Source organism: Echiichthys vipera, assembly GCF_963691815.1.
Source record: "Echiichthys vipera genome assembly, chromosome: 12".
Taxonomy (NCBI): Eukaryota; Metazoa; Chordata; class Actinopteri; order Perciformes; family Trachinidae; genus Echiichthys; species Echiichthys vipera.
In genome coordinates this window covers 21448909-21520209 of record NC_139837.1, presented here as the reverse complement: position 1 = coordinate 21520209, position 71301 = coordinate 21448909, and the positions used below count along the sequence as shown (strand labels likewise).

The 71301-nt window shown below is 39.0% G+C and overlaps 6 protein-coding genes across 7 annotated transcripts in view; 2 read left to right on the top strand and 4 right to left on the bottom strand.

Moving 5' to 3' along the window:
• Positions 1-5797, bottom strand: part of manba (mannosidase, beta A, lysosomal) — a 14896-nt gene extending 9099 nt beyond the window's left edge. Inside the window, exons 1-7 of the mRNA XM_083924035.1 lie at positions 5602-5797; positions 4462-4556; positions 4275-4380; positions 4013-4186; positions 1919-2042; positions 896-1065; positions 615-725 (exon numbers count right to left, since the gene is read on the bottom strand). Coding sequence (XP_083780161.1) covers positions 615-725; positions 896-1065; positions 1919-2042; positions 4013-4186; positions 4275-4380; positions 4462-4556; positions 5602-5784 — 963 coding nt within the window. The 5' untranslated portion in view covers positions 5785-5797. The remainder of the gene's footprint in view (positions 1-614; positions 726-895; positions 1066-1918; positions 2043-4012; positions 4187-4274; positions 4381-4461; positions 4557-5601) is intronic.
• Positions 5798-7010: 1213 nt separating this feature from the next.
• LOC310954968 (ubiquitin-conjugating enzyme E2 D2-like) lies at positions 7011-15078 on the bottom strand. 2 transcript variants are annotated; one of them, XM_083924670.1, is made up of 8 exons: positions 14697-15078; positions 13123-13186; positions 12357-12388; positions 12078-12155; positions 11504-11609; positions 11015-11108; positions 10015-10064; positions 7011-8072 (listed from the first exon to the last, which is right to left on the bottom strand). In XM_083924670.1, exons 1-7 carry the CDS (start codon positions 14718-14720, stop codon positions 10016-10018), a joined length of 447 nt encoding a protein of 148 aa, XP_083780796.1. In that variant the 5' UTR covers positions 14721-15078; the 3' UTR covers positions 7011-8072; position 10015. The 2 variants fall into 2 exon arrangements, with proteins under 2 accessions (XP_083780796.1, XP_083780797.1); XM_083924671.1 differs by lacking the exon at positions 10015-10064.
• A 1060-nt stretch (positions 15079-16138) lies between these two features.
• LOC310954967 (RING finger protein 145) lies at positions 16139-31683 on the bottom strand. The gene is made up of 11 exons (XM_083924669.1): positions 31546-31683; positions 30395-30638; positions 29094-29202; positions 28398-28489; positions 27620-27861; positions 26649-26824; positions 26411-26551; positions 24061-24243; positions 23757-23904; positions 19958-20314; positions 16139-18084 (listed from the first exon to the last, which is right to left on the bottom strand). The coding sequence occupies exons 2-11, from the start codon at positions 30561-30563 to the stop codon at positions 17167-17169; spliced, it is 2535 nt and encodes an 844-aa protein (XP_083780795.1). The 5' UTR covers positions 30564-30638; positions 31546-31683; the 3' UTR covers positions 16139-17166.
• Positions 31684-35477: 3794 nt separating this feature from the next.
• On the top strand, positions 35478-46875 carry cpxm1a (carboxypeptidase X (M14 family), member 1a; the record flags this gene model as incomplete). The annotated part of the gene is given in 14 exon segments (XM_083924297.1): positions 35478-35489; positions 35492-35885; positions 36905-37014; positions 38226-38365; positions 38532-38616; positions 39651-39801; positions 39917-40005; positions 40180-40303; positions 41016-41212; positions 42397-42576; positions 43596-43890; positions 44356-44495; positions 44634-44736; positions 46259-46875. Coding segments are annotated over 14 exon segments (2352 nt in total). The 3' UTR covers positions 46591-46875.
• Positions 46876-51033: 4158 nt separating this feature from the next.
• On the bottom strand, positions 51034-60427 carry wdr32 (WD repeat domain 32). The gene is made up of 7 exons (XM_083923638.1): positions 59845-60427; positions 56755-56868; positions 56444-56641; positions 55633-55835; positions 54832-54912; positions 54597-54742; positions 51034-53379 (listed from the first exon to the last, which is right to left on the bottom strand). The coding sequence occupies exons 1-7, from the start codon at positions 60339-60341 to the stop codon at positions 53008-53010; spliced, it is 1611 nt and encodes a 536-aa protein (XP_083779764.1). The 5' UTR covers positions 60342-60427; the 3' UTR covers positions 51034-53007.
• Positions 60428-62803: 2376 nt separating this feature from the next.
• On the top strand, positions 62804-70732 carry hhipl2 (HHIP-like 2; the record flags this gene model as incomplete). Its single annotated transcript, XM_083924617.1, has 9 exons — positions 62804-63358; positions 64050-64702; positions 65042-65185; positions 66815-67146; positions 67299-67425; positions 68327-68472; positions 68573-68654; positions 69517-69599; positions 70143-70732. The coding sequence occupies 9 exons, from the start codon at positions 62804-62806 to the stop codon at positions 70730-70732; spliced, it is 2712 nt and encodes a 903-aa protein (XP_083780743.1).
• Positions 70733-71301: the final 569 nt, after the last annotated feature.

Sequence of the window (71301 nt, the reverse complement as noted above, 5' to 3'; positions counted from 1 at the left end):
GTTTTTATACTGTACATGTGAGGTAAACATAGTGAAAGTAGTGCAACTTAATAGCCTAAAAGTGTAAAACTAGTCAATGGGTCCAACTGTTCTTTTAGTATAATAATTAGAGAGCATAAGAGGCTAGACAGTGTGGTGTGAATATAGTGGAATTTGTGGAAATTAAGCAGCTATAAAATGGTAAAGCAGTTCCATTTTGCTTAAAATATCAATCAATATAACCACTAATAACCTGTAAAAAAACATATTCATTAACCTAAACCAAATATCACAATACTAAAGTAACTTGATTACTTTCCGTTACTTTTGGATTACCTAAATATTGTATATAGGCTTAACTTGCACCGTACTGTGATGTTGTTCCTCTTTTCTGCTTTAATAAACACAAAATAATGGGTTCAACCGTGTGAAAGCACGTTTTACATTAATTAATACGCCATGATAACTCATAAAGTGTTGAAATGTGTGCACATGTGCATGAGAGTATCTCGTTCTTTATTTTGAAATCATGGAAAACTAAGAACTGAAGCTGATTATACTCATGCACTTATTCCACAGCACACTGTCCTGGGTAAATATATCAGCTAAATAACATGTGAGACGTGAAGTCTGACCTTCAACTCTGTATTCAGGATCAGAAATCCGTCCTGAGAGCCTCTGACAGTGAGGCGGTAACAGGGTTGGTCCCCGTGTCCGTTGGGCCACCACAGCTTCACGGGGCTGATCTGTAAAAAGAAGAAAAAGATCTCAAAAGTTCTGCACATGTGATTTTTTACAGCTCAACATAATTCAGAGATACTAAAAAGAGCCACAGCTACGGAGGAGCCGGGATTTTTGAGGCCGATACCGATTCTGATTTAGAAGTTAAACATTGTGGCTGCGTTGTATCGAGTACCGTGTTGATGTGTAAGATGAAGCTGTTCTTCGTCTTTCCCGGGGAAAACTGCGCCTGGAAGATCTGCTCTGAGTCCAGCTCGGGTACGGAGAGCGTGATTTGGCTGTTTGTCGTCTGAATGGCATCAACAACAAGCTCAACCTGGACTCTCCACTGAGAGAGGCTGGAGTCTAGACAGACAAACAGTTGATATTATTATTATTATTATTATTATTATTATTATTATTTAATTATTCCACACTGGGTGAGTGGGCTGAGGCAACGTAATGCTGCCAGGGAGGAAGCAATAACTTTTTATTTATTCAGAAAATTTGAGTTTTTTAAGTCATACAACTCTTGGGAGGAAAATATTTATAAAACATTTCAAAAGAAAATTCCCATCTAGGCTCAGCTGCTAGTTTATTATGGAGTCACGGGAATAAAGCAGTGAAAATAAATCAATTACATTATATTAAATAAATAAACAAAAACAAGTTTTTTTTTAATATAAAAGTATATACAGAAATAAATAAACAAATAATGTGATAGAGAAAATGCTTATAATTATTTTATACATTTTTCTATATATTTCAGGTTTCATTTATTTCTCTTTATATTTCCACATTTTTTTATTTCAACTTATTATTTATTTATATTTCCACATTATTTTTCTTTTTTTTTTTACAGATTGATTCATTTTATCGCACCTCTGACTCCATAGTTTGAGGTAAAACTGGGACAACAGGCCTGCAACAAATCCTCCTCATGAAGGTTATAATGTATAATGTCATAATGTCAGTTCTCATTGAGACTGCTTTGGGGGTGGTGATTAACTGTATTGTTTGAGGTGCAGTTAAATTGTATTACACTAAACTAATAGGTCTTTCTATTATTTTGCCCGTCCCATTTATATAAATGAGGGTAGACTAAATAACAGAAGCTCATGCAACAGATTAATGATATTTAGAGTTTTTAAAACTCTTCTTACGCCTCAAAGCATCCCAGTATTTTTGTGGTTGGTGATAAAGGTGAGATCAGACGTACTGTGCAGAGGAACAGAAGAGACCTGGACAAGCTGCAGGACATCAAACGCCTCCAGTCGAACTCCCTTCCACAGTCCCAGCGTTGGGAACGAAGGCCCCCAATCCCAACTGAAAGAACTTTGCTCCTTCACCAGAACAGAGTGATTGGATTTTTAGGGTCAATGTAATTCCTGCGTAAAATCATCCTTTGGTCTTTTTCAGCGTTTACAGTCATCAAATTAGCCATCAAGACAGTTTGTTTTGTGTAACAACTATTAACGGAGATGTCCAGGAGAGTCGCTAACAGCTGGACGTGGCTAACACTGATTAGCTTGGGGCAGTGCGGTGCAGGCATTGAAATGGCTTTTTATATATTTCAGGTTTTAGCTTTGCTGCTACACTTTACTGTACTTTACTGTAACTAACTTACTTCAGTAAGAAAGGCTGATACACTTCCCTGTACTTTACTGTCACTTAGTTCTGTAGGAAATGCTGCTACATTTTTAACACTTTCACTTATCGCTCCTTCTCACTTCTTTAGTTTGAACTTATCTTATTTCAATCTGCTGCTAAACTGCACAGTGCATATTGTTGTATATTGTATATACCTGCTTAACCACAATGTCTGTTGCAATCTGTCACACTTGTTATTGTTTGATTTATTTGATGTTAGCTTTACTTTGATTTGATTTATGTTTATGCTTATTGTTACTCTGATCCTTTCCCACCTTTGTACTGAAACTGTTGCACAATAATTTCCCTCCGGATAAATAAAGCTTCTTGAATCTTGAATCTTGAATCTGCTTCTCTTTATATTTCCCCTCTTTTTTGACTTATTATTTTATTTCTCTTTATATTTCCACATGTTTTATTGACTTATTCCTTTATCTCTCTTTATATTTGCATTTTTTATCTACTTATTATTTATTTATTCTTATTTCCATTTCCACATTCATTTTCTTATATTTTTTACAGATTGGTTGATTTTTTTCAGCTCCTCTGACTAGTTTAGATAATTTATGAGGAACAACTAGGACTCTGTGTAGAGACTCTTCTCATGCTGCTGCAGAGGTTTGCTGTTATTTTGAGCAGTATTAGTGGTTAAAAAAAGCCACTTTAATACCTTCACCGTTAGCCCCGTCCGGCTGTTAGCGACTCTCTCTGGTTTTCTCCGTTAACAGTTGTGACACAAACAAACTGTCTCGATGATTTATTTTATGTAAGTGCCGAAAAGACCATGAGATGATTTTACGCCAGAATTACACTTTAAAGGTGTGATGATTTGTTCTGCATGTTTAGTTCATGATGAAGGTCTGTGTTTAATGCAACAAAAGAAACAAAATTCTGTACAATGAAAATCAGAATTAGTAGAAAATAGTTTGAAAATGAAATAATTATTAAAAAAGGTACCTAAGTTTAAAAGAAAAAGACATTTCGCCTGTAAGGTTTTTTTCAGTGCTCTGTATAAAATGTAACTCTTTGAATGAGTTTTTATTAACATATACTATATATTCTATTTACTGTTGAATCTATCCTGATTTAAAGTTTCCTGGTTTGTAATGAGGCTTTTATCTTCACAGAGAGCAGGAACCCTTTCTGCGTCTTTATTTTCCTCACATTTTATTAAACTTCTTTTGGGGTTTTGGTTAAAAAATGATATGACATACGATGCATTTGACGTCTAAAATGTGTTTTGCTTGTGCATTTTCATTTCATTTTTTACGTGTTTTTTCCTCATTATTTTCAACACCTGTCATATTACTCAGGTCATGTGATTGTGATCTCATTGGCTGTTGTTGTTATTATCATACAGGTGAGGCCACGTCCATGTTTTCCTGTTTGTTTAAAGCCTTGATGAAAACCTACATCGGATGAAACACGTTGGCTGTTTAAATGATTTCGTGCCTGGATTACCTTCCTGTTTTTTAGACTTTAGTCCTCGTTTTTCAAGAGCACCCGACATTTGTTTGATCTAAGTTTGAGTACAGAGCAAACAGTCTTCTGTTCCTTTTATATAAATATTAATTCTCTAAAAAAAGGATTTTAGATTGAAAGAATAGTTGAAAATGTTTGTGTTTTGCCTCAGATGGTTTGGCTGATGGCAGGACGCTCTTACTTTCCTGATGAAATTGACGTGACACTCCCCCTTCTGGACATCTGGAGGACATTCAGGAGGAACTCTGTAGGCTGCGTGAGCTTTCCTCCGCTCAGACGCATAAAGAACCGGAGACAGCAGACTCACTTTCAGCACATTCTCCTCGTCCCTCAGCAAGTCTCTGACGGAGAAGTCCTGCACGTCGAAACGAGAAAAGAAAACAAATGAAGAAAATGTGCACAGCCAGTGCATCGTGAGCTGCTTATTTTCCCTATGAACTTACATATCTACGAAACATGTTGTCCGTCTCCCCGACAACGACCCCATTGAGCTGAATTGATGCTATGGTGTCAACGCCGTCAAAGACGAGCTGCACCTTCTGCTTTGACCTGTTAATGCAGAGAACAACATGAGACAGGACCAAAAAAAAAAAATATGTTAAAAGAATAAATATTAATCATTATACTGACCTCAGCCGGAGAGAGGCGGGAAATGTGGTTGTGTAAGTCCAGTTGTCAAAGGCAATCCACCGATAAGACACATCGTTGAACCTGAAATATGGATCCTGAAAGAAAAGTATAAAAGGATTATTTATTTCAGTTTAGATCCTCTCCTCTCAACCTGGGTTTTTACTGACACCTGCTGCTGACTTACGTCACATGTGACGGGACTTTACTGAGGTCTTCAGTTCTCGTTTTCAACCACAATCAAAGAACATTACGGCCACACACCAAAATTAAATATATATATTATTTATATAATAGTAATACGTTGTTTTTTGTTTTTCCTGTTTACTAGGCTAATCACTTATTATACCTTCTGTGATGATTTTTTTCTAAATGAAGATCTAGATGAGTTTTGCCGCAAATAAAAAAACAAAATAATTAATTGAATAAATAAATCATATGTTTTGGTTCCTATAAGTTATTAAATCTAAATACACAATCTACAAAATACTCAAGCCCCCCCGATAAAATATCCAGCAAGTGCTAGTTTTAATATGTAATATAATAACAATAAAATGTCCCAAACGCATTGTGGAATAAAAACAGGACATGACATTTACATGAACTGAAGCACTAAACCTATGTTCACTTTTGAGGTACTTCACTTTATACTTCTACAGCAGCACAAATTACAGGGAAATACATTATACTACATTTAATTGCTGACTTATATATTTAATAATATACATTACCCTAACAGGGGCCATCCTGCAAAAAGAAGTGCTTTTGCTACTTTAAGTACATGTTGATTCTAATACTTTTATACTTAAGTTAAATTCATAGACTGTATAAATGAATTAATTCACTTTACAGTATATGGTTAGATGTTTGAATGCAGGAGTATTTCTACACTGTGGTATACCACTTTTAGGTTACTAAAGTAAATGGTCTGTAAGTGTAGAGATTAGCACTAACATAAAACAGAAATACCCAAATAAAGTAACTCCAAATGTACGCACGCACGTATAAATCTACTTTTTTTCCACCTTTTAAGTGAAAATGCCATAAAAACCATTGGTCCAGAGTAGCCATCTGAAGAATAAAAGAACCTGCGGGTTTAAAACACTAAGTTGCATCATTGTATGAAGTGATTTATGCTTGTACCTGGATGAATCCCTGCTGCTGTAGAGCTGAATGAACACATCCAGGCACCTCAGCGGGCAGAGACACGGAGCCGTCCGAGTTGGAAAGACTCCATTTCCTGTTCAGACTCTGAGTTTCTGAACAACATCCGGATAAAACTCCGAAAAACAAACAAACACAAATGCAGTTTCCACGGAGAGTCATGGTGTTGGGTGTGTTGTTTTTGTCATGATAAGTCACGGAAATACTCGACAACACTACTGTACTCTGTTTGTTGCTGTTTTGAGAACGGGCGCTTCCGTGTTTGTCACGTGACCCTCCTCGTGGTAGTCAGGTGATCAGAGGTTTGGCGCGAAACGGTTTGACCTTTTCCTTTGTTTTGTAAAGATTTGCTTTATAACCATGACACAGCACATATATGAATATACGACACATACTTATACTTTACTTTTTACTGTACCTGTAACACGCTCACGTGAAGAAAGGGTTTAATAAAGGTTTGCCGTAAAATGGCACTTTTTTATGGAGGATTAAAATGCCTTTCTAATAAATGACAATAAATAAAATCATAAAGTAAATAAATAAAGGCACGCGGAAATGCGTCTAAATCATCAAATAAATGTGCAGGTTAATTTGAATAAAAAAACATTTGCCCAGAAAGTAATTTATTTTAATAGAAGCTTTTGTTCACCATTATTCAGATAAGTGGTGTAAAATATAGAGCTGGCACTCAATTTGTCAGTGTTAAAGGTTTTGATCCACAACATGACAAAACTTTTAAGATTTTTTTTTTAAAGGTACAACTTTATAGTGTGGTCTTTTTGTACTGTTGAACAAAAAACAACACTTTATAGTTATTGACAATTAACTTTGGAAAACTTATGGAGCGTGATATTGAAAAAAACGTTTCAAAGGAAAAACCATTACAAAGCTTTAACATTAGGAATTCATGCAAGAAAAAGGCATTATTTGTCTTCAGTGGTATTCAAAGTGTCATCAAATATAGCCAGAAGTACCAAAAGTAAAAGTAGGATACTCATTGTGCAGAAAGGCCCATTTCAGAATCCCATCGGATACTACAGGATTAATCTATCTATAATTAAGATGTGAGAAAATACTTTCTCTTCTCTCTGCAACTGGGAAGTTGTCTCGTCAAAAAACTCCCAAATGTACAAGTCATCACAGAAGAGAAGTTTTAGAATTTGGTGTAATTATGCCATTTGGCTTGTTATTCAAGATCCAGGTGTATCTTTGGTCAATTTACCTGTATGTTCTTTATGGTCAGTGAGACACTGAGGTTACACGAACTGTCATCTACCTTTGGTTTACAGCCATAGAAACATTTGGCCTACAACGGCAGACCACGCAACTTCTTTTGCGTTTAACAAAAGTTCACATATACTTAAACAAAGAAGCACCAAGCCGATTCATTCTTTTGTTTTAAGTAACTTTATTGAAGGGAAAACTAAAAACAGACAGAGCCACAAGTTGATTATCAACCATTAGCTTTGCATCAATATTTTAGGGCTACAAGAAGACCGTGTTCGAGTGGGGTGAAACTAATAGCTTGTCTACTGGCTTCTAGGTAAACAAAAGAAAAGAAAAAGAAATAGAAAGCCTTTGAGGGGAACCACATTTGTCCAACTGTTCAGCCTTACACTCCACTTAATTTGCAGAAACATCAGATATAATAGCCTACCTTTATTAACATGCATAAAATACAACATTGAAGTTCTTATATTTTGTTTCCTTAACATTGATATATACTGCTGTGCTTCTCTGTACACACACACACTTTGATAGTGGAATAAGACACACTCCTTTCCTCAGGTAATAGATTCCTATACTAAAGATCAGAAGAACGTACTGACATCACACCAGTCCAGGAGGCAGATACAGGAGCCACTAACCAGTTTCCCAGATCGTTCAGCTTATTTGCATTTCCCATTCCAGATTTTTACCACTTTCAAATAAAATGCAGCAGAATTTTACCAATTTGAAACTTTAAAATTCAGAATTTACATGTATGGCAAAAGACAGACTACTCTGTAAGTGCTCTGAGAAATCCAGCTTATGGTAAATAATCATCAACCGCACAAGATCCGGCGATCGTGGGGGGTTGATACGGTGTGCAGAGGAAATGATTTACATCACCAACTTTTCCTGGTGCATGCTCAAGCTCGAGTGTTCAGAACCATGGTGATTTATTTATTTATTTTTTAAAAACTCCGTACAAAATAGGAGTCAGAACTTCACAGAAACTGGCACGTGTCCTAGAGAGAAAACACTATCTTCTTATGAGCGCGCAGGTGGAAAAAGGAGGGGGTAAAATGCTCTGATTAACCAAAAAAAAGGTGGAAAAAAAAGGTGAAAAAGAAAAACAGAATCCCGGATTTTTTTTTTTTTGAACCAGCAACATTTTCCACCAGCTCTCCTAATGATGCCATCACATTGCGTATTTGCTTGTCCAGTCTTTTGCTGTTCTGGTGTATCTGCAAAGAGAAAAGAAAGAAAAAATGAACTTTAGGGCGTCTCAAGCCAAAACCCCACCGACTGAACACATCACATATTCAGGATTTATTAAAGCACATGCGCTCGAGCAGGTTGGTTTTTAAAACATAACAGGGAAAGCGAAGTTAGCAACTTAACAAAATGTGTCAGTATTAGGGTTGGATGAATACTTTGCAGATTGCATGAGCACATCGCTGCTTGCTTTTCTTTGGAGCAGAGAGGAAAACGCTTGGAAAAACGGTGTATAGAACTGGCATATTTTCACATCACACATCTGTAAATTAAATTAATTTTTTTTCAACCAACCCAGAGTTAGTGTTTGCTGGAACAGTGGAAAGACTAACCAACAGGGTTTTGGTGAGTGTATTTTCTGTTGTGTTTGAAGGAAGTGAGAAAACCTGGAATTCAGAAGGAGCATGGCATCTAACTTGTTACCGTTTTTCTTATGTGGAATGTAATTTACTTTATAGTGGGAAAAAAAAAAAACACGAAGAGGGTTTCACACACATTCATAGAGCTGGAGTGAAATCCAGGTAACTACTACTATTATCTACTAGTATCCCCTCAAGATTCAGAAACACAATGAACCACGCCAGCCGAGTACTGTTACATTTGCCATGGAAGTTAATCTTTTTTTAAACCTTGACTTGGGCGTTAAGCAGTGAATGATTATCTCAAAGTGTTGAACCTCTTTGCAGTCATCATTTGACAGCACACTTTGCAAACTGGATATCCATCTCCTGCAACTCCCTGACCATTTTGTAGATATCCAAAATGCTTTTTGCAGCTCATCTTCAACACTCCAGTTCACACACAGACACAAGCACACGGTTATGAAACCATGATGTTGCTGCGGTTATGGCAAAACCAGTTAATACCATCACCCCTACTTCCATCTACCAACCTTTTCTTAAATGAATGAATAAAACAACAAAAGCATATCCTCGTTGCCATTTTTCAAACCATGCATGTTCAGATGGATTTCCTGCAACGCATTTACAACATTTCAGTACATTATGAAAATTAGCTTGCAAATACTTCTAGGACATGCAAATTCATCACAGTAAATGGCTTGTTGCCCTTTTCGACACGATTAATCATTGCATGGTAATGCAGCCGCCTGCTAAGACACTGTTGAAAACAACTTTGTGTGTTGAAAATTGAGGGTTCATAACAGCAACCTTTTCATGCAGAGAAACCCAACTCTTAACGTCGTTAGTGTTTGTCAGCTAGGCTTCAGTTTCAGACATCATAGCTAATGAATGCGGTTGGCAGCCAACTGTTGGCGTGTCCTCGAATGCACCGCACCACCAAAAACATTTTTGAGAATTGTCCCTACTGACAACTGCTTTACCACTCAACAGTAACTGTGACAGATAAAAGGCAGCCCATTATTAACTGTGACGGATCACCCATCTCAAGTCCCTACAGCTTGATTTTCTAACCATATTAAAATTCTTTGAATATGAACTTGTGGTACACATTGGGAAACTATTGCTGCATTGTGTAAAATTAAATAATTTGCACTACAACATGTTCTATTAAGTCGTTTGTTATTTACCCCTACCACATTTGTGAAGTGTAGTTATGCAAGTATATTTTCATGCAATAGAAAACGTTGCTGTTGCAGGAGTTGTGATTAACACTACTGGATCTTCCTTTCACCAGTTTGCAGTAACTTATCTGTGGGCAGGATACCAATGAGTTGGCAGAAATATTCTGGTAACTTGATTATCTACAGCAACAGACCCCATCTGCAGAGTAACGTGCATGTAAAAAGCTGAACCCGAGTATGGCCAAGCTAGCTTGTTACTCTATATATACGCATAACCAGAGATTAGTATAGTCGTAGTTATGTCAGTGAGACCAGATCATCAAACACAACAGACCAAACCAAGATGCAGCGCTGGCTCTTGATCTTACCCTAAAGCATGGCATACTTCGCTGTCCACTCCTGAGCTAGTTTATTGTACCTGACAGAGTGAAACTAGGTTACAGACTCAAGTGATACTCCTTTCATTGAACTCTGCACCTGAAGGTCACACTTACTTGGAATATCAAAGTATACAAAGCTGCTGCCTGTTAGGTACACCCAGCTAAAACTAATGTAGTTTTAATATGATGGCCCTGGAACAAGTCCTTCATTAAAAGGTTTGTCTGTAAAATGAGGTTGCTTCAATTATTTTTTTTCCAACGCATTTATATCAGCGAGGCTAGTGGGGCTGTATTCCACCACAGAAAATCTTGGCCGCCCAAAATTGTACGTACTCCTCAATCAATCGAATTGTTGATGGGAAAACAAATCTGCATGTAATGTCTTGATTAACTAATTCATCTAGCAGTGAGAGCACTGAAGCGTTCCCCTACCCCGGAGTGCATTGTTTTTTCTTTTAAATTGGGAGCGTCGTGTATTCACACTTCTCAAACAACAACTATGGGACCAGGGCATCTAAGCTAAAAAAAAAAAACAAACGCTGGCCCTCCAAATCACTCTGGCGGTCTCTGCTGGGCGTTTTCAGAAGAGCGTTTAAAGTCTGGCATTTTCATAAAATAAAATAAAATTAAAATTTATAAAATAATAATAAAATGCTTTACGGGACACAGAGCCTTATGAAAGTAACTCCAGCGATTGTCCCACCAATGAGAAAGAGCAGAAGACGTCAGGCTAAATAACTAATAAGCCTCTCTGTTAAACAACACCATTCAACCCCGCGTCAAACTGCAGCCTCCAAAAAGATCATAAAGTTGAATAAATACACTAGTTTTAAACAAAAAACTGATGAGTTGTAGGACTGTCATTTTAGCTAGGTGTGCCCCACAAACTGGAAATTGAGTGCGTGTTGCAGAGCTTTAATCACTTAAAGGAGAAAAAGTTGTTTGTTTCACGTTTAGAGAAAAGTTAAAAAATACACCAAATACTTACTTCGGACTATCTGTTTTGTAGATTCGTGCGATCTCCGGCACTAGTGGGTCATCGGGGTTTGGGTCACATAGGAGTGAGCAAATGGAGAGAAGAACTACAAGAAACAGAAAAATATACATACAAGCAAATTAAATACCACAGTGTAACCAATACAACCATTTTTCTGGAACACAAGACCCCGTATATTGGTCACAGTCATGTAGGAATTCAGCAGTAGAGGACATCTAATAGCAGAGATTTGACTAACCAAGTTAAAAAGTATTACAATTATCCACAAAGCATGTTCAGCATAAATTACCATTCGGTTTAAATGTTGTCACCTTCCTTGTTTTCTGTTTACATTCACAACCGTTTGGAAGGTGATCCTTGTTGACTGAATACTGGGCAAGCATTTGGCAGTTTGTGGGTGAACATAACACACTCGGTTGTCATCTAATAGTTGACAAGATTATCATCTAGGACATAGTGTCCTTTTATGACGGACCATACCTTTAGAAATAGTAAGTGCAGGAGACCACTGTGATCTGAGAATATCCAGACAGATACTGCCGTTACTGTTAATATTTGGGTGGTAAATTCTTGTTGTAAATGCAACCTGAAAAAAGAAATAAAAAACAATAAACAGTTAGGAAAGGTAAAACAAAGCTGCGTCACACATCAGATTTACATTGTGCAATTCAAATTCCCTGACACAAGGGCATGACGTACCAGCTACTAGTTAGACAGGTATTACTTCATGAGGGTTGCCAACATTCAAAGTGTGTTCATAATAACAGCACGGCTGGGCTTGGTTTCATTTTAGAAGAAATAGTTTGTCGTTTCTAAGTTTTGGGAAAGAATCGTGTATTAAAATGAGTTTCTGAGTGTTTACACAGATACAATGACTGACCCTAGTTCCTGACACCGAACAGATAATATTAGTACAATGTTTTAATGTGGCAAACAGGACTTGGGTCTGTTGCATGAGGGACACTGCAGGTGGGTAACCATATATCTATATAGTCCCCAATTTATCAAAGCAAAAAAAGAAAAGAAACCATGTTTCAGTTTCGACTACTCTTACCTTGGGTGGTTTGAAGGGGTAGTCTGTTGGAAAATGAATTGTCAAGAAGAAAACGCCTCCCTGATATGGACTGTCACTCTGAAAGCAAGAATGACGTTTGCATTTTTCAGTAAAGAATAATCTAAAACCTCCTGTCCACAGCTTCCTATTATCAAGTCAAATTTCAACCTTTATCTCATGAATATATTTAAAGCAGCAAAGAATACAACCTCAGGGATAAATTCCAAAGTCATGCTGCTTTAAGAGTACAACAATTATGTCATAAAAGTATCTACTTACAGGTCCCATGATTGTAGCTTGCCAGTGAAACACTATGGAAAACAGAAAGTAAAGGTTATGAAACAGGGAAAAGGCCACAGCAGGTATGTGATCTGACAGGAACTAGGCTTATGGAATGTCTTTGCAGCTTACAAGTAACACCATTTCCCTTTATAGAACATTTTCAACTCAACACCGTTTTGTAGCCAACGTGGTCATGTAACAGTTTTACTCTTGTCTATCACTCATTTAGGGTGGAGGTATTCATGACCAATTATATAACCAGTTCTCAGTACTACACATACACCTGTGTACTTTTAGCGATAATAAACACGACATAGTTTGTCTTAAATTATGATTGCCTGAAAAGTCTGTTCTCATTCTTATCTCCCTGTAGCTCGCTCAGTGTTCATTTTGTATCAATTACACAGTCAGGCAATTGACCAAAGATTAATCGGCAACCATTTTGATAACTGACCAATTGTCTTGGTCATTTTAAAAACTATGTTGTTCGGGTCCATATATGTGATTTGATATTTGTCTATGTCCTACTTAGTGGTAAATAAAATATCTTTCATTTTTGATCAGTTGACAATGTCACTTTGGCATCTGGGAAATTATAACAGCATTTTTCATAATTTTCTGGCAATGTATTCAATTCAAAAAAACTTTATTTGTCCCCGGGGGGCAATTCAGGGCACTTGTATAGACAAATCAGCAATTAAAATACTAGTTGCAACCCTGAAAAAAGACAAAAGAAACTCTGGAGCAGCTCTGAGACACTTACTGTCATCACCCACAGGTCCGGCAGAGCACTGTGCTGGAGGGTCACGAGCCAGGTCGTTAAGCTCCTGTAATGAGAAGAAGTTGCAATGAGACCACGGGAATCTTCACAGACAAAACAATGAGACGCATCACTGGAACACAACAGGCAAGATTGAGAAACACTCATCCTGGGTATAAATATCAACATCTGTGACTTGGGGGAAAATGAGACACCATGATAAGTCCTGTGCTTGATTTATTTCACAACAGTGTTAGCTCCTGCCAATCTCTTCTAAGTTCAACTCTGCGCCAGCTCAGGGGTTAAGGGGTCAACATGGTACAGTCTCTCCAGTTAGCAGCAAGACGACACCTCAGCACATATACTACAGTCCTACTGTTAATTTTAGGTCTACGGACACTTTTAGTGAGGTGGAGGCGCTGCCCCACCCTGGGGTTCTGACAGGCACCATTTCATAAGGTTAGTTTATGGATTTCCATGGAAGAAGATCCTAGTTAACAGAATACATGAAGAAACACTTCGAGGGCTGCTACTCTACACTGCTAAACGGTTGCCAATTTCCTCCATTTGACTGCCTGAACACACCCTGTGATGTGCACAGACAGAACAAATATGATCGCACATACCAAGGAAGTGTATCATGAACGCAGCTCTGACAGCTCACACAGATTCAGTGAGTGATATGAGTCATGGGTTCTGGGTAACACTTGAGTATCGCCACTTATGAAAGAAGTTGGGGCGGCAGTAGCTCAGCCCATAGGGGACTGGGCTGAGAACCGACGGTTCGGGCCCCTGTATGGACTAAAATATGGAGCGTGGAATGGTGGCCACTGCCCGAGGTACCTTTGAGCCAAGCACCACACCAACGAGGCATCTGTCTGGTTGTGTGTATAATCTAATCTTATTTTTATCATTGTCGTTCTGTTTTCTGTACTGTGCCTACTTTTATAAGATTTGTTTTGTGTTTTTCCGCACATACACACCTTAATACTACACTATTTCTGTGACTTGAGCTGCTGTACCGTGAATTTGCCCCGTGAAGATCAATCAAAGTTCTTTCTATTCCATTTCTACATGTTTGTTATTTTTTGAATGTGTGTAACTGGAATAACGAGGTGAAACAAGGCAATTTAAATAATAAAGTTTTTATAGTATGTGTTTAAAACATAAATGTAAGGCTCCAGTAAAATGATTGGCAATATAATCATGTGTGATAAGGTATGAAGTGTGGGGCAAGGATTCATGCGGCCTCTTTTTTGTAAGTCAGTCCACTTCGAAGAACAAACGGAACCTGTAACCGAAACTGCTCGTAACCGTTAGCCACCGATAGCTTAGCCAAAACGGTGTTTGTCGGCGAGACGTTTTAGTTAAAAAAAACAACTATCATCGAGTCACTGAATCCAAAACACACCAAATAAAGCTATATACATACTTTTACAGTTCCCCGAACATGTTTCACAGAAATAAAGCATCAAAGAACAGCAATGTGGGAGGCTAGCGCGTCATGCTAACACTGTTAGCTTAGCTGAACGGTGCTAGCGGTAGCTAACTCAACGGTAACGACGTTATCTTCTTACCTTGTGGATCCGTTTCAGAGCCATCCTCTCTCGGCGTAATCTTCTTCAATTTGAAGGGCTTTTCCAAAATCCAAAACAATGACCTTGATATTCCAGATAATTCCGCTTGTCGTTTATAACAATTAACGTTGACGGCCTTCTCTTGTCGAACTAGCGCAGTTAGCTTAGCGGGCTAAAAAACTACGTATGCGCAGAGTTTGGTAACAAAGATAGTCTTATTTTACACTACCCTTCGATAAATCTTTCACTTCGTCTCCGTAGTTTTAGACGTCGTATATTTAGCTTAGTTGTATCCCCCGGTTGAGGCTGGATAAGTGCGTGTGTGCCAGGTAAAGTAACCCGGACGACAAATGCTGCGGTGCTGTCGGTGGCTGCCGTTAGCCTAACTAGCGGTTTCTTCATGTGTCTGAAGCTTTATGATGACGAGCAGGAGGAGGAGGCGGGGCCGAGCGGGTGCTGAGTGACGTTGGCGGATGTGCTGGCAGATTGGTTACAACAACATGCAGACACACCGGTGTTTTAATAGGGACATAAATTAAACTGTGATGCTTTCGCAACTACTTTTTTTTGCCACATATTCATCTCTTAAAGCAGGGGCCTTGAACGGCTTTTAGGCCAAGGACCCCGTAAATGAAAGAGAGACGGTGCAGGGACCCCTTACTACATTATTCCATTAAATTGAGTTACATATTAAATTGGTCCTAACAGCTAGGGCTGCCTAAATCATCATTATTGATGACCATTGATCATTATTAACATATTCATATACTTATACTTAATACATTGTAAGGCACATTGAATCTTTCAGCTCAGTTGTATCTGTGAATGACTTCCTTAGTGGCTTCCTTTGCTTATAGCTAGTAAGCCTATCATCAAGGTTATTTATTTATGCCACAAATGCACCTTTGCTCATACAATACAATGTTCATGAATACTTTCAGACATTTTTGAAAAAATAAATAAACGTTGGAAAGACCTCCTGCAGTAACTCTGAGGACATCCTGTTGAAGACAGGGGTAAACACTGTAACTAATAGAAGTTTTCTGGAATTGTATGTTTAAATATGCAAATTATGCATCATCTTATTAAATGTATGCAGATTTACATACATTTCCAGTACAGAAATGTAAACACTGGATAAAGCAAAGGTTCAAAATCCTTGTTTCATTTTGTTGACATATTAGAGTCAAAGGTTCTTATACAGTAGATGGGATCTTTTAATCAATCCAGAAATCAGAACAATAAAATGTTGTAAATATCAGGCTGAGTGATAAATGAATGAACCCCTTTATATATAAAAAAAAATCCTTCAGAATATAGATAGGAATGAAACAAAGTTTAGTATATGTAGGTGCTGCGGGAGGAAAAACGAATTTTGAGAAGCGAGCATTTAGAGATATACTTATTTAATAAAGCCTTGAATGTTTTAGAGAATTGTTTTCAGTGATTTTCTTTTCCGTATACATGTTTATACTTTACTGTAGACGTCTGTGACATAAAAAAGTGATGCAGAATACTTTTTTTTATCTCAGAATCAACATAAAAGACAAAAAAATGCATCTGGACTCTTAGCTTACGGCTACAGAAGTAAAATTCTGTTTAGACTTCATAAATCTGGCACAGAATGTCAGCCTCACTGTGCTCCTGTCATGACTTTATTAATATAGAAATTACATTAAAAATAAACAAAAGGGAAAAAAAGTACGTTCACAGCAGTTATTGAATACTGGGAGACAGGGAACTGATTCATGAATACCAAAGAAAAATGCTGAAGCTTTTCCTTCTGCCATGTTGTTTTCACAATCATGTAATATGAGAACTACCAGGAAACAACCGGAAAAATGAGAATTAAATGCAATTTTATTTCTCTAAGTAAACATCTTTACTTGTAAACTGATAGAATTTGGTAAATATCGATGCAATGGCTTTATAGTTACGGATAATTTCTATGAATTATATATATATTTGTTAACAATTTCTTTACAGTTGTACACTAAAGGCATCATTTCAACCCATAAAACTGTATATAAAGATAAACAATGTGGCTCCCCTTCCTCCAACTGTTTAAAAGTGAAGCCAGTATATCCCAGATATGGATGTTTCACCCGTTTTTTACAGCATGTACTGATTAAAAACAAACGTATAAGAAAAAAAATAACATTTGCGTGATTAGATCTCTATAAAATGACTGAAACCATCTTTGGGAAAACTATGTTTGAGGTGTAACTTAAGTTTTGCCCGTGTCCCATCTGCTAACATGGAGTCCAGCCGTCCATCTTTATATACAGTCTATGTTTTTAATTCAACACAATTTAGTCCCTATATTCAGTCCAGACGCATGTTATTCGCTAAACTGAAGCACATTCATTGCACTGTCTGGTAAAAGACATGTTTCGATTGTTTCACAGAGAGAAGGCAAATGTGTTTCATTCCCTAATATCCCTTCAAGGCACTGATGCAGGGCAGTCAGTCACTGTTGTCTGTGCTCGTCCAAGAGAAGGGGGGCTTCTGAGGAGGACGGCCGGGGGGTCTGTGGGTCAGTTTCAGCCTCTCTGAGCCCGTCCAGGTCCAGGCCTGAACATGTGCCGTTACCATTATGACTTTGGGGGTCGTCTATGCAATTTAAGAGTTCAGAGTTTGCATTACGTGATATGACAGACGTTTGGCTGTCAACAAGGCTCACACCCGACGCCTCAAGAGTGTTGTTTGATTCAGGTGTATCAAGGCTATTCCATGATTTAAGTGTCTCATCACAGCTGCCATGTTTTTTACCATCGCCATGTTTAGGCACTCTATGACAGAAAGTACTGCTGTATTCATGTTCTGCTCCGTTAGAGTCAGACTGGCCCTCCACTGTGTACTCATTAAGAGTTGTTGGGAGCGCAGAGTCCTTGCCACTCTGCTCGCCTTCGTTGTGCATGTAAGGAGAGGTTTTACCCAGCAGCACATTGGAACTAGAATTGCCCCCCGAAGAGCAGCTTGACACTGGGCTGACAAATCCAACAAAGTCTCCACTGGAGCTGAAACGAAGACCTTGGACAGCTTCCCTGTGAGGTTCAGCTGGTTTGTCCTTTCTTCCACAATCTCCATCCTCAAAGCTTTTGGTCTCCTCCTGCTGCTCAGTGGGATCAGGAGTTACAGCATCGCTCTGCATCTCTTGAGACGTTCCGTTGTCCTGGTTCTGATTGCCCTCTTCAGCCAGATCTGGCCCGGAGTCTCTCTGAGCCGGAGCTGCAGGGATGTCGCCTGAAGCCGGGCTCGGACCTGTCGTGGTCGGTCGGACTGTTTGGTGGCACATGGGGCAGGTCTCCTGCACATACAGCCACTTGCGGAGGCAGTTGCCATGGAAGAAATGTCCGCAGTATGTGATCACAGCAGAGCTCATTTCCTGTGAGGGGGAGAGACATAATTAATTGTTGCTAGTCACCCTTATTATTATTATTATTATAATTATTATTATTATTGCTTGTGTCATTTGACACTGCATGAATTAGCCTAGTGGCTATCAGACTTTTCCACTGCTTAGTCATAGCTCCTCTACTCTTACTTGGTTTAAATCAATGCATCTCCAGACCAAGCATAAACCTCTGGGGATGAAAAATAAAGCCAAAAACTGCAGTTCCTCGAATGGCCACCAGAGGCCGGCCCCAAAAGTGTGTGTTAAAATTCCCAATTTCGCAGAAGAAATAAACATGTTTACAGCCAGGTTTGGTCTCTATAGCTAATTTCCCTGTTCATGATAACTGTGTTTTTTGAAACTTTTGAATAACGCACCCATTTAAATTAAATTAAGGCTTAAAGTTAAAAATGTTTAATGAGAAATGTCACAAGATGCTCTGTTGAAACTGAGCAGCTGACACTGGTAACGAAAGCAACAAGTCAGCTTACTTCCAAGTTATGAATACTGTCCGCACCGTGTGTGAATATGTGTGTGTGTGTTTGTGTGTGTGTGTGTGTGTGTGTGTGTGTGTGTGTGTGTGTGTGTGTGTGTGTGTGTGTGTGTGTGTGTGTGTGTGTGTGTGTGTGTGTGTGTGTGTGTGTGTGTGTGCGTGTTCAAAGCCCCGCCCTTGGTGAAATCAGAATCAGAATCAGCTATAACTCAGCCTAAACTCAGAGAACATAGTGTGACCGTAAATTACATCAAAACAATGTAATTTACTGTGTAAAATAATATATTTAACTTTCTTGTTTTTTGGACCATATTCCACCTATGTAATGACAAGATGGAATAAGCGCAGTACAACACCCAAATAGCACCTGTATGTGATCGCCATTTCATAAATTTAAAAATATCCTCTCATCTTGAAAAGCTCAACGACAGGGCTAACATCTCTCTCTACAACTGTTCTCTCTGTTATTATCAAGATGTTCTGTAGCTGCTTCCTTTACAATAAACTTGTCATCATAGTCATGGGTACGGAGGTAAAAACGTCATTAACCGGTTTAAACAAAAAACATGGCTGAAGGCCAAATAATCGTGCCTGGGCAGCGCGAGGAGAGGTGGGGCTTAAGTGGAAAAACAGGAACAACATGCTTTGAGTACGGATAATAGACTTGGTCTATTTAAACAAACCCCTCAAACAACAACAACAACCTCGACTGTCCTCTTGATAACTTATTCTTATGTCAGCTAAGCATCTAAACATGTCAACAACAGCTATGTCAGTTTCCGTTTAGTTGTCCATCTCTGTTTAACTTGGCAAAACAGCGGCAGGCAGCTGTTAGGATAGGCTTTTCAAAATAAACAAGAGCAAGCTGCTTAGTTTTGTCAGATCACAGTTGATGGAGAAACAGAATGTTTCTTTTGTGCTTTTCATTGGAAATAAAAGAAAGAATTACTTGCATCAATGTACACTCCAGTAAAAACACACTTAGGGGAAAAAGTCTTAAATTAGACTGAATGCTTCATAATGTGCCGTAGGAGTCGACTGGATTGATGGAAAAAATGACCCTTTGATAATTTAGTCGGGAACAGTCATCAGTTCAGACAGAGTGAACGACCTAGACAGCGAAAAAACCTTTTAAAAATGTATTTCCATCGACACCTGTTTTTAAAGTACACTTGTCTGTGCTAGTGAATATTAAAGAGAGGTCAGAATTCAAGAATGTTGTGGTTATCTGTGTAAAATGTATATGATCTTATGTTTGACTTGTACGGGGGGGCACTTAACACTACAAACCCCAAAACCCCTGTACACGTGTGCTGTTGCTTGTGGTTTTGTGCGCTGACTGAAGGGACTCTGTGTAGTTTGCAGTCTAACCTGGAAGCAGATGGAACAGACATCGTTGTGTTGCTGCAGCTGTTCAGCCGTCGCTCTGGGTAGGGAGTTGATCTTCTTTGCGGCTTCCTGTCTGAGCAGGAAACTCCTCCATCCGGACTGAGCTCTGAGCCAAACGTTGAAGTAAGAGTGGATGATGATGACAGAGGCGCCCATCCAGCTCCACTCGCCAAACAGCGACTCCCAGGTGCCGTACGCCACCACGCACAGAGCCACCACGAACTCCAGGACCCTGCTGACGGCGTTCACCCAGTAAATGACTTCGTCCAGGCTCTCGATGGGGTCGCTACGGAACAGCTCCACCATGAAGAGAGAGTAGATCAGCATAGTGCCTGTAACCTGGAGCACACACACATCGAGAACATTACAAATAATGTGTGACCTGCAATGTTCAACTGTGCAACTTTCTCTTTAAAGATGTTACATGTCGAATGTTTACGTGATTATAACATCTTTAATATAATTATAATAGCACAGGTTTTTGTCTGTAGGCGGTCATTGCATCAGCCCCGTGTCTTATTTGATAAGACCACTGTGGGGCACCAGAGTCAGGAGTTTTCAAACCCCAGACGCATCAGCACCCTGGTTATTCACTGAGGTCAAAATGAAGGGTTCAGTGTGTGAAGGTTATAAATGAAACATCACTGGATCTTTCACTGATCTTAAACAGACTGCAGGAAAGTTGTTAAGAACAGGAGATGGAATATGTCGAACAAATGGGAGCCTTAGTTAGAAATGAAGGTCTGCGGGACGAGCTGCCAGTCACGGCCGGAAACTAAAATCCATCATCCGGTTAAAATATGTTATTTTGTCATAAAATGGCGGAGACCTAAAAAGTGTATCTATCTTCTGGCACATAGACATAAAGAGTAGACGCCTCATCGAACGTTGGGCCTATTGGCGCTGACGAGCGGTGGGGCCGCCATCTTGGCCCGGTCGCCCGCTCCACTCAGTGTAAGGACAGGACACGGTTCAGCGTATTTTAATATTCACAGTGGGATTAGCAGTAATAGAATATTCTGATATATGTGATGTATGATAGGTGTTTTGCAAACACTATAAATATAAACACAACAATATAAATCATTTATAGAGTATTAATAGGCTATATTTCATACATGAATACATAAATCTCTCTCTCTTTCTCTCTCTCTCTTTCTCTCTCTCTCACACACACACACACACACACACACACACACACACACACACACACACACACACACACACACACACACACACACACACACACACACACACACACACACAAACACACGCATGCACACACACACACACACACCCACAGAGAAAATTAAAATACATATAAATCAAGAGTATCAATACAATTAGGTCAGAGAGAGAGAGAGAGATGACATTTTGGACACATCTAAATACAAGTCAAACAGACACACTTCCATTTAAGGAACTAAAAAACAAAAACAAGAGCCGAACCCTATATGTTAATAAATATTCAGAAATGATCCATGCTCTGCCAGTCGAATAGTCGTGGTAGTGGAGAGGAGAGGGAGGGTCCACATTTGAGCGAGTGTGTGTGGTATACAAATATATATAACATTTTGTTAAATCGATCATTTTCACACTGTTTTGTTCTTGCACAGTTACCAAGTGTAGAGTGTAGCTCTCATTCTAAAAGACAGTGATGTTGGAGGAGTACTTTGTATAGTATCTAAAATGACTGTGTCCTTTGTTTTTAGGCAAGGTCTAATTATGTGGATGTCTTCTTTATTACATATTTTAATGATGTAGTAATTGTATTTAATGTGCAAACAAAAACACGGGGCATAGTTCAGTAATATCCATTTTAAATTATACAAACCATTTAAGATTTTTCCTTAGTTAAATAAATGTATGATTTTTTCTTTTCAGACTGTTTCAACTTCTGTGGTACAACTGAACTAAAAAAGCCTGGACCCATCAGTTCTGGTTCGTCCTGCTTTCAAGTGGAGATGTGGAAAACCAAGTAAAAATGTGTGGAACATTTTGTTCAGCTGTGAGAATATCGGGCAGAGAGTGGAAATACATGTTCACGCTTGCCTTGTAAATCTCTAATTCATTCTTTATAATAAACCCCACATCATGTTGCTCCTGTTTGATGAAACAGTTTAACAGCAAAGGATGTTGATCAGATTCTGTCACTTCTCCTTTGATAGTCTAAACTTTAAAAAAAAAGTGACATGACATGAAAAATTATCTCATAATTCATCTAAATGTCATGTTTAATATTTAAAAAAACAAAACTGAGAATATCTGAGGTGACCTGAGATGAACTGTCTCTGAAGTGTCTTCCTCTCATGAAACCCCAGCACATCCTCTGCTGACCTACTGCTTGAAATGTGCAATCCATTTACACTAGACCAGATGTACGACAACCCCTCTCCTCCCTGCTTCTCCTTTCATATCTACACAGGCTTGCACACACACATCTGGCCGGGGGGTAAATTAACTAACATTCCCACAGAGGCTAATCTCCACGCCTCTACTGTGACAAGATAATAATAATATAATAAGGGACAGCAGCTCCTCTGGCAGCTAAATATTTATCTACCTGCCACAGCCTGAGGGACTCACTATAACATTCAAAAATGCATGGATTTATGTATAATTGTTTAAAATTGTACTGTACCGTACTGATTATGAATTGTAATATTGTAATATTAGATTAGAGCAGGAATACGCTGCACAGTGCTCTGGCATCTTGTTCCTTCTGCTGCTCAACTCATAGGCTCAACGAGTCATTCATAGAACTGATCTGGGAGAAGGACCGATCCAAGATGGCGGCCGCATTTCTCGCGGCCCAACGTTCGATGCGGCATCTACTCTTTATATGTCTATGTTCTGGCAGACAAGCACACTGCCCACGCATGCACAAAGGGGACGCCATTGAGAGGCAAACAACTGACTGTTACCTTGAATAAAATTACAGATTTCTCCTGTTTGAACATGGTTGAAAACATTTGAGATAATGCAAGTACAAAATTCAAAATATATAACATCAGTCTACTTGTTTTTTCAGATTATACCTTAACTAATAATGTCAAATTGATGACAAAATAAAAATGTCAGCAATTCAAAAAACATGTGAATTAAGTAAATTATTTAAAAGCCAAAGTAAATTTATCAATTGTTTTACTAGTCGTAATGGAACTTAAAGTGTAATTTCGTAGCAAAATCTTTTTTAACCACTAATACTGCTCAAAATAACAGCAAACCTCTGCAGCAGCATGAGAAGAGTCCCTATACAGAAAACAAAGCACCAACAACATAGTTAGTGAACCCAGAGTTTATTAAAAGAGTGTTTTAAAGACTTACCTACTGGCCCCTGTACCAGCTCCTCTCATAGTAAAGTCCATTAAAGTCGATTATCAAAGTCAATCCAAAAGGAAGGAGCCCATTGGTGCTTTGTTTATGTGTGTGGACTCTTCTCATGCTACTGCATAGGTTTGGTGTTATTTTGAGCAGTATTAGTGGTTAAAGAAGCTGTTTTAATGCCTTCACCATACTGCCCCGAGCTAATCAGTGTTAGCCACGTCCGGCTGTTAGCTACCGGATTTCTCTGTTAATAGTTGTTACACGAAAAAACTGTCTTGATTGCTTATTTGATGTGTGTTAGTGCTGAAAATGACCATGGGATGATTTTAAGACAGAATTACACTTTAATGTAACCTATTTCAGCAAATTAAGTTTGATTATTTCAATTCATGTGGCACAAAGAGAATTAGCTTCCTTATATTCATCGTTTGAGGAAAGACATTTAAAGCCATACCTGAAGGGAAGTCAGCATGCAGCTAGACACCAGTATAAGCAGCCAGAAGTCCATGTGGAAGAACTGGGAGATTTTATAAGCCATAAACACGGGGAAAATGAGCAGAAGCAGACACATGCTGAGGCCACGGAAGTGTTTCCACATACTCCTAGAAGCACAGAAGAGAGGAAAAGAACAATGCAACAATCCTCAGAGAACGTTTTCAAGCGTTTTGTACTGTCAGCATAGAAAACAATATCTAACTCTGCAAGCATCGCCTGCATCTCGCTAAAATAAATGTTTTTTTTGTTGTTGTTGCTGTTACCTGTTGCGGGACGCACCGAGGGCCAGAATCACTGGATCTGTTATTTCGATCATCGACTGCAGCGTAGAAGTGACCACAATGAAGAGGATGATGCTGAGGAGGAAGGTGCGCTGCAGCACCTGCATGTCCAACAGACCCGTCTGAAGAGCGAGCAGGAGCAGAGTGACGCCCTCAGTGACACCTCTGGGGACAAGGAGGGGACAGTAGGATCACAACGGAGCAGAGCGAACACAGGGGCTTTGACTTTAATCTTCATGTCAACAGTGACGATAAACAAACAACAAACAGAACTCTCTTCATATGAGTCGACAAAGACAAACAGCAACAAAAAAGCCTGCAAACTTTACATCTGTTAAGACAAAAGTCTATATTAGTAATCATTTTCTTTTGTTTGTTTAATACTTAATTGTAGGTAAAGTAAAATAACATAAGTTAAAATATCAATCTGTTTTGTTGAACAGCAACTGGTGTAAAAATAAAGTTTAGGCAGATGTTGAAGGAGAAGAACTTGCCAACATTGTTTTGCTTTCTTCAACATAAATGTTTCATCACATTTGTCTTTATTTAACTAAATGACTACATTTGTTATTATGTTTCATAAATCTCTTAGACTAATTTTAAATCTCTTGTGATTAAAATGTCTGGACAATTTCACAATGAATTAATCACTGGTGTCGTTTTTAAGCACAAATGTTAACAATGTTACCAACATTAACTAATTCAAGTTTCTCAACTGTGAGCTGCTTTTCTTTATCTTATGTGACATTAAATATCTGATATTAAGTATCCATGAGTTTTGTGCTGTGAGGGTCATTGTTCAAAATTTTATGACATTTTATAAACAAATCAATAATCGATGAATCAATAAAATTATCAGAAATAACACATCATTGGTAGGTGCCACCTTAATGTAAGTACAGTTACCAGTAATTCTTTCACAAGACATGTCTGCTGTGACTTGAGCGCCCCCCTGTGGTGACTGACCGCATCAGAAAAAGGCTTTAATCACATAAATATTCTACACAAACTTTAAAAAAACAACATGAAAGAGACGTAAATATACTTAAATCTGCTGTTTGTTTTAAGCAGACACAAGACATTAAAAGAACACACAAATGTCTACGGTGTGACTAGAAAACATCCAATATCGTGATTTAAACAAGTCTTTGTGAATAGTCTATTGGCTGGAGTACATTCCACAGGTGTGCATGAACCCCTGATATATGCACACCTAGATGGGACTCCCAAGTAAACTGCTTATCAGTAGTAGAAGTGTCCACTTATCAGGTATTAATGGACTTTGCGAAGGCGAGCAATAACCCTTACGTATATCATTACTGAGATATGAAATGACATATGTCGTAATCGATGGTTTCAGCCGTATCGTTCAGACCTAATTGTTTATCCGTCTGATCCATAACTTTATAGATTTGGTTCACTCTCAATGCTCTAAAAGTTTTGTTTTCAAGAAAGCAGACAGTTCGAGACTAGCTGATGAACGTCACGGAGAATCTAGCAGCTAAAGAGCCAGAAATTTGCCTCAGGAGTTGGTAGAGAGCTACAAGAGAATGAATACTGTTGCTAATGTTGCTATGTAACTGCTGCGTCTGTAAATAAACTACTGTTAAACTTAAAAGGGGATGACATTTTACTTCGTCGTCGTCGTCGACTCAATGAATTCATTTTAGCATCTGCAAGAGGGGATTGTAAAATTGTAAAAAAAAAACAATTTTATTGGGCAGTCAGTCTTTTTATAGCAGGCAGCACATACTTGAGATCCTTTTCCAAATCTATAAAACAATGGCTGTTCAAAAGTCAGACATGCTGCCATAATCTGGATTAATGTCCTTTACTTTGTCTTTACTTGTAGTTTGTGCATTTATGCTCCTTGTCTGTGTTTAAATGTATTTTAATGTGCTATATGTTACACATTTTTATTTTATGTCTCTGTGCTGCTTTACCAACTGCTTCTATGTGTATGTGTCATGTTTTAACACTTTTGTTGTTTTATTTGTTATGCTTATGTGTTCTTGTATCTACCGTATGTGTTTGTGCTGCATTTTCCTGTATGTTTTTTATTGTTTACAAAAGAGCAAATAAAGACTCAACACACAAAGTGACCGTGAACATGACAAGATGGAGGCACTGAAAGAACAGGCTCGTCTGCAGTTACATCTTACTGCCAAAGAGGCCGCTAGAAACAAGATACCTACATTCTTATGAAGTACAACTTTAATTTGCGTTTTCCCTTCAAAATCAAATTAAATATGTTAATACTGGGGCCAAAGAATTCTGTTACCGCAGGTTTAAATGAATGTGGACCAAAAGGAGTAATTAAACAACGCCTCACCTGTGCATGACGTTCTCGTTCTGAACAGCTGCGTAACCTCCAAGGAAGAACTTGCATAGGTCGAGCAGTACAAGAGCGAGATAGGACACCACGAAGGTCAGACCCAGAAGAGAGTACGGTGTGGCACAACATTCAGAGACACTGTAGGGTTCAATCAGCAAAGAAAACACCACATTATGAACAAAATATGACGTGTGTAATGTCAGGTACAAATCAAATCCACATAATCCCATCACACCTTGTGAGCAGGAAGAACATGATTCCCTGATGGCCTGCTGAGGCGTTGCCAGACATGGCGTCTGAGCCCAGCTGGACGATGAAGAGAACAAACCAGAAGACACTGAAGAGCACTGGGACGGCAAACTGGTTCCACAGAGAGATTCCCACGGCCAGAAGTCTGTAGAGCTCGATCACCTGAGGAACAGGAAACCAGTGACGAGACGAGGAGCGTGAAAAACAGGACAAACAGGGAACAAAAACCATTACAGACCACCAAAACAAAGAGCTGCCTAATTTTAAATAAAAATCTTATGCACATATACACACAAATGTTGTCCAACGTGAAAAAAAAAGTATTTATTTATTTAAAGGACAGTGCATATTGATCAACATTTCTGTAAATGTGCCAGTGTTAGCCAGCAGGCTAATTTTCAACTGCAGTTCTTTGGCAAGATGTTAAAATGAATTAATTCTCAGTAACACAATAAAGCTAAAAATAATCGAAACCCTCTTTTTTACTTTTTTGTTATATTTTTTGTCTTTCTGCTTGTTTGTAATCTTTTTTTTAACCTTGCACAGGTATCCAAGTTGGTATGTAAGTGAAATATGCTGTTAAATGTTTCTGCTTGTTGACAAAATTAATAAAAGTTCAAGTGAGAAAAAAACCTCACAAAAAACAAATCTGCATAAAATTTAACTTGAAAAAACAAAATCTACAATACCTGCATGTAAACTGGGTTTTGATTTATTTATATTTATTTTATATACACAACTAGGTTAGTAAAATAAATTAAATTTCTAAATAAATAGAGTTTTTAAATAAAACACAGAAAATGAATGAACAATCCTGAGAAATGCTGCACTGAAACAGTCAAAATATCTCAATAATTTTGTCGACAGAAGTGCTTTTAATGAATAAAAATGAAAAGTATTTTAAGGACATGAATGCCATTGTGAAAATTATCGAATATAAATAATTTGTAAGAGTACCTCAAGCTGCAGCAGCTCTGAATAGGCAGCCCTTGCGAGGCGATATGGCAAAAAGAGATGTGAGAGGAGGAACACAGCGATTCCCGCTCCGGTCAGTCCCATAGAGAAAGTGTTGAGGGTGAGCAGCGTGGCGTGCTGAGCAGCGCACAGTCTGGCCAGCAGCGGGAGCATGTGAGCAGAGAACAACCACACCTTTCTGGTCTTCATCAGGAAGGCACACAGCGTGCTGAGAATGATCTGACCTGAACAGAAAATACGTCACGACTATCGTAAAGCTTCTGCTGTAACTTAACCGTATGAAATGCATTGCCAAAAGTTGTTTTATAGAAAGATCTCAAGCAAAATAGTCTATAAATATAGAAATCTAAATGAGCCTTGATGCTACGTATTTACCAAAGACTGTAAAATAAAGATCGACGTAGCTTCTGGGTCTAAAAAGTGCAGCCAATGGTGAAGCACCTTAAAGCTGCATTCTCTCTAATGTCCAGCAGGGAGCAACTCCACTGTTCTCCACTCTTCTATACAAGATTGTATTCCCTCCCCCCAACGTCACATACATTCCCTTTTTTGGTAAGAGGAAATGAGGCGTGGTCAAAGTCTGACAAGATGGCGACTCCCGTAGGAGAGTACGATTGGATTAAGTTGAGAGAACGGACTTTGATGGAGATGCTACATCCATTTTTTATACAGTCTATGCATCACAGTAGCTACGTCCATCTCTGTTTTACAGTCTACTCTAAGGTATTTATTTACATAAAAGTTTGGTTTCGGGACTCACTCGTCATTGCAGAGAAAAATCGGTTGAAGGCCAAAGAGTCAAGGTACACTGCTCCTTCATAACCGTACTGCAGCTCATCTCGAACAAAATCCCTGGAAAATAAACAGGAAAAATCAGTTTTATACTTACTCCTTAATGTCTTATAATGTGCTATATGCTGCTTGTTTTTATCTGGCATTAAGAGAACACGCAGCAGCACACATCTGGGGTGGGTGTTAGTTTACGCTGCAATTAGCAAAAGTTAGCTTTATTTTTTAGAGTTAACATTTGTCCTTGACTGTATTATCAGTACTATGTATATGAATAAATACATAAATAAATTAATTGAGCAATACATGAGTAGCTGAACATACATTTGAAAGGAAAATCATACCTGCGGTGGCAGTAAAAGATCAAATTTACACATATATGGAATTATGTTCAGTTTTTGTTAAATGCATTTGTTTATTTCTTATTTTTTATAGAATTTCTCTCAAATAGCAACTAAGCAAGAAGCCTGAAGCATTTAAAGAAGAAAACCACCGGTTCTCACATTACAACACATGATACAGCACTCTAGCTTCTAAAATTAAATATCAGCCTGAAGGAAACTGGATACAAAGAAGGAGCTTTGTCGAAAGGGAAAACTGATCCTGGGACAACAAATCTAGAAAGAGGAGTAGTAGTAGACGTAATAGTAGTAGTGGGACTTCTCACTTGGAAATCTGATGTCCCATGTACAGGAGAAGAGCAGCGAGGATATGGAGGTAGAGCGTCACAATGTGTCTTAGCGGCAGAACCAGCACCACCACGTTTATCAGATGACCTGGAGGCAAATGGAAATGCTCACCTTATGTTTTCTGTGTTTGATGAAGCCAAGAAGGAAGATACTCGTCGATAAAAAGTATAAAAGATATATAAAAAAAAAAGGTGCAGAAGTTGGATTTACATTCAACTATTGTCATCAGGTCTACTATATTTTGCAACCTAGACTTCTCATTATTGATCCCTTTGGGATAGCTCTCGCAAGGAAATTGGATTTCTTACAAAATGCTTAATACAATAAAAATTAAACAAGGAGGTATAAAAAATACAGTATAAGGTAAACAATAAACGCTTAGCTAAATATATAAACTAGAGATAAAAATAAAGTACAAAAAATAAAAAAATTTAATTCACAGAAAATTATATCAAATACGATAAATGTAGAGAACTGTATAGAGGATAAACATGGATATATATATATAGGACTGTGTATGGCATTGTTTTATACAGTGGATCAATTACATTAATGTCTAAAAGCTGCTAATTACACAGCTACACTTAGTACAACAGTTTGTTTTCATGAAGGTTGTGGCTTCAACTAAGGATTATTTGGATTATAGATTAATGTGCAGCGCAGTTTTGTCAATAAAATGACAGAAAATAGTAAATATTAGGGCTGGGCAGTGTTTCAAAATGATCATTTATCAAACATAAATACATTAATTGAGCAATACATGAGTAGCTGAACAATATATTTATCATGTTTGGTGTTATTTTGAGCAGTATTAGTGGTTAAAAAAGCAGGTTAATGACTTTACAGTACTGCCCCGAGCTAATCAGTGTTAGCCACGTCCGGCTGTTAGTGACTCTACTGGATTTCTCTGTGAATAGCTGTTACACGAAACAAACTTTCTCGATGGCTTATTTGATGTAAGTAAGTGTCGAAAAAGACCATGGGATGATTTTGCGCCGGAATTACACTTTAAACAGCATTTCTACCATCAAATGGGCTGCATTTATATAAAAAGCATTTTACAATTTTAGCCAATCATCACAGAGGTGGGCTGCTTTTCTTCTTCTTCTTTTTGGTCAATTGGATGGAAAAAGGTGTGCGACAGACGTAAAATCTCATTGCAGACTTTTAACGGAGATGGTTACGTGGGAATCACCGTCAAATCAACATGAAACAACTCAAACCTGACTGAAAAACAAGGGCACAGCTGCATGTTGTCCTCATCATGTCCATTACTCACCAATGTAGTACATGTTCCAGATGACGTATTTGTATTTGAACAGCATGTCTTCATTTTTGGCCTTGAGGTGCTCCGTCAAACCTTCGATGTCACATTTATACAGCAGGTCCAGCACCAGGATGCTCGGCACCCTGAGGGCAACGTTGGCCAACTCTTCCAGCCGAGGCATCTTCTTTGAAACCAACTTTTATTTGGAGGCTTTGTGTGAGGACAGAGCTCGTTTGGGTCACATGATTCTTGTCATCTGAGAAAAAACAAACAAAACTTCATGTCAGGCATCACGATGGCTTCCTCCATGAGCAACCAGGCCATTATTAAGCAATGAAATCCTCAACATCATTCTTCATTGTACAAATGGTGTCACTGTTGCCATTCATGTGTATTGGGCTTTTAATTCTAGATATCCATAATTATATTTTAGATAATCTAGAATTAACTTTCTGGATATCTGTAATGTAATAATTCTTACTAGGAAAATTGCAGTTGTACATATCCATGATGAGATTTCCATGTATTTTGGATAATCAAAATTAAATTATGGATATCTGGAATTCAAAGTGCATATTCATAAACATTTTCATGTTAATATGCAAGATTATAGCCTGTAGCTCATTTCCATCGTTAGTCCCATTGGCAGGTTGATGTTAATAAACAAGGTAAACACATCACAAGACAATAAATCAATAAGAAAAATAAAAAAACGAACAATAAAATAAGAAAAGTAACAATAAAAGAGTACCATAAACACTGATGCTGCTTATGATAGACTATAAATTGGGGTGTGACAAAAATCTGAAATTAAAATTATGACTAGTAACAACTGTATTGTATTGAATTACATTACAGACATGAAGAATGTTATTAAAGATACCTACAGTGTTCTATATAATTTTCTATATAATCTAAAATTTGAATATCTTGAAATCAAAACCCAGTACACATGAATGGCAAAGGTGACGTCATTTGTACGAGTAAGAATGACGTTGTGGATATCTTTAATTATCATTCAGACCTGTAATAACTTAATTTTGACCATGGTTGATGGTATTATGATATCTTTAATGTTATCACAGATAGCAGCGTGACTGTGTTAAATGTTCAAACCTCTTGCCATAAGCTAGTGAGTACTAAAGTGACAGAAGTGGACTTACTTTGCACGGTGACACACATCACAGCCGAACAGCCATTTGCTAACTAGCTGCTGCTGCTGCTGCCTGCTAGCTTCCACAGCGACCAGCACAAACCCCCCACAGCTTAAAATATCCAACTTTTTATTGAACTTCCGCATGTCACAGGTAGTTACAACCAGCCGCCATGGACTCAATTACATTAAACATCAAAAATTAGACGATAACAGGGCGAGTAAAGAGAATGCAAATGCAATGTTATGATTACTCTCGCTTGCGTGGCCATTTCCCGTGTACACGTCATGGCGAAATGCACCAATCAGAGTCAGGTATTCTCAGTTTCAAAATAAAAGTCATGTTTAAGGATACTATTGCTATTACCACTACCAATACCACCACCAGTACTACTACTACTACTGCTAATAATAACAATTGTAAAATAATAGAAATAATAACAATCATCATAATAATAACAAAATTATAAAATTATTATTATATTTGTTATAAATTAATATTATATGATTATTTTTTATTTATAATAAAAAATAATAAGCATCATCATCATAATAAGAATAAAATATTAATAATAATAATGATAAAAAATATGCATCATCATCATCATCCTAATAATGATACAACTTTATGATTGTATTAAAAATAATAATACAAATAATAATAAGAATCATCATCATAATAACAAAAATGAATAATAATACATAGAATAAAAATAATAGTCATCATTATCATAATAATACAAATACTAATAGTACTACTAATAACAATAATCAAAATAATAATAATAATAATGCATTTTAAACTGCTCTTTTTTAGCAACATGTTGCTGTTAAATTATATATAATTTTATATATGTTATAGTTTATTTTTCATATTTTTCTGGTATTTTTTTTATCTATTTATGTTTTTGAGTGCAGTACTTTTCTTAATGTTTATTTCTTTTTAGTTATTGTGCGCAATAAACACTGAGGCAAATTCCTTGTGTGAAAATGTACGTAAAAAAACTTTTCACAGTCACTTTATATACATCTACTTATTGTTTTACTAACTGTCCACATCTGTATTCCATACTGTATTTACTAATTAACATTTACTACATTCCTGTTTACATTATAGTTCAGTACAGTTGCTCAGCTTTGTCGTTCCTGTTTTGTAGCTTTAGATTAGATCTATTTCTGTGCATGTACATCGAAAGCAACAAAAAGTCAGAGTCATAGTCGTTAATTTACTTTCCATTAAAGCTGATTCTGATCCAGTTCATCCACATCACTTCTGTAGTTACTGTACACCCGTCTTCCACAAAAAATAAAAAAATTTATATATGTTTTATGTTGTCTTTTAAACTTCTTCTAAGTAATTGTATGACAAAAATAACGTGAAACCTTCTTAGATGCCATTTTTGTATATAAGATGAAGACATTTCAATTAAAAGTAGAAATGTGAATTTGCAAAAACAAATAAAGGCTGTTTTTAAAATGAATGATCCAACAGCATTTTGATTGATATTCCCTAGTGGAATTGTTTAACAGTAAACAAACATGTTTACATAAACGATTAATTTTCTCTTTGTGATTTTTAGATTTTAGACGAATAAAGAAGAGGGAATACTGAAGCATAATCAAAATGCTCCATCCTTCAGTCAGCAGGAACAACAGCTACATACCTTATTACGATGTTTGTTTTTGACATTTGGAGTGTATCTCTGTGTGCATTCATCTTTCCTACCATCATCCATCTGTTGTCTGATTTCTCTCCGTCCTCACTGCACACCTGCTGTCTGCACAGTTAAATTCCCAGAGCAACAGTTTCTCTCGTGACTGGCTCTTTATGACCGTGACATTTGGCTACAAAGTGCAGATGTACTTTTATCAAGGCATTTTCTTAGAGGAAGAGATGACTGATATAAAGAAAGTACATTTCCTGACTGCGTGGGTGAGAAGTTGCCTGACTCTCTTCTTTGGTATCGGCATGTCGAAAGGAAGCAGTTTCTCTTATAGTTTATATTTGAGTCTACAAAGACATCATCACCTTAAGTCACTATTTTACACTCAAGACATTCTCATCACACCTTCGTTTTGCAGTTACACTTCAAATATATGTGTCTTTTTTAAAAACTTCATGATGTGAAACACCTTGAGTTGCCTCTGGGTATGAAATGTGTAACAAAATCTGCACAAACAAACATGTATTTTCCTCCTACGAGAGCTATAACCTCGGAGGTTAACAAACTAAATAGGAGCATAAGTGTGCAACATTATGAGTTGTTTACACTCTGTTTAATGTGGTGATGCGTTTTATATTTCGTCACCTCATCCTGTCACACTGCACCCAAGTGGCACCTTTCTCTGCCACTTTGATTTTTTAGGTATAATTACTGACATTAAACTGGTTTTGAGTAGCAGTTTGAAGCATTTCCAGTGAACCTCATGGCAGGGGATTAACACAGAGTTGCACAGGAGACTCTGTGCTGAAGAGAAGATCATTAAAATGCTCTGAGAGAGGATGACAGCTGAGCCAAACCTGGAAACACAAACAAAGACAGCCTCACTGTATAGACTGTTTGTGTTTACATGCATAGAAACCATCTGTGAACACGTCATATGAAGCTTAAGAGAGTAAACTCCTTGTTTCTCATAATGCCTTCTTGCATTACCACATTATTCATTTTACCAGATGCTGACAGCTAAAGTGAGTAAAAGCTAATTTAAGCTCACGACAGTACAACTCAAACACAACACAGATGTGATGGTTTGCTGACAAACGATAAATATGTGGTTTGGATGGAGGTAGACAAACAGGGGTGATGTGTTTCCTGTTTAAAAATAATCTGTGCTTTTTAGTTTGGCGGACAATGTTGAGTCAGGGAGGTGGAGGAGGACGATGTGAATCATAGAAAAGATAAAAGATTGGCAGCTGAAGTGACAAAGTTAGAGTGAAATAAATACATGTGCGGGAAACTTGGTTTTAAAAGCCAGGAGAAATTTCAGACTAATAATCAATGAGTCACATTACTCTGAAAACCAGGACAAATAGATTAGGTTTTATGGTGATTTATGTGTCTTTTGTCCAAACATGTGGTGCTACCAGACCCTGAAGTCATCATCTAACTAAGAATAAACTCTGCACAAAGACAAAAACTATTTCTCAACTATAAGAAATTAATGTAACACTTCAATGATTAAAATAAAGCAGCACTGTGGAGTCACTGAAACAAAGTTTATCTGTGGAAACTAGTGTCACTCTCTCCTTCAAGTATCATGAGTGGGTCGATGTCAGATGGCACCATCATAGAAACTGATGGCAGATCTTCCTATTATGACTGTTTCCTGAAATATCTGTGACAGGATGCACCTGAGTATTTGCTTTCATGAGACAAAAGGTGTGACATACATCTCGCAGTAAGGAAAGTATACTATTACATACCAGTTCAAAATGTTTTAATGTTGTGCTGGGGCTACAAAATGCATCTGGTCTCTTTTTTCATCAGGTATATAAATGTTGAGGCCTGTTTATATTGAATAGAGGGTGAGGATTATTATGCAAATGAGTTGAAGTGACGTTAATGTTGAAGCTGGCAATAGTGGAGCTAGTTTTAAACTTTACTTTATATACTTCATCTGCTGGGTAGCGTGTGAATTTCCCTCAGAGTTCAATTAAGTTTTATCTTAATCTATATTACATCAGAATTTATTTGTAATGTTTTTTGTTATTTATCTGAATGTGCAAAGTAACTCAAGAAAAATGAAAATACTCAAGTAAAGTACCTCAGAATTGTTATGAAATGAATTAATGTTACTTTCCACCATTGTGTAGTAACTTTTCATATCACACTTTTGCAAAGATTTAAGTCTTTTTTTTGAATCCCAGGACTTTTTTCACTGGAGTTTTGTAAGGGAGGGAGGGGGAGGGAGGGGAGGTGGGATTGAGGAGGAGGGAAGTGGATGGAGGTCTGGCTCTCTGTCATCTCCACATAAACTGGCTGGGGAATTTTCCCCCCCTCACTCTGCAGCAGCAAACAAAGACGAAGATGGAAAAGTCATTGTGCACGTTGGCTGCAGTGATTTTTCTGGGAGGATTTTTAGACGCTGCGCTGACAGACGATACAACAACTGAGATTAACTCATTATTCAAGAACACAACTACAGCTGAGTCTGTCACCGTGCGGCCCCAGAATCACATCACAGAGCGGCCGACTCCAACAGCAGCACAGAGACTAAAGTCATCCACCACGACTGTGAGAAACAAACAGTTGGACACCAAAAACATCAGTCAAGACAGCGGAGAAGAAAACAACAATAAAGAAGGAAAAGCAGGTGACAGCAAGAAAGAAGATGAGAAAACAAAACTGGGTAGGATAAAACATATTTTTTATGTTAAAGTAACATCCTTTTGTAAATGAGGAGGGTCCTCTGAGATAAAAAGGTTTTTACACAAGTGAAAATAAAAGTAGTTTGTATAATTCTCTAATGCACCAGATTAACAAAGAGCTTCTTTATAAACACTTACTTTTGTCAATTATTTTTTTTGGATGAATCTGTTCTATAAAACACCAGAAGAAGGCAAAAACAAAAAGATTTTCAAATCAGGTGTTGATTTTGACAAATAGATCATTTTACTGTCAAAACTAGGAAAGCCCTCACAGTTTCCTGTAGCCTAAGGGGACGTCTACAAAGTGCTTCTTTTGTCCAACCAACAGTTCAAAACTCAAATATATTCAATTTACTATCATAGAAGACAAAGAAAACTAGAAAATAATCATATTTAGAATGCTTGAAGTAGTGATTTTCTTTTGCAAAAAGACTGATAAATGGATGAACAGCAGCTCTACATATGTTAAAGGGCTTTGTCCTGCACTAATGTAAACCAGACGTCTTTATTTTGCTCCTTCTCTGATTTTAAAGATGTTGCAGTCAAAAAACGTCCATTTGACCCAAAGAGAACAAACATGGCTGTTTTTATCCCTACCAGTGTCCGTAGTGTTTGTGATTAATGGGACTATTATTGCGTGTTCCCATAGCCCTAAAATACTCTGCAGCTGTAGCTCTGCTGGACGTTTTACTCGACTCTCTCCTGGCCCTCAACTTTGTCTCAAGTTACAGTCAAACCCTCCACGGATTCGCTTATCTGCCGTTTCCTTTGCAGAGGGCCTCCAAACTTCCACAGAACTGACCCCAGATGATTAGAGATATTCCACATAACAACCGCTGGGATCTCTAATTACACCAGCCATGAGTTTGCTTACTCAGAGAAACCAGAGGGACCGCTTTTTAACCCCTTAAGGAGTCAGGCTCAGAGCAGTTTCTTTAAAGTTCTCCAGACAAGCACAGACACAAACCCCCGAACAGATTTAATCTCCTTATCCTTCCAGACTGTCCTCCCCTCGGCCTGGAGTCCCTGCGGGTGGATGACAGCCAGATTCGGGCTTCTTCCTACCAGCGAACAGGTCTGGGTCCTCACAGGGGGAGGCTGAATATCCAGGTGGGTCTAGATCTGGATCAAACACAAAGGACAGTGTTCCTAAAGAACGTCAATGAGACAGAATAAACAGGAAACAGACTCATAAAGGAGGAGGGCAGAAGATTAAAAGCATCACTTCTGAGTGTACTCAAGCTTTGGAGTGACTTTTTTTTTTTTTGGAAAGATCCTGTTAAAGTCTATAAGATGATCAGAAATAAATATTTGTTTCAATGAATGCCACTATAACAGGGCTGCATCTTACAAATACTTGCTGATTTATTGTGGTCTAAACAACAGAAAATTGTTCAAAATCCCTTCAAATGCCCCAAATTACACCTTAAAATTGTTGTTTGGTCCAAACAACAGTTAAAAAACCCAAATCTATTCAATTAACTATCATGTAAGACAACATCCTAAGAATAACAACGTTAACATGCTGATGTTAGCTGATTAGCACTAAACACAGGAGTGTACCTGTGTAGATCGTACCCTGACCCTCACGTAACCCCTAATCCTGACCCTCACGTAACCCCTAACCCTAACAAAATGCTAGAGTAAATCAGCGGAGGCATGCGAGCGGGGAACATAGGGATGACCATAAACACAAAGTAGGCTACAGCTCAGGCTGATGGAAATAGATTTGTATTTGGTTGTAAATCAAAGTAATTTTTTGGTGGCACTAAGGAATAGTCGATAAGATTCATCCTCTGGGGATCATGATTGTAAAATTTCATAGCAATCCATCCAAGTTGCTGAGATAGTATGAAATGAATGGTTCCTAGGTTATGCTTGAATATAAAAATGTACAAATTAAAGACACAAAATATTATGTCCTTACTCATTCACTTCATATGATGTTTTATTTCTGTCAATCATTTCTGCTGCATATATTTCTGCACTAATGGACTGTAAAATAAAGTAGATCTCTTTTCCCCCTTTGCTTTTATTGGCATGTAAAATAACCCCCAGAATAAAACTCTGGATTTGCAGGGGAAAGTGCTCTCGCGCAATTTCCTGGAAATTAAATCAAATAATCTGTAAAATACAGCCATCAGTGATAATCCAATCCACCCCCAAGCCACCCCCTCATGTAGTGCAGTCTGAAAGCAATTATTTTACAATCAGGGTCAACAAAAATCTTATGCCTTGCTTCCACATTCAGGCAGAGCCAAGAGTTTAATGGATTCTACAGTTGACAAAAAAAAAAAACTCTGTGTAACTTGTGTTATTAGTCTGGCATCGAGGACGGGGACCAGTATGACGGAGCCTGGTGTGCTGACTATAAGGACCGGTACCAGTGGCTGGAGGTGGACGCCATCCACCTCCACCTGTTCACCGGAGTCATCCTGCAGGGACGAAGCTCCATCTGGAGGTCAGGTAGCATCAGGATTTAAATCTGAAGATGTTTTGTTCAAAAATGAAATTAAAAACTGCTGCCAAAAACACAAAAAAGACCGGCTACACAAGTCAGAGCACAATGTTCTTTCACCGCATCAAAGTCTGCATATCATAACTCTATTTCTTGGTCTTTGTTACAGCTGGGACTGGGTCCACACCTACAAAGTCCAGCTGAGTAATGACTCTATGAACTGGGAAACCTGCATGAATGGGACAAAGGAGGCGGTAAATACTACTTTTTTGTATTCTCTGATATGAAGGAATGTAGCTACTGTGACCAGAAGACCTCTCACTGATGGAAAACAGATTTCGTAGAGTTTGTGCCAAAGAGAAATATGTACCGTGAACGAAACAGTGAGCTACTTACAGAGAAGAGAGAAAACAAGTAGAGCATAGCAAGAAACAGACACTGGTGTTTGCCAGATAGGGGTTGGCATAATATCATTTTGATTATATAACATTATAAAGTTATACCCGTATATTAGAAATAGTTTTTTTAATGCCAGTTGCCAAATAGGGCCTCAACTAGTGAAAAAAACTGTGTATTCAAACTTAAATGCTGTTTTTTGAACGTCTGATGCTTTTCCAAGGAGCTGGATGTGAAACAAGAAATGATTTTCTATTTTTTTCCCTCTTCTGCCAAGGAGGTTATGGTCTCAGTCTTGTTTGTTGGTCAGTTATTATTGGAGATACTATTTACCAGATTTCATTCAGGAGTGGGTGGAGGTTAGTCCATATGTTTGGAAAGACGTGATTAGTTTTTTGTGAAGATCCGGGGCAGTTTTGACTCTTTTGACTCTTTTATTAGGAGCTCCAAACATATCCAATGATATGTTTCCCAGTGTGTGTATTTTGGTGTAAATCCAGATGCTTTGAGCTAAATGCTAATATCGCCATGCTAACAGGCTTTCAATTACAATGTTAACAGGCTGATGTTTAGCAGGAGTATTGCTGACCATGTTCACCATCTTTGGTTTAGCATTTTAGCATGCTGGTGTCAGATAATTGGCACTAAACATAAAGTACACCTGAGGCTGATGATAAAATAAAGTATAGGACAATTGAATAACCTGATGATGGTGCTAGAGGAAAAATGAAGCAGCCATTTAATCAAAATCATCCTGCAGAGACCAAGAATATCTGCCCTACAGTAAATTTCATGGTAATCCATTCAATAGTTAGCAAAGTGGTGTAATGTCTATTAACTTTATTTCATTCTCTATTAAAACAACAATGTAATGTTGCATTAAACTGTACAGATATTTGAAGGAAACCAGAATCCAGAGACGCCGGTGCTTGGACTCCTTCCTGCTCCTACCATCGCCCGTTACATCCGCATCAACCCTCAGACCTGGTACTTCAACGGCACCATCTGCCTCAGGGCTGAGATACTCGGCTGTCGTGTCCACGGTAGGCTACAGTTGAGGGAGTATGTGACCGAACGCAGTGATGTATTAGCCAAAATACATTCAATGTTGGCAACGGTCAGTCAACAAAAGGAAGTTAATGTGCTTTTTCCATGTAGATCCAACCGACATCTACTCATCAGAGCGAGAACAAGGATCAAAAGACGCACTGGACTTCAGACAACACAACTACAAAGAGATGAGAAAGGTTAGAGTGAAGAACGGCTGCAGGGTCACGCGTGCATGATGAGTAACTGTGATTTCCCCTAAAGCCAATGCCAAAGTTTCTGCTCAGACTCTTAACAGTTTGCAGATCTAGTCAGGAATTGGGAGTTAACCCTTTCGTGACTTTCATACGACTTTGTCTTCTTAACCCCTGAAGCTCATGAAGTCTGTGACGGACGAGTGCCCGGACATCACCCGCATCTACACCATCGGGAAGAGCTACATGGGCCTCAAACTGTACGTCATGGAGATCTCAGATAACCCCGGAAAACATGAGCTAGGTAAGAGTGTTTCCGCTCCTCTTCTATGAGCTGAACGTTTCTGGACCAGAGCTCATACTGTTTCTCGGGTTACCCTGAGTTGAGCTGCTCAGGGGCCCAGTTCATCATCTTCCAGTGTTTATACAGACTTTTCTCTGCCTCAGCAACACACAGGGAGGCCTCTTTTGTATAAACAAACTGATGAAATCGTTTGAAATCGGACACAGCACTCTCTCCACCAAACAACACAGATTTTCTTTGTGATTCTTCAGATGCATGGTTTTGCGGCTCCTCTACGTCTGCCAAAAAACTGTAAATAAATTCAGTGGAGTGCAGCTTTTCTTTCATTCTTCTCAAGCAACATATTTCCAAACAGCTTCACTCCCCAGGGAGAATACGGTTGCCAAATCCAAGAAGAAGAGGGGTATTTTTTTATTTATGTGCTGATTGTGGTCCTCTTAGTTTTAGGAATGTCTGCCATCAAGTCTGGCCAATCCTTGTGTAATAATTATTAAATGCTGTCACACTGTTGGCTTACTTTATCTTGGAGATTGAATGTGTTCCTGATGTGCCGCTGTGTGGGCTTTAACTTTGACCTACTGAATAAAATCAAAATTTCAGGTGCTTCATGTTATGTGTGACCCGTTAATTTTAGTTGCTGTTGGCCCAGACAAATTCCTCTGCATTTACTGCTTGGCAAGTAAAGCGACTCTACAAATTTTCCCCTTGGCAGGTGAGCCGGAGTTTCGCTACGTGGCTGGGATGCACGGAAACGAGGCTCTTGGCCGAGAGCTCGTCCTGAACCTCATGCAGTACTTGTGCAGAGAATACAAGAAGGGAAACCAACGCGTCGTTCGGCTGGTGACTGAGACTCGAATCCATCTCCTGCCCTCCATGAACCCTGACGGATACGAAGAAGCTTATAAGAAGGTGGGTGGAGGTAAAGGTACAGTTAGTAGGATTTTCCTAAAATTAAAAAAAAAAAAAATCCCTCTCAGTCATCACTTATGGCCCATTAGAAGTGTGTGATAAGATCCTAGATCAGAAGCAGGCATCTAAGACAAAGCTATGAAAATGGTGGATACAGCGTGTGACAGGGATTACAATTAACATGTTTTGGGTTTTAAAACACGGAACAAAACACATTTATCTCCTCATGATGCAGAAGTTTTCTTTATCTTTGCATGCAATGTACAGCCCTGTGTGTCTTGTGAAGATACTTCCCTTTATCCTATGATACAAGTGGGACTGAAATTAATAATTATGACTCTGTGGAACTCAAAGCACAGGACAAGTCGGCCTTGTGCTCTGTAAACGTCATGCCAGCTGGGCTGTTTGCACTATCTGTGTTTAAAACTCTACAGATCCTGACCTTGGCGCACTCATGCAGACGGGAGCCATTTGTGCAGGCGCTTTGAAGAGGGCTTTTCTTGCAAGGAAATTATTTGGAATAAAGTCACATGGAGAAAGCTGATCTTGTTTCTTCATCTTTCTTGATTGACCCTTATTGACTTATTTTCCCACAACAATTGGCAACTGTGACTTTGTGTAGGACGTGATTTTATTTGGATGAGATGTGTTGAAGGCGAGAGGGTAGATCTGCATCCTCTGTACTTTCTATCCTTCCCTTGGTGATAAAAAAGGGGCAGTGTTGGATTGCACATTGGGTCTGGTCAAACAGGGATGGTGGATTATAAGATTGATATAATTTCAAACTAATTCACATATTAGCCTGATGGAGACAAAGACTTTGAACAAGCCTAATTCCTACTCTTACAAACAGTTAGAAATTGAAAGTCATATGCAATATCTCACGCATGACTGCTCTGATTTTGACAAATATGATGGAGCTGCCAATTTGTGTAAACTGTTGTAGCAATTCTTTACATCTTTAATATAAATCTTGTTGAAGAAGGATGTTCGGGGTAGCATCATCCTAACCCAGTATACATAATCAGTTAAGCAGAGGTAGGAAAGGCAGTTAAGTTGTACAGAAGATGCAGAGGGAAGGAAACCCTAAAAGGTTTTTATAGATTTTTTATATTACAAAACTACAGTGATAGCCTAATGTAGTAGCTGTCCTAATTTCCCTGTTACTGACTGATCTGCTGCAGGGCTCGGAACTGGCCGGCTGGGCTGACGGACGATACAGTTATGAAGGAATCGACCTGAATCACAACTTTCCAGACCTGAACAACATCATGTGGGACGCCCAAGAGAATGCAGCAGATCTATCTAAAGTCTCCAACCATTACATCCCAATCCCAGAGTACTACACTCAAGAAGACGCCATGGTGAGCTGGTTTATTTTTTCTAAAAGATGTATCAATCAAATCAATAGGCATTCATGATCAAGTTTAGCAATTCAGTTAGAAGAATGGCATTGGGGCAAATAACAATGCATGCCAGTACAATACACTTTACTGACATAAAGAATCTACTTTGGAGTATAAAATTAGGAATAGACTTTGAAACAGACATCAACGTCTGTCTTAAAACTTAAAACATCCATAGGACCACACGTGCTACTTGAAAATGGCGCTATATAATAGTGCACACATGTAGGTCACACTGAAAAGCAGTTTTTGAGGACAGTGTTTGGACAGTTTTGAGAAGAGGAAAATAATGTTTTCATTATAGTGGCATGAAAGTCTTTCAGAGCCCAGGGAGCTGAGGTTTTACTGCGACCCTCAACAGCATCACATCACTCAATGTTTCGTGACTTTGAAACTTTGGCTTCAGATATACAGTAAAACGATCTAATTCATTCACTTTAAAATTAATATTTAATGTTGTTTTTGCTGATTGATATGCTTTTTTTGGGGGGGGGGGGGGTTAAAATGTAATAAACAGAAATCCAATAAAGAACTTCCTGTGCTGTTTAATTAACTAATGAAGTCTGGGAAAACTAAACTAAAACTATCTCTACAAAGTCCTACATTCAGAGGTAGAAAACTGTATAAAACACAGATCTTTTTGAATCCCTACTGTAAATACATTATAACTAATCTAAAATTAATTTCAAATGGTATTGTTTCACTTCTTTTTTGTGACATGTCTTTATAAGCCTATTTATTTTTGTGTCTTTAATCTCACCAGTACAATCCTATTTTTAATCCTGTTTTTGTAAACTTCACAAATAAATAAAATATGAAACTAAACTAATAACTCTATAAATGAAATGGATTCATTTTGTTTATTTTGCTGCGTGTGAGAAGAATTAAGGCAACCATCTATGGTTGGTATGTTTCCCATAAATCAGCATCTAAAAAGAGTCATAAGAAAGCTAATCTAGATCGTCCATCCCTCCCAGGTTGCACCAGAGACCCGAGCAGTCATCAGCTGGATGCAGGATATTCCCTTTGTGCTCAGTGCGAACCTCCACGGTGGAGAACTGGTGGTTACTTATCCCTTCGACTGCACCCGTGACTGGGCCCCTCAGGAGGACACCCCGACAGCGGACAATGCTTTCTTCCGCTGGCTGGCCACCGTCTACGCCTCGACTAACCTGGTGATGTCCAACCCCAACCGCCGCCTCTGCCACTACGAGGACTTCCAGTCACACAACAACATCATCAACGGTGGAGCCTGGCACACCGTCCCCGGCAGTGAGTCACCTCTTTGAATGAGGAAGAAACCCCTCTTAAATTAGAGTCTCTGAAATCTCCACTATAAAGCTTCAGTTTTTCTTTACTTTGCAAGCTTCGAAAAAACCCTTTAAGTACCTTAAATAAAGAGTTTAAACCTTTAAGGTGAGTACAAGGCAACAAGGAACAGGACGTAAATGTAGAAAATCTTGGCTGACATGGACACTTTAGTAATTTATTGGAAAAACGCAGATAAAAATAGCTCACTGGCATTGGCAGCAAGTCCAAATAAGTCCACAGGTGAACAGGAATGAGGCGAGAGCAGGTTCAGGTTCAACCTCCCAGGGTTCGGGGGGGGGGGTGTAGTGTAAGGCATTCAATCTTTTTTTTGTATAAATAAAACAAATCATTTAAAACATTAATCTCCTGAAAATACCTCTTTTTGGACTTTATATACACATTTATATACTTGTAAATTTCCTGCAGGTATGAATGACTTCAGCTACATGCACACCAACTGCTTTGAGGTGACGGTGGAGTTGTCCTGTGATAAGTTCCCTCATGTCAGTGAGCTTCCCATCGAGTGGGAAAACAACAAGGAGTCTCTGCTGGTTTACATGGAGCAGGTCAGTCTGCGTCTACTGCGTCCGTCTGTACAAAGAAAACAACACGAGTCATCAGCTGCAGCAGATTTGAAATCCACCAATTATTAGCCTTAGTTTTGTCTTTGAGGACTCACAGTGCAGCATTTCTTCTTCACTCAGGTTCACAGAGGCATCAAGGGTGTGGTCAGGGACAAACTGACCAAAGAAGGAATAGCAGATGCTGTAATCAAGGTGGAGGACCACAACCATGACATCCGATCAGGTCAGGAGCAGGTTTATATTTAGTGTTTATGTGTTTGCTCTCCTTTCTAATTACCAGTTAATTCAGAAAATGTTAAAGGTTGAATATGTAGAATCTTTATTCTGTGGGCTTTAAAAAGTACAGTCTATTTCCAACTATTGTTATCCTGTTCGGACATTTTGTTTATTATTATTATTTCTACTTCTTCATCCTCTCTAGCTTCTGCATACTTTCAGCTACTAAAACCATTCAACTATCAAAATGATCAGCTTTTTAATACTTTTGCACATATTCACACATCCTGCGTCTCGACGGATCTCACATCTTCAGTAAAGCCTCCTGTCGTTCCCAGTAAAACAGGTTTTACGATACAATTTTTAGATTTTGAGCCAAGAGAGTATTGATGATGCTGCCTAAGTGCCTCAGCTGCTACCACATCCTGCTCCGGACAGATTTCTTAACTGTTAGTCTGTTACAGGCGGTGTCCAATCCTGCTCCTGCATGTTTTAGGTTTCTCTCTGCTGTAACACACCTGAGTCTAAAGCACTGCTCGTTATCAAGCAGCTGAATCTTGATAACGAGCAGCGTATCAAGAACGATAAAAGTCAAGCCCACAGTAAAAATGTCTTGCAGAATTTTCTAGTTAAAAGCTACTATAATACACCCACGGGGTGTTTTGAGGGGAATAGAATGAAAGTATTGCTTTTCCATTAAAAAAAGAAAATTTTTTTAGTCTGAATTAATATTTAAAAGATTTTTGACGGGTTGACAACGACTTTCTGTCACGTTCTGTTTCCATTGTAGCAGCCAATAGCGTTGGGCGCTGCTGGTTGCCAGGGTTGTCTGTCGTTGCTACAGAAACAAGAATCATTTGAGTTAGAGCTAACTAGCTCATCGATTACACACCACTCACAGAAAGACTTCTAGTTGTAGACTGGCTAACGTTAAATACTGTTGTCAAATGAACTGCTTAGTCCACATTAGTCGTTACCCTTTGTGATTCATCACTTGACATGGGGCACACGCAACAAACCAGGCAACCTGACTGCTGGAATTATTTTTTGCTGTTGAGACTACGATCTTGAGACACTAGATGGAGCTGTTCTTCTCATTCACCATATTCAACCTTTAAGTTATGTCAGTTTTCTGAGTAGACTGGTTGAATGGCTCGGTTGTTAGTAGCTTTAGTATTTTAGGTTGCTATGTCATTCCAGAGGTGGAGATTTCAACAGGATAATCTGAAAGTAAGGATATGCCTTTATCCTAACTTATGCTTGTGAACAATTAGCACACTGGGGCGACAGAAAGGCTGGGAACCACTGCACTATCACTCCAACAATCTCACCACTGTTCTCTTGGGGCTTCTTGACAGGCGTTCTGGAAAATGTAGGAAATTCCTAACATGTATTTTACTGTATAACAAAACAGTTATTTAGTGATGACATTCTGAAGGTGCACTTACAAATAAACCTTCGTAGAAACACAACTTCTAGGCTGTGGCTTAAGCTTTGTTTTCGTCTCCACCTCATTTTTATTTCCTCAGCTACTGACGGGGACTACTGGCGTCTACTGAACCCAGGCGAGTACAAGGTGGTGGTTTGGGCTGAGGGATACTTCCCATCCATGCGTCAGTGCCACGTTGGAATGGAGCCACGTCCCACCATCTGTGACTTCGCCATGACCAAGACGCCTATTCAGAGGCTGAAGGAGATCCGGGCCAAAGGAGGGAAGATCCCCCAGGACCTTCAACTGCGTCTTCGTGCTCTGAGGCTCCGCAAGCTTCGTGCCAGCACCAAGGCCATCAACCAGCGCAGGGAGAGTCAGCGGCTGCAGAAGGCGAGGAAAGCCCGATCTCCTGCAGCCTGGAGAGCATGAGAGGAGGCGGGACGAGGGGACGGAAGAAGCCCAAGAGATGAGCTGGATATTAGGTCCAAGAAGTTCAGTTCAAACGGAGAAAACTGGCCTCTGGGAATGGTGACACGTTCCTATAGAGAGGACACTATTTAAATGGTCAGTTCACCCAATTTACAAAACTCTATTTTTCTGCATAGCCCCAGTGATATCAAGGCATGCAGACAGTTTTATGTGGTGAAATATCTGCCTCTGAGATTTGTATGTGCCGATCACAACTTTAAAATATTAAATAAAACAAGTGATGTATTTGGGTGTACTGACCCTTTAAGGCAGATTAAACCATGACAGTCACACAACTCTTACAGATGTTGCCAGGATACATAAGAAGCAGGGTTTTTATATTAACACAATCCCTTCTAAAAAAAAAGGTTACACAAGTTGTGGAACTTTTTGAAGGACTATGGACATCTTCACATAGATGTGTTATTAAATGATAAAAGTTCAGATCCACTTTACAGATGCTTTGTTTTGGACATTAACTGTTTCATTCTACATTATAGCTGATGATGCTGTAGTGTTTGTTGACGACTGAGTTGAGGATTTAAGTGTCAGCTGGTCTGATATGTGACATGATTTTTTCTAACAATGAGTCTGTTTTTATTTGTTTGACTTAAGTCCAACAGGACCACAACACATAAAATAAATATGACTTATTTGTGTTCTATATCTATATTCTAGCATCAAAATCTGAACCTAAGGTGAAGAAAAGTAGAAGATCAGAACTGAATGAAGCCCCTCAAGGGCCCCCAATATAGAAATGAGGGGTCGTGGAATGATTGACAAAATAGGAAAGAGGAGGAAACAACACAAAAAGTCTACTACAGCAATGTTTGTGGCTCTGTGGGACGGTGCTTACACATGCTAATGTTAACCAAGGGATACTGCAGACAGAGCATCATCACAAAATACTGATTTCAATGAAAAAACAGTTTTTTAATTTTTTTTTACTACAGCTGACATTCGATTTACCGGACTGTTGTTTGCAGATTGACAGGCATCTTCCAGATCAGGGGCTCAAAGTCGTAGAAATCTTAGACTGGTCCTGTTAGTTTTACGATCATTTTGCTGCTGGATTAGTCATTTTAGAGTAATTTAATTCTAAACAGTCACCCACCCGGCTTTTAGGCTAACTGTGGACTAAGAGTCGTGTTTTTTCAGGTGAATTTATACATCGATCTAAAGTCTGACTAGCAGTTAGATCTAAGCCAAAGTCTATCTTTACAAAATCAGCCCCAGAACTGTATCCATAGCAACAGCCTGCTATAAAAAATAACATGTAGAAGACTATGATTGACCAATCGAGATGAGTATCCAACAAAAACCTGCAATTAACTTGCTATTACGTTTACCACATTCACCATCTTTGTTAAGCATGCTAACAAGCTAAGCATAACTAAGCATTAGCACTAAAAGGTAAAAGTACTGGTCTTTGGTTGTAAAAATGTAAACGATGATGGCACCTAAACCAATTTTAATGGCAAAGCCACAAATGCCAACTCATGGTGGCACCCAGGTATGTAAAAACTTTGACCTGCTGGGAGGATTCATCCACTGGGGACCATTAATGCATGTACCAAATTTATCTGCAAACCCAGTCAATAGATGTTGAGATATTAAGTGATTGACTGACCATTAAAATCAAGAGCCCCATTGCTAGCATGGCTAAAAACATTACTGATAAAGAAAATGTAGCTATTAGTTTATCTGATTTTTTTGGTGTTTGACCACAAAAAACAAGTTGTGACCAGTTCAACAAGAAGCCTATGCGATTGTTTTATTGAATAAAGGCTGAAGATGTGACATTATGCTGTAATCAGTGTAATCAGAAGGAAGTTTTGAAAGGATAAACATATCTCTTCCTTCTGAATTTCATCTCACTACCCTTTGAGGGGTCAGGGCCTCTATAGGTTGGGAACCACCGGTTGAGTTTGGCTGCTACCTAGTGGTCCATTCTCAGCAATACTGGTGTGTGAAAAAGCAGTGAAAAAGGAGCTAACCATTTTATTTCAGTGATAATAAGTACCATTTTAGTATCATTGTTGGGACTACTTGCTTTGTATAGCCATTTAGGAAACAACAGTGCGAGCAATTCAACAAGTTTTCATCTCTTTCCGTCCTCCAGCTGTGATCAGTTGAGGTGCACAGGTAACACCAGGAATACTGACAATATTCAATGAATCCACAACAGAACAGGCCTACAGGACAAAACCCAGAAGTCAGGACTGAAAAACAACAAAAAAAAAGAGCAGTCATAAAAAAAACCCCGGTTATTTTGAGTTGCTTTACCCGGGGTGAAAATGGCAGATAAGACACTTCTCTCTGAAGAGCTTGTTAATATGAGTGAAGTAATGCAGCATACAGCGTGGCTTTTCCTCTGACATTCAGCTCAGTCAACTTATTACATAAATGCTATAAATGTAAAGTGAATCATTCAGTATTTCTTATGCCTGTAACTTGTGAAGTGAGTTATTCCAGAGGAGGAAAAAAGTCCCTGAATTGACTGAACTGAAAGTGAAAGACTCCTCGATTTGATACTGAAATGCACTCATTTCGAGCAGTTTAACTGAGGTACAAAGTGTTAAAAGCATCTTTCCTCATTACCAACAGGACCATGTTGGGAGCTGGGGATTATGGAATTAGTTTAAATCTGTGCTCAGATGACATTTTCACCTCAAATTTGAATTTATGTATCAATCATTCAATTTTTCCTTTTCAAACATTTTGGGAAATAAGCTTCTTACCCTTTCTAGCAGTCAAGTATACAGTAAGTTGGCAGTAGGTGCCAATGGTTGCTTTGAAGCTACAGCTAGTGTTAGCATCCGGTTAGCTTAGCACAAATTGGTAATAGCTAGCCTGGATTTCTCACTGGCAACAAAACCCTACAAACAGGTGTAAAACTCACGTATTAACGCATTATATTATTTGATCTGTCCAAAAATGAAATCTAAAAAAAATATATATTTCTAAATCGCCGTTTTACGAGGTTATATATATATCGTGGACTATTTTCTCTGTCGTTTAGTTGCCAGGCAACCGGCAGAGACTCGAAAACTTAGTCCAAGAAAAAGTCCCCACATATTCCCCATAAAACGGTGAATTTTCGGTTTTACACTTCGATTTTTAAACGAATCAAACCAAATAGTGTTATTTAGTCTGATTAAGAAGTGTTGTTGGTAGAAAAGCTGCTTCCCCTGTTTTCAGTCTTTTTTTAACAAGCTAAGTCAAGCTAAACAGCTACTAGTTGTTTAGCTTATCCGGCTGTAAAGTCTGAGACAAGTATCACTGCGCTCACCGAACTTTCTGCAGGAAAGAGAATGAGTGCATTTCCTAAAATGTCAATCAGTGATTATACAATTCAAGCTTTTGCCACATGTAAAGAGTTTTAAGAAAAAAAGTCCACAACACCTTTAGTTATCAGCTCACAATTACACTACAGAGGAGCAGCACTGCATTATCCAAGCAAAACATGTTTTGGCATCTGACAGCTGCACACAGAGAATCAACCTGCTAGAACTGAGACAGGAGAATCTTCATAAAGGCTGGTATGCATAGTAGTATACGCTAATGTCTATGTTTTCTTTATGTAATATCTATTCTGGAGTCAGTCGATATCACTGGAACCAGTTTACATTAAGGTGTAACGTTCACGCGTGTGCTTGGCTCTTACAGCAGCTATACTACACTGGTTGAACACACAAAAGCATTGCCAATAAGAAACAGTCAAAGTAATCCATTCAGTCCTTAAGAGAAGAAAAAACTGATTGGTCACCTTTATGACATCACTGTAAAAATGAGAAACTGGATGTGATGCAAGGGGAAGAAAGAAAAATCAAACACTGATGTGGATCAACATTCTTCAAAAACCATCAAAATGAGGTACAAGGTCAGAAAAACAAGTACAATGTTTCTTGGCAACAATTTCACCATAGTAAAAGGTTCAATGAACGATGCTGAGGCAACTTCTGTGCCAAAAAAAAAAACTGTTGGCCAAAAAGTGAACAGGCTGTTAAATTAAAGGATGAGGCTGGTAATATTCTATATTTTACATCTTAGTGTCAATAAATACCATGACAAGACCAAAACCAGCTATGAATTGATTGTCACTGTGGGGAAATACTGATATATGTTATTCATCTGTGCCATAGGGCGCCATTGTTGTCAAAACAACTATCAGACCACATCATTTTACAGTTTATTTGTATCACTCTATTTACTAATTGAGTATTACTCCACTGCTGAAAATAGTCCCCAACAACTTGACCATTTACTCCAGTTTGAGTAATGATTTATACAAACAAAAGAGGCCAATGAAATTACTGAGCCTTTTGTTCAAATGAAACTATGCATTTGTGATCCGTTTTTAAAGATGGACTTCTTCAATAAGAACCAATGGGCTCAGGTCTGATTGCCACACACAATGAAGGGAAGTCATAATACTGACTACTGGGCTCCACGTAAAAACAGAATAGTGCCAGCCTTATCTTTCAGGGAAGAAATGTGTAACTATACATATTATTTCCTTTGTAAAAGTACTGCGGTTTGGACAGAAAGTGGGTCTTGTGAATGTCACGTTGGTAAACTGAGATACTGACAGCAGCTGGACTTTTCTATTGTCCAGAAATGATGAAGTTTCTATTCACAGGCTTAAGATAAAAACACACATAAACTGTGAAGGGAAATGAGAAGTGATTCAAGTCCTAAAACGCCGGAAAAGAGAGAATCACGTAGAACCAAACGCATATGCAAACACTGTGAACAACTAGTGCCAACATTAACACACCACTTAAACCACTAAAGACCATGAAGGTGGAAACAGGGTGGAGGTGGAAAACAATGAGAAACAGGCGGGTAAAGGCATTGAGGATGAGGTCCTTGAAGTTGAGGGGGGGTCAAAGTTCAGATTGTATGAGCAGAGAAGCAGCACCTGTGAAGAAGGCATGAGCAGAGCGCAGAAGCTGAGAGCGACGCCATCCGCAGCGGATGACGCCGGGTCAAACGCAGGTCAACATCAGCGCAGACGACAGACACAAGCGCCCGTTTCTTGTCGGTTGGATTAATGTCTTGTTTGTTTGCATCCTTAGTGTTTTTGTCCCGAGACAACAACATCTGGATGTGCTGAGTCTCAAAATAAGTCAAAAGTTGTGTTGTTTTTTTACTGCTTTAGAGAACAAAATTAATGTTTCATTTGAAAAAGAGCCAAAGGTTTGGACTTCCTCAGTCTGGATTGGAGTCTGCTTTGCAAAGCCCCAATTGCCCTTTGTCATTTTTTTTTTTCTTGAAAATTCAGGGTCTCGAAGTTCTTTAATGTTTTGTTTTTCTTCAGGTGGCCATCAGCCGACACTTCCAGCCCAAACAAACTCAGTCTGCCTCACAGCTGCAGAACAGGGTTTAGAAGTACATAAAAGGTTGTTTTTTTTTTAGGGGTTATCCCTTTTAGGTACCAGATGGGTGGAGTTTTCCTTACAGATTGTCTGGCAGAGGGTCCAGAGAAATCACAATATTCCTTTTTATACGGCATGTCAGACTCATCTGAAATGTCTGCAACCATCTGGTCCATTTGAGCACTTTAAAACAAATGCTAGGGAATGTTATTCAGGGTTCGTAAAGAATTTGATTATTTTGAAAATGTTGATATCATTTATACCAAAGGATGCCAAAAAGGCCATATTAGTATGTAGATATAGTCTGTGCAACAGAAATCTGCATATTAGATGACAGGAGTTTAAAATCATAGAAAAGTAGTTGTATCAACACCATAGAGAAGTTCCTCCCTTTACGGTGGACCTCATGGGACCATATTTTAAAATATGCACGCTAGTGAACGACTGAATTGTGCCATTAATTACACATAAAATGTTTTTCAATTTAAAATATAATTTTGTAAATCAAGAAAGCAACAGGTCGTCTTAGCTTTATTGTAGCACCACTTTGTTTTGTTTTCTCTCATCTCGCACAACATACGTCATCTTTGCGTGCTCAGAACACACGTAACGTTATCTTACCTGCTGTGATTTATCCAACGCCTCTTTTAATCAGTCAAGAAATGAAAAAACAAGCTCTAGAGATTAACGATACATCCCCCGTAGGAAGTATGACATGGTTTTATGACAAACTGTGGCTTGGATTTGCAAAATTAACCTCAAATGTGTAATTCATCGCACAATTCAAACAGGATCATAAAATAATTTGTCTCTCCCTGTTCACTATAATACTCATTGTTTTTCAAAATAAGGCCCCAAGGTGGTTCACCAGAAGGGGAGGGACTTCACCTCTCTATGCTGTATTCTTCTTCTACACATTTCTAAATTTGTGCAGGAACCCTGATTAGCACTTCTTAACCCGGGTCTGCAGTGTATGGTTCTTCGACAGCAGCGGTTGCTAAAACTTGGGCTGATAGAGGGCCACACGTCCACTGAGGCAGCCCGAGGCCAGCTGGCAGTGTGTTGGGGAGAACTTGGTGGTGAGCACCACGTCGCTGTGCGAGTAGATGGAGCTGATCTCCCTGAGGCAGCTGGTCTGGACGGGCAGGCAGTCGACTAGCTCGCCGCAGCTCTCGTCGAAGGCCAGCAGGCGGACGCCGTAGCCGTACGGGGAGCAGATGAGTCGTCCGTCCGGGCTAAAGCACAGCTCTTTGATGTAGCCCCTGCCAACGTTCGCCTCCTCGATGTAGTGGGTGAGGCGGAGGGAGCAGCGGGGGGAGACCAGTGGGCGGGTGGGCGCTCCCTCCTGGAACTCGTACACACACGTCCACTGCAGAGAGAAGGCGGGAGTTGCAGCGTTAGATGTAGTCAGTGTCACAAATTAGAGCCTGACACTATTAATCGTGTTGGTGTGGTCACTGCAAAGACACTTGGTGTGGGGCCGGGAGCCACGGTGACACAAAACAAACATTAACAGCTTTCTGCTTATGAGGAAACTCCAATTCACATAATCATCCACCAGAAGAACTGCAATGAAAACAAGCTGTAAACAAATTGTAAATTGGTCTTTTTTTGGTCACCTGGTCTAAGGTCCAATGCAAAACAATTTCAGATGTTGTGACAGAAGGAGCTGCTTCAAATAACCATGTTAAAAGCAAAACATTGGTAATTTAATGTCTGCATCTGATCTCTGAGTGAGTTGAGGGTGGATATCAAACATTGATATTTTTTTTGATACTGAAACTCGGAATATTCTTTCCATATTCTTCTGTCAAACTTCTGAATTAAAATCAGAAAACTGTCTGTCTGTCCATCTGTTCTTTCTCTCTCTTTTTCTTTCTTCCCAACCGGTGAAGACAGATGTCCGTCCTCCACAGAGCTGGGTCTGTCCAACGTTCCTGCTGTTAAAGGGAAGGTTTTCGTTGCCACTGTGTGCACAAGATTGACGTTGCTGCTCATGGGGGAAATGTTGGGTCTCTGTAAATCATAAATAAGTCATAGAGTGTGGTCTTTACCTACTCTATATACAAAGTGTCTTGAGATTTTGTTATGATTTGGCACTGTAAAAAAAATTGAATTGAATTGAAAACTGTAGACTGTATCTTATGAAGGCAAGAATGTTATATGGCAGGTTGTGTTTAGAAAATGATCCATTGGGAACTTTGGTTGCTTTGTTAAAAATAAAAAAGGTGTTTTTAAAAGTATTGATAAGGTGATAATCCCAACATGTCTGTTAAGTTATCATCTGTCACTAACTGAGGTAACATAATGGTGATTGATCCTATGGACCACAGATGAGAGCCCCTGCATTTGCAGTATTATGAACTGCGCTCAGTTGGTGACCATCACCCTGCCGTGGTTGGTCGCCAGAGAGGGTAGGCGGAGTTAACGCAACAGACTTGAGTAAAGCGTTACTACAGCCGAACAAACAACGAAAAGAGCGGTGACGATAGATAAACTTCAACAAGTGAAAGTGAGATTGGTATGATTTAATAATCAAATGTTAGGATCATATCTTTGAAACAGATGACAACAGGCGTCTCTCACCTCCTGGTCGTCCATGTTGCTGGAGCATCGGATGAGCGTGGCCCAGCCTTTGGGATGGAGCTGCAGGGAGGTGATGCAGTTCCCTCGGTCTCTCTCTCCAGGGATCTCTGGAGTCAAAACCTCCAGGCTGTTTCTGGGAGAAAGACCTGCAAGAACAAAAGTTAAGTGAAAACCTTGTAGTTTTCATCTTTATTACTTTTGCAGAACCTCAGATGACACCACCATCGTCTCGGACCTTCTCGAGGAGGGTGGATCTTGCTTGAGTCATTCCCCTGGCGAGGAGTTCCCGCTGATCTGGACGCTGACGTGCCTCCATCTGCAGAATCACAACAGGGTCAGAAGTGATTTTCTGTCATTTTGAAGCGACAGCAACAGTTCCGATCAATTTTAATGATCATTTAGTTGATAATAAAGACAAACGAAGTTACCAGGGTGCAAAGAGTGACCATAAAACCACTCTATTTATCTAAGCAATTGCAAAAACAAAGGAAATAATAAGTCTGTTGTATTTATTAATCTGTAATGAAATATTTGGTATTTTTATATGATAAAAGAAATAAAAAACAATAGTACAACTCACTAATTATTATTAAAAATAATAAATATATAATAATAATAATAATAAAAAGACAAAAATATATAATAAAATTAATACAATTAATAGGATCCCTTCAATAATTCCAATAATTAGGATGACAGTACATTTAGAGACTTATATACCCATATGACAGGAAGAGCGTATCAATATTTGTACAGTATATAGTCCCAGTCTGAAGAAGTTGGCTTCGCAATGAATCTTTTAGGAAATTTAGATTCAGATTAGCTCTTGATTAGGCTTTAGCTCACTAATTTATTCAATTGACTAATCACTAATTAGGTTTAGGCTTCACAGAAAGGAATCAACGCAGTGTAAAATCTAAAGAAATAAACAGAAAGACAAACAAACACCAAGGAAAAAGGTCAAAACTGAGGGAAATGAACATACAAAATATGGGAAATGTTGTTTGTGTGTGTTCAGGGGAGACCGTGATCTGACCTGAGCTGAGCGGCGTCCGTCGCGCTCGCAGCATGCGGTAGCTGCCCACCTCGAGGGACTGGGTGAGGTCCAGGTCATGAAGGATGAGCAGATACCCCGAGGAGGTGGAGATGAGCATCTTGGAACAGTCGGGCGTCAGACGCATCCTCATTAGGTAACGAGTGTGGAAGAACTTTTTGTGCGGGCAGCCGTCCTCTGTAAACCTGCGGGGGAAAGACAATCGCACAAGTCTTGACAGGCGGTCTGATAGCGCTTTCTTAAATTGATGTAAGCCTGATTAAAGGTGTTTGCTCAAGGTGGGGAATCAATCCACAGTAAAACAGTCAACAGTTACAGAAACTTATGAATCATGATCTTTGGTTTTAAGGGTTGAATCAGAGCCAAAAAACACATTTACGCCGCCTTCAGAGCTGTAAAGATGCCGTTTTAATTTGATGGAGGGTTAAAGCAAAGGCCGCTGTAAAGTCAGTGATGTATTGGTTTTATGTGCAGCTCCTGGTACAGCACGACAGAAACACCACAACAGGACACTTTCCAGGAAGGAAATTGTCTCCATTGTGACACAAAATATAACAGACAAACGTGTTTGTTTTTTTGCAAAAAGTTGCCGAGAACACAAAGACACATTCACCTTTAAATATTCATAAAATGTCCAAAAATCACGTTGAAAGAGGTGGTATTATGTTATAAATCACTAAAATTGTTTCGTCATACAAGAAGGATAAGAAATGAAATTATATTTCTAGTCCATAACTACTTTTCAAATACACGCAAGCACGCACACACAAGCACACACACACCGCACACACACCTGTTGGTGTCCCACGTGATGACGTTGCCGTCAAAGCCGGACGTGACGAGGAGACGAGTGTTGGTGTCGTACTCGATGTTCTTCACCCAGCTGGCGTGACCGTGCAGCGAGCAAACCTTTGAATTCAGCTTACGGAGATCCCATAATGCAATTGTGGTGTCGTCGGAGCAGGTGGCAAACAAACGATTGTCCAAAAACCTGCAGGGTTAGTCAGACAGTCAGGTTCAGCTTCTACTCCCTCGGCCCCCTGAGATGCCGGATGTTGCATGCCCACTTTACCCCCCTGGTGATTTAAGGTTAGAAAACTGCACCTTATGTTGTTGACGCAGTCCTCGTGGGCCTCCGTCAGGGTTTTGATGTGTCTGGAGGAGATGGGATCAAACAGCAGGACCTCAGTCTGCTCACAGGCCACAGTCAGCACTGACCTGAGACACAAACCAGAGACGCTCATGAACGTGCAACAGGACAGAAGAGTGGATCTCTTTGGCTTTAGCTCTTTCTAACAATACACTTTTTAACATATAAACACAGACAGCTCCAACAAGAGCAACAAGTGAGCACAAGAACTAAACATCTAACTTAGATCCAAGATATATAATGTACTCCGTAAATGACACACACAAAGAGATAACTGCACACACGCATACCATGTTCTGGCAATATAACTGGGAAAATATAATAGAATATCATCATAGCATCTATGTACACATAGAATACATATATAAGGGAAATGCTTATAGTCACTGTGATGCAACAAACAGCTTAAATATATAGACAGCTGAACTGAAGATAAATAAATAAGAAATAACTCTGATAAATAAGTATGTTTGTTTGTATAAGTCAGTTTGAGTGTTATTTTTAGGGAAAAAATTTCAGAATTCTCTGATTTTAGCTTAAATATGAAAATTATCTTGTTTCTTAAACTAAATATCTTTGACTTGACAAAACAAGATATTTGAGGACTTTATCTTGGGGTTTGTTCAACACTGATCGACATGTTTCACTGTTTGACATTTTATAGAGTAAAAAAACAAATTAATCGAGAAAAGGGTCGACAGATTAATCTACGGTGAAAATAATCGTTAGTTCCAGCCCTAATAAATACCTCACCTTAGAAACGGTGAATGCCAGTTTGCCAATTTTCCCATCCATCATTCCTTTTAACAACATTTTTGTAACTCTTTTACGAGACTATTTAAAGGTGCTCCACCAGATATACTGAAGAACATTTTTAAAGTTGGAGGGATTGCCAATATGTTGATTTCTTTTTGGCTATGATGTTCTTTTACACACCATGATTGTTGGATGTGTTTGTAGTGAGGTTCTATTTGTTTTGCTTTGGTTCCTCTGTCTTCCTTGTTTCGTCGTTTTGTTGTTATCCTGTGTGACTTGCTTCCTTATTTATGTTTTCTCTTGACTCCTTAAGTCAACACCAAAAGCTGTAGTCTCAGGCTCGACAGACTGATAAAAAACGCTATTCCTCATACGCGGACTGACTTTGGTGAAAGTGCCTTTCAAACGTTCGCACCCTCGCCCTGGTTTCAATCACAGCGTCATCTTAAACTGGCTCACCTCCCAAGTGTGGAAGATTTGAAAGCTAGGATCAAGGACTATTTGACTATTGAATGCACATGTCCTCTTACCAAACGCAGCTGGTGATGTAATGATGTGATTTACCAAAGTGTTTTTATGTTCGTTTTGTTGCTGTTTTCAAGTGTGACCTTTATGAGGACCTACTGTGCTGCTCTCTCTCCAGGATCCTCTTGCAAAAGAGATTCTGAAACTCAATGAGTTTATTCCTGGTTAAATAAATAAATAACGTGTCTTATGATTCATAATTCGTCACTGCAATTATCTTGTTCATACTGTTTAAGTTGAAAATTCTAACAAACAAATATATATAACAGATATCCACGCTTTGTCACGGCTCTTGGCGTCTGATACCGATGCACAGAGAAACTCAGATTACGACACACACAGGGGGACTTCATCACTCCACTATATCTTTACACAGCACAGATCTGTTTGCTGCTATTTTAATGTCCTGAATGTTGAGTCCAGCTCCTTTAAAGAAGGACGACCAAGACTTCATCAAAAATCTCCCATTTAATATTTTAATCCTAAAGCTATATATTGCATTTTGGTAATTATTATCAATATAATTATTGGTATAAGCTAAAATATCAGAGTATGCCATCCCATAATTGCAGGTGATGTAGTATCGATCCATCTGAACATAATGTTTTTGAATGAGAGCCTTCAACATCTGGTTAAACTGAGGTTCAGTGTCACGGTGGGTTACAGAAGAAATGTAACTTCTTTTTTCATTCCTTGACTTCATTCTCTGATTTACGACACCGTATCAACGTCGACGAAAAGATACGGTAATAAAATGACATCCTGATCATCCAGAGACAAAACAATTACTGATGAGGAAATGGGTCAGACTGATCAGAATAAAATGTGTTTTTAAGAAGTTCAGAGTATTAACTGCAATATAACCGCATCTCTTGGCTGTGATGAAAACGCTCCTGTGCACTCGCAGTTGTCATAATTTGAATAAGCTCTTAAATAATTTGGATAAGCCTATTACAACCGTCATGACATAAAATTCATATTCACATTTAGGCCTAAGGATGTAGAGGCGGAAATATTTTATATCTCCTGCAAAAATAATATTGATGCATTTCCCACAGAAACACTTAACTGTGCAGAAAGAATGTGTTTTGCCACGTTGTCACAATAGTTAAAGCCAGACTGGACACAGCCTGACCTGGTTTCACTGCAGGATTTACTCCCTGCTGTCTGCTGATCACCCAGAGGATTAAACCCTGCGTGGAGTATCAGTTGTTCTTGCTGCCAGTGGACTTTACAAGACTTTCAGGGCTTTGTTTTGTATCATTTTATGGTTATGTTTCAAATTGTCAGTTTATAACATTAATATGCTTCAACATAAAGGATTGCATCTGAAGTCGTAGCCACTGTGCGCACAAGATCACTGGATAAATACTGTAAATAGATATTATTGTTATGATTATTATTATTATTATTATTATTAATAAAGATAGTGCGACTTGCTGCTGCTCATGGGGGAATTGTTGGGTCTGTGTAAATATAAGTCATAGTGAGGTCTTGACCTACTCTATATGTGAAGTGTCTTTAAAAAAGTTTTCTTATGATTTGTCCCTATAAATGACATTGAATTGAACTGATCCTTAGATGGTAAGGAGTTCCGGGATGAAAGCATATGAGGATGAATTTGATCATACAATTCAAGCACTTTCCAGGCACTTTACCCTTTTAGTGAGTGCACCGTTTCATGTGTCACAGATTTCCCTGGAAAGTGTGACCCCCGTGCACGTGAAAGGCCTGAAACAACAGAGGCCAGAGTGTAGTCTTACCCATCCGGGGAGTACTCCAGGTTGAACACCGCTCCATGGGTCTGCGTGCTCAGGTTGACAGACTCTGCAGCCGGATTCATAGAGCAGTATAAATTGGTCATTGTCCTGAAGTTCTCCCTAGCCGGGTCCACAAACACCCCTCGTCTTATAGTCCTGCTCTGCAGCCAGGAAAACAGGCTGTTCCCCCTGCGTGTGCTGGAGGAGCCCTCGTCGCTCCCCGTCTGCGGCGGCACGGGGGCGGCAGGTTCGCAGCGCGGCTCCCGCTCCTCTGACGCCGGAGACCTGGCGCGGCGGCGCTCCGGCCTGATCCCGCTGCTCCCCGGCGGTGAGGGAGAAACCCTCGGTGCGATGTCATCCTCCTCCAGGTCCGAGTCGTCTATGTCGGGGTCCTCCTCTTTGTCGGAGCCGCTGTTGGGCCTGTCCTGCTGCTGCTGCTGCTGCTGCTGCTGCTGGGACTCGTCCGCGTCCTCGCTGTCGCTCCGGTGCTCCGAGCTCATTGTGGCGTCTCCAGCCTCCACACGAGTGAACCGAGTCCGGTCACCTACCGAGCATGAAACCGTGTCTTTATCCACCCGTTTATGACGCCATGGCGGTGCCTTTATAGCTGCATAGGTTACAATAAGCAAATTATATTTTTGTCAGTTGGCAGCGCCTTAATCTGCGCGCGTCACCTCAAACACGGTGAGGTTAACTGCGTCCGGAAGGCTCCGGAGTCCGCCTTCAAAATAAAACTCCCACATTAGGGTTTTTGTTTTTTGACGTTTGCGTCTTAAAATAAAAACAATAATATGAGACTGACCCGTGTAATGACTTCTTGCGTCAAGATAGATTTATTTATTTAATTATTTATATAATTTTTTTATTTATATATTATTATTTTTTTTTATTTATTTAAAAGTGACAACGCACATTAATTAGCAGGAGCAACAAAGTCACACATGTAAATGTGCCAGATTTAGCCATGCAGGCTCATTTCCATCTGCAGTCCCTGGCAGGTTGGTGACATTTAAGAAAACATTTAAAAAAAACAGCACAAACACATAGATACAAGAACACATAAGCAGAACAAATAAAACAACAAAAGTGTTAGTCACAACGTGACACATACACATGGAAGGAGCCCAGAGACATAAAATAAAAATGTGTAACATATAGCACAAAAAAATACATTTAAACACAGACAAAAGCACCATGCACAGACAAGGAGCATAAATGCACAAGTAAAGACAAAGTAAAGTACATTAATCCAGATTATGGCAGCATGGCTGATTTTTGAACAGCCATTGTTTTATAGATTTGGAAAAGGATTTCAAAGATGTGATCATTTGTACTTTTGGTAACTCAGACATTGAAACTGTGGAGCATTTTTTTCTCTACAAACTAAAAACATTTGCTTTTCAGTATTGGATGACAAGTTATAATGATCAAATTATTCTGGTTTTGACATATGAAAATATAAAGTTTGGTCTTCCACTGGAGGACCAAAAAAGTTGAATTTGGTAAAACTAACCTCATTATTTTGGCAAAGTACTTCAAACACAAATGTCGTTTCTTAAAAAGATTCCTATTTATTATGTATTTATAAACGTGATGAAACTATACAGAAATATGTATGAATATCTATGAACTTTAGTTTCTGACTGACCTCTCTGAATTTAATTACATTTTTATTTATTATTATTTAGCTCTGTCTAGTCATTTATTTATTTTTCTTTATCTGTTATTGATGTCACTCGCTCGATGGTTCATATTGTCTATAACTTGTATTATCCTGAATATGATGTATGCCTTTTTGATTAAAATAATTAGCATATGCATATTTAAAAGCATCTTCACTTTTTTCGAATTGAATTATGTATCAATAAACCATTTTCATAAATAAATATTTTAAGCTGAAGTGTCCAGGCGGAAGTTTCGTGGTTTTATTCTAAATAACTTGACAGTTTTCTTCTCACCAAAACAAATGCAAAAGAAAAAGAAATGACGGATTTCCGCTTCCTTGTCCACTCTGAGCCGCAGTCGCAGGTTTGTTGCTGCCATCTGCTGGATAAATACCACATCCACGGTACAGTGTTCATTTTTCACTCAAAGTTGTGAAGGTTTATTCACTCACATTTATTTCTCATTTCCACCTGGTTACTGGGAATCACATCTGCAGACATGGTTGCATCTGTTTGTTTGTGTTTTTCTTAATGATCCATTGGTAAATAATCCATACTTAGAATAACTTTAGTCCCGGGTTTTATTATAGGAAGATTACTTGTTCTTACTTGTTGAGTAATGTTTGATGTTTTTATATGTGCTATATTTTTTTGCAAGTTTGCCTCAGGCTAACTCTGGTGTAATGCATCAAATGGTTACATTTATGTTTTAATTGCACATGGCCCCTTTCACATAAAATAAAAAAAGATGAAGATGGAGATTTTTTTAAACTATTTTTATTTTTTAGCACCAATGCAACCTCAATAATTCCTAGATTCGTCCTTATTTCCCCATACACATTATATTCAAATATCTTTATGTTGTTTGACTGTTATTGCTCCTAACTACATGTGTGATAAGGTATGGAAGCACATCGGTTTGATCCTTTTCCTTGGCACCAGTGGAAAATGATGACAGACACCTTTGACTGTACATTCAAATGGGAGTTGACATGCCGGGACAGTAGATCTGCAGACTGAAGCAGCTGCTGCCAAGTTGTTGCACAAACAGCACGCTGCCTGGGGGCGCTTTTACATGAATGTGAGCCTAAATTACTGTTTGTGTTGTGGTAGCCTGTTGATGTGTGCATGCCTCGACACTCGAGCGTGCCCCCCCTTTCGAGTTAATTGTGCGTATTCCTCCGCCAACTTCGCTTCATTGACGAAAACCACTTATAATCCCAATTAACTCAACGACCCATTGTCCTACACGTGTTCTGATTTAACTGTCCCAAATTATGAGCGGCGGAACTAGCGACATGGTGTGTTTTTACCTGGACTGTGCAGGTGGCGAGACGTGGAGTGGCAAAAATGACTGTCTGGAACGCACTTCGAGTCACATACTTTTGCGCACGCGTAACACATGCATTCACGTGCACGCGCGTAGACTTACACTCTGGCTCATACATAAAGGAGAGCAAACAGTTGAACTCTTTCGGGGGCAGACGGCAAATATGACAAGTACACGGGATGCTGCGCCCCATCTAAGCGGAGCCCGTTACGCGGTTTTACGCACGGTGGCACGTCCAAGCTCATCCAAAAAGACGCCGAATCATCCTGAGTTTATCCTGATCATGTCACTGATGTTGCTCGTCCAGTTGCAGCCAGCATCAGCTCATCCTCAGTGTCTGGACTTCGAGCCACCTTTCAAACCTTCCTGGCACCTGGAGTTTTGCTCGCAGTACGAGCAGTTTGGCTGCTGCGACCAGACGGCGGACAACACGATCGCGGAGAGATACTGGGACATTATTGACCAGTTGGAGACGGCGGGTCAGGAGCTCTGTGCAGACATGTTGAAGGAAATCATGTGCCAGGTATATATGTCTTCTTTAAAGGTTGGGTTGTGTTTGGTTTTGAGGATGCTACTGTGATGAATGGGTATAAGACTTATCATATAAAATCTTATACCCATATGACTATGATAAATAGTTTACAACGATCAACTTTTAAATAAAGTAATGTCATCGTTAAAGTTATGCCAGACCTACATGTGTAAAGAGCAGCACGTAACTTTGATTTAATGTGCTATAATTACATTAACATATACAGTTTTCATGTTCTTTGATCTAATCCAAATTTTGACTAACAGTTGGGGAGAACTCAATTTAGACAGGTGATAGTTTGATAGCTAGAAATAAAAATACATTTCTCCTTTGAAAATGAGCATTTAAAAAAAATAATATATATATATCTAATGATTTTGAAAGTGGGATAAGATTAAATTATCATTCACCAACACTTAACCAAAGTTAAGATGTGGCAAGTCTGAGCCACAACAGCGTGACATTAGATGAATATTACTGTAAAATATTTCCATATTCCTAAAACACTGGCGTGCGTAGGGGAGGGCAGGGGGCTTTGTCACTTTCATGCTGCAGCTCTGATTTGATGTCATGACAGGACGGTCCAGTCCTTCTAGTCAGCCAAAGTGTCCCTTTAAATATCACCTTTTGTCCAAAACGTCTCCGTGATAATCACGTCGTGTCTCATGTTTGCCCCATGCAGGAGTGCTCTCCCTACGCCGCCCACCTCTATGATGCTGAGGACCCGTACACACCCATCAGAGAGCTACCCGGTCTTTGCTTTGGCTACTGCTCCGAGTTTCATGGCAAGTGTCGCCATGTGGTTAAATATCTAACTGAGAACAAGCTGCTGCAGGGCACATCTGAGCATGACGCGTCCACATTCTGCAGCGTGGTCGACTTGTCGGACCAGGACTACTGCTACCCCAACGTTTTGAAGAGCTCTGACCTCAACAGCAACCTGGGACAGGTGGCAGAGGACCCCAGAGGGTGTCTCCAGGTGTGCCTGACAGAGGTGGCCAACAACCTCAGAAACCCAGTGTTGATGCTTCACAGCGGTGACGGCACACATCGCATGTTCATCGCAGAGCAGGTGGGCTTTGTGTGGGTTCACCTGCGTGATGGCAGCCGGCTGGAGCAACCCTTCCTGGACATGAGCGGGGAGGTGATGACCACGCCTTGGCTGGGGGATGAGAGGGGCTTCCTGGGCATGGCTTTCCACCCCAAGTACAGGGACAACGGACGCTTCTTCATCTATTACTCTATCCAGGTCGACAGTAAGCTGGAGAAAGTCAGAATCAGTGAGATGAAGGTGTCTGCCCACGATATGAACATGGCTGATCCTTACTCAGAGAGGTATGCAAAGGGAAAGTTGTTCTTTTTATTGCATTAAAGTTTGGCTCACAATGCATAGATCTGCACCTACAGTACAGCAACTACACTCTAAAACATTGCAGCCTTGTTTAGTTATGTCCACTTTCTATCTCTCTTTAACACAAAGAGCTCTGAGTTTTGGATTTTGAACGCAACTTTACAAGTTTTAAGGGTATACCCTTTAAAGACATAAAGCCTACTGTACTGAACTGCACTTAACATGTATAAACACCTTCTGAGCTTAATACAGTAAATCAGTTCAGGGTTGGCTTATAGATTTTCTGTGGCCTCAACTCAACTTGCATCCTTTGTTACATTCAGGGCCATTCTTGAGATCGAGGAGCCAGCCGCAAACCACAATGGAGGCCAGCTGCTGTTTGGTCTTGATGGATATTTGTACATCTTCACAGGAGATGGCGGAAAAGCCGGGGATCCATTCGGAAAGTACGGCAACGCTCAAAACAAGTAAGGTGCTTCAGGTGTCTCCAGGTGTCAGGATGAGTGACAGTGGTTCCCAAAGTTTTGGTCTGAAAGAACAGCCCTGTCAGATCAACCCATGTCCCTTCATAAACACCACCTCTCATGTTCCAAGTGTGTTCATTTAAAACTGGAGTTTACGATTGATTTGTTCATGTTTAGGACAGTTTGGTCAAGTTGGCACTTATACTAGGCTAACTAATACCTGGCAGAAGCTGGATGTTTCCACCATTTATCCAAGTTTTAACTATTTAAAATAATAATAATAATAATTGAATAATAATTCATCATAACCTAGGCTACAGCATGTATACATTACTTTTAGCTATGACCTGTTTTTCTATAACCAATAGCTATTACAGCCATTTACCCATTGTTTTTAACTATTTCAACCATTTATTCATTACGTTGCTATTTTTTTCAACTGTTGGCCTATAGCCATTATTTTTTAAACCGTTTATCCATTACTTTAGCTAATCACTTTAGCTGTTTCCCTATTAGATTTAGCTAGGGCTCAGTGAGAGAGTGGGTCGTCCTCCATTCGAGAGATTGACGGTTCAATCCCAAGCCCCCCCGGTCCGCATGTCGAAGTGTCCTTGGGCAAGACACTGAAACCCCCGATTTGCTCCCTGTGCTGTGCACGGGTGTGTAAATGTGGTGTGAATTGTTAGATTAGATTAGATGGTCTGTAGATGTCCACTGCCATCAGTGTGAATGTCAGTGTGAATGGGTGAATGTGACAAATAGTGTGAAAGCGCCTTGAGTAGTCAGAAGACTAGAAAGGCGCTATAGAAGTACAAGTCCATTTTACCATTCTAACTATTTCATTAGCATATTTATTACTTTTAGAAAACTATTTCAATCTTTTATCTACTAGGCTACTGCAAGCTACAACTATTTTAACAAGCTAAAATTAGGCTACGCTTCTATTTTAGTAAGGCAAATTAGGCTAGGCTGCTTTAAGCTAATATTTTCAGTCATTTACCTATTGGCTTTTAACTAACTAATTTAACTGTTAAACCACAAGGCCTACTTTAAGCTAAAAAAAAAAACTATTTTCGTGAGCTAAGAGTGAGCCAGGCTACTTTAAGTTAATATTTTTAAACATTTAGCCTACCCATTGGGCTACTTTTGGCTAATTATTTCAGCTGTTTATCCACTACTATAAGATGACAATTGAACAGTTTTAGTTTGTTAAAGTAAGGCTAGGCTAATTTAAGATAACATTTTTTTTAGCCATTTACCCACTAGGCTACTATTGTCTAATAAGTTCAACTGTTTATCTACTACTTCAAGTTAACAATTTAAACAATTTTAGTTTTTAAAATTTACGCTAGACTAATTCAAGATAACATTTTTTAGCCATTTACCCACAAGGCAAGTTTTGGCTAATGATATGAACTGTTTGTCCACTACTTTGAGCTAACATTTGAAACAATTTTAGTTAGAAAAAAATACTTTTAGATACCTTTACCTATTTGAACATTTAATTGCATAGCTACCACTTTCCAGTAGTTTTAGCTAGCCTAACTGTTTAGACTGCAATGCTCTGTTACAGCTAACGTTGTGCAGATTTCTACTACTAACTGTTACAAAATCCTACTTTTTCTGACCCAGGAGCGCTCTGTTGGGTAAAGTACTCCGCATCGATGTAGACGGAAGAGGCTCCAGTGGGAAGCAGTACAGGATCCCCTCTGATAATCCATTCCTCCGTGACACAGATGCCCGGCCAGAGGTGTATGCATATGGGGTCAGAAACATGTGGCGATGCTCTGTAGACCGTGGAGACCCAGTCAGCCGCTATGGCACAGGCAGGATATTCTGTGGAGACGTCGGTCAAAACCGCTATGAGGAAATCGACATTATTGTGAAGGGAGGAAACTATGGATGGAGAGCCAAAGAGGGCTTTGAGTGCTATGATATGAAACTGTGCCACAACTCCTCCTTGAGTGAGTGTGAAACGGGATCAAAATCAAGAGCTATTTTCTGTCTTGTTGATTCTTTCACCACCTGTTATTTCAGCCATAATGAGTTGATTTCAGTCCAATTTTGATTCTTCAGATTTTTGTTAAATTCGGTGCTTCTTTTTCTGCCTCGACAGATGACATCCTCCCTATATTTGCATACAGCCATCATGTTGGGAAGTCTGTGACAGGGGGATATGTGTACAGAGGATGTGAATCACCCAATCTGAACGGCCTGTACATTTTTGGAGACTTTATGAGTGGGTAAGATTGTGTTGATCTCTGCCAAATACTTTACCCCAACTGTTGTGGTTAGAAGAAAAAGAGCTTTTCAGGAGTGAGGAACAGCATGTGTGCTCAGCTGCTGTGCATTTTTAATGTATTGGAAAAACCCTTGAACGAATTCCAGTAACTGAAAATATGACTTGGGTTCTAGCATCTGTATCGATCCACTGATATTCAACAACAACATCACCATTTGTTTGTCTTTCAATTCACTAGTAATCAGGATCCTCCCAATATGTCACTTCGACACAGGCCAGCTATATTTAATTTATAGGAATAGTTTGAGGTTTTTTTTGGTAAAATATGAAGTATGAAGTTAGAACCACTTGTTTAGCCTAGCATAAAGACTGGAAACCGGGGGAAACAGTTAGCCTGGCTCATAATTTACACACTGTTTCTTGTTTACTTAATCTGTGCAAAACCCAAAGTGTAAAGCATCCTTTTACAGGGGGATTATGTGACAGACTACTGGAAACCAGCCGAATCTGCTAAACTCATGTTTCATTTGTTCTGTCAGATAGGTCTGGCCCCTCTCCCATTTATACAGATTTCTAGCATCTTAACATAGTACAGACCACTCACAACCGTCATGTGGAGAGTGTTTAAGATGAATTGTGTATTTCCCCCAAATGTATCCAAATTATATTAAACTGTTCCTTAATATTTGAAGAGATGGAGTTTCCTCTTAAGCGTTATACTTAATTCAGAAGACAGTAATTGATTCCAGAGTTTTCTCAAATAATTACCAAAAGTCTTGCTTTCTTAGTTTTGGTTGGACACCATCCTCACTGGAATAAAGTTGACACAGATGAGCTAATAATTCCTATCTTAGATGTGATAAACCCGTGTTAGTTAGAATTGATTCTTGTTCCCGTTGCAGTCAAATTATGGCGTTAGAGGAAGATAAGTCAACAGGAAACTGGAAGGAGAGGAGTGTGTGCATGGGTGAAACCAAGACGTGTTCATTTCCTGGACTCATCAATCATCACCACAAGTTCATCATCTCGTTTGCTGAAGATGAAGCAGGTAACCTTCATTCTCTAAGCGTTTAGTTATTATGCACCAGTTCAACACTATACTCATGAGCTGTTTTATGTTGTTGTTGTTGTTGTCTTTTTTTTTTAAGGGGAACTCTATTTTTTGGCCACTGCGTACCCCAGCACCATGTCTCCTTTTGGAACTGTTTTCAAATTCATGGACCCCTCCAGGTGAAGTATCACATAGTTTACATGTTATAAGATTTACCATAAAAAACATGTTGCCCACTGGGAAAACAACATTCACATTCATCATTTATTATACAGGGGGATATGTTGCTATATTGTTTTCTGTAATTGAGAACTGATACATCAAATTAAACACATTTCCAGTGGCTTTAAAGACTTGTTTGAAATTTCGAGAACCCCAAATTTGCATGTTTTGCGCTCATGTCAGTCACTTTAATCCAGAGCGCCCTCATCCAAAAACCGTGTTGCTGTTTCACCATAACAGTCTTATAGGTTGTTTTTGGACTTGTAGGAAATCACCGTATTCTGTCATCCAGCGTGTCACATGAATCCCATCTTCTCATAGTCATGAAATTCTTAATTTTGCACGTGCAATAATTATTTTGGTGCTAGATTTAATTTGAAACTAGAAGTACATTATATTAACAATGTATGTATTTTCAAAACTAATTTTTCCGACACCACATGAATGCAGCACAAATGCCTAATGTTGTGATATTAACAAAAGTGAAAAATAATTTGTGTATCCTCCCGGTGATCCGCTCCAAAATGTGATGGATTCTTTCTCTGTTTATGCTACATCCATCCATCAAGTTTCATTAACATCAGGCCAGTAGTTTTTCTGTAATCCTGCTGACAAACAAACAAACTTTGGCATAAATCAACACTTTCCAGGCGAACGAGCTTGCATGGACATGTGAAAAAGTTGTTGTAAAATTCAGGACAGACAAAAGCAATTTATGCCTTTTTCTTTTTAAATCAGCAAAAATGTGTATTGTCTTTTGTCCTAAAACTAATTATGAGTCATTTATTAACATGACTTTACAAAATGTAACGTCTGCAGGAGAGCTCCTCCAGGGAAATGCAAGCAGAAGCAGCTGCCTGTTAAAGTGAGGGGGAAAAAGATCCCTTTTGTGCCCAGGGAACGTAAGTCACCTCAGTCTACCTTTGCATTTTTTTAAATTTTATGTCCTATAACTTAATGTCTTTTTTTAATGTCTTAATTTTATGGTGTTTGCATACGTTTTGGTTAAATTAAGGTGCACTAAATTGAAAAAAACTTCTTATCAAGTCAAACTAACAGTTAACCTCTTATGTTAGGTCTCCTCTAACCTCTTAGGTTAGAGGAGGAGGAAATCTGTTCTGGCAGGTGAACAATTTGTCAACATTCACCATTTACTAGTCTTTCTCTCAACCCAACCTGCTTTATTTTCTCTACACTTCATGTCTATATGTTGCCAAATTGTTTAATCACACTGCGGTCACACATAAAGCTAAGAAAAAGCTGACTACCATTTTACATCAAAGATACTTTAAATATAAAGTGACAAAAGAGGAAAGTATTTCAAACATTCAGGTCTTTTATTGAAACCAAATATTGAATCCAGACTTAGAAAATGCAACATATGCGGCTGCAGAGTTTAGTAAAATTGTGAAAATAAGAACTTAATGACATCTGTGGCATTTCAGTGACTGTGCTGGACACAAATGAAAAACCTACGAGACCACCACCGAAAAAATTCAAACTTACTGCCAAGCCAACGGTGACGAGGAGCCGCGACAAACCTGCAACGACTGCAGCGAGCCTGACGACGACCATGACGACAAAGAGCACAGCTGTGAAGCCAAAACGGAAATCCAATGATAAGAAAGCGAGAAAGACAAATAAGTTGAAAACATGGAAGACAAATAAAGTGGCGAAAAAGCAGCCTTCTAACAAACAAACAAAGGAGAATACTTTGAGACAGAAATCTATGGAACAATCAGAAAAGACCTCTGTGATGAAGCCAGTCAGAGACAAAGTAAAACCAAAGAGCAAACAAACAGCAAAGAGTAAAAAACCCAACAGCCTGAAAGATAACACAATCCACACGAGGAAGGTTCCTCTGAGGAAAGCTGCACAGAAGTTAAACGGACGCAGGAAGTTGAAAGAATCCACACAACAACGTCACGTCTTAAAGAAAGAAACCGAGACAAACTTGAACGTGAAAATGAACAGAACGATGAAAAACAAACTTCAGGGGGAAAGAAAGCATGCGGAAAATGCCAAAGCACTTTAAACTATATATTTTCAGTATAGAGTCAATATTTTGTGTATATTTATGTTTGTGATACAATCAGTATTTCATTTTTTACAATGGGTACCTGTTACTATGTGCTGGAGGTGGCTGGGAGCGCCACCCCAAACATGTGCAGGATTTGAGCTTCTACCCTCTGGAGTCTGGACGGAGATGTAAAAAAAAAAAAAGTCCTTTATTTCTTTATTCTTTTATCATGGTTTTAGTGAAAGCATATACTAGGCTTCCTGTTGTCATTTGTATTCATGTATTTTATTATGTTTTTTTGTACTGGAGTCTGTGTGCAGGACCAATTTCCCCCTCAGGGACAATAAAGCTGAAGTTGAAAGGAATAGTTTGACACTTTGTTCAATGGTCCAGAGTTAGAGGAGAAGAAGGAAAGTTGTATCTCATCTTAACGCTCAGCAAGAACGTGATTAACCACATATCCTAAATTGCTGAACTTTTCCTTTAAAGTGCAACTGTTACATGCAATTATGCATGTGCCAACAGCTTCCTTCTTATTTTATTTTTGACTCTTGTAAAATCATTTATTCACCACCGCCTGTAAT

What these genes read in the sequence shown, in the direction of transcription:
- LOC310954968 (XM_083924670.1), bottom strand. Translation starts at nt 14,720, where the DNA reads ATGGCTCTGAAACGGATCCACAAG. An exon ending in CGGACCTGTGGGTGATGACA is followed by an intron (nt 12,389 to 13,122) that starts GTAAGTGTCTCA and finishes TGTTTTCCATAG; the next exon opens with TGTTTCACTGGCAAGCTACA. An exon ending in AAGCTACAATCATGGGACCT is followed by an intron (nt 12,156 to 12,356) that starts GTAAGTAGATAC and finishes TCTTGCTTTCAG; the next exon opens with AGTGACAGTCCATATCAGGG.
- LOC310954967 (XM_083924669.1), bottom strand. Translation starts at nt 30,563, where the DNA reads ATGCCTCGGCTGGAAGAGTTGGCCAACGTTGCCCTCAGGGTGCCGAGC. An exon ending in GCATGCTGACTTCCCTTCAG is followed by an intron (nt 20,315 to 23,756) that starts GTATGGCTTTAA and finishes TGTGTGCTCCAG; the next exon opens with GTTACAGGCACTATGCTGAT. An exon ending in TCTGTTCCATCTGCTTCCAG is followed by an intron (nt 18,085 to 19,957) that starts GTTAGACTGCAA and finishes TCCCCCTCACAG; the next exon opens with GAAATGAGCTCTGCTGTGAT.
- wdr32 (XM_083923638.1), bottom strand. Translation starts at nt 60,341, where the DNA reads ATGAGCTCGGAGCACCGGAGCGACAGCGAGGACGCGGACGAGTCCCAG. An exon ending in GACTGCGTCAACAACATAAG is followed by an intron (nt 56,642 to 56,754) that starts GTGCAGTTTTCT and finishes CTAACCCTGCAG; the next exon opens with GTTTTTGGACAATCGTTTGT. An exon ending in ACGGACGCCGCTCAGCTCAG is followed by an intron (nt 54,913 to 55,632) that starts GTCAGATCACGG and finishes GTGATTCTGCAG; the next exon opens with ATGGAGGCACGTCAGCGTCC.